This window comes from Oncorhynchus tshawytscha, linkage group LG15 (assembly GCF_018296145.1).
Source record: "Oncorhynchus tshawytscha isolate Ot180627B linkage group LG15, Otsh_v2.0, whole genome shotgun sequence".
NCBI classification, from domain to species: Eukaryota; Metazoa; Chordata; class Actinopteri; order Salmoniformes; family Salmonidae; genus Oncorhynchus; species Oncorhynchus tshawytscha.
Window position 1 is genome coordinate 14,815,885 of NC_056443.1, and position 52,027 is coordinate 14,867,911.

Here is a 52,027-nt window from a genome sequence, read left to right on the forward strand (position 1 = left end):
TTCATAGTATTACCATGACTACTGGCAAAACATTTCGTCTTTCAATCACCCATGTGGGTATAACCAATGAGGAGATGGCAGTGGGTACCTGCTTCTATAAACCAATGAGGAGATGGGAGAGGCAGGACTTGCAGCACGATCTGCGTCAGAAATAGAAAGGAGTTCTATTTTAGCCCTTGGCAAACAGACTCTCGTTGGCACGCAATAATTGAATAACATGGATTTCTAAATTTATTTTGCGACGTTCGCACACGCGACATGTCTGGTCTGGTCAGCATGTTAGACCACTGCGCCACTCAGGAGGCCCAAGTGTATTGCACGAATGAAGTGGATGGAGAACAAAGTGTTTCTGGGTATTTAGACCTCAGTCTGCCATGACATAACACCATTTATAAATTCCACAGACCCTACTGAGTATTCACAACTTTTACTGCAGCACCAATAATACTTTTTTGCTCTATAAACCAATATATTCCATATACAGTGATTTGCATTGTGGCCATTTATTTGACATTGGAACATGTTTAAATATCACATGTAAGGCAAATGTCACTTAAATATAAACAAATATGAATCATTGTTAATGTTTTGACAATAAATGTGTTCTACTATTACATGGGACTTTATTTAGGATGTTTCCGAAATTATGTGACCCGGAAGTACTTTTTTTTAGTGTCGCTGACAGAGAAGGAGATCTCTAGCGACTGGTTCGTGACAGTGAAAACAGAAAGAAAGGTAAAGCAGATTAAAAAGATAAACGCTACAATAACCAGTAGCCAAATCAAGATTTTCAGAAACGGTGCTGAGCGTCACTTGGATTTGTCGTTTGAACTGAATAAACCACTCGTTCTAGCCTACACACTACACCCAGATTCGGGATTAGTCGTCGCATAGCTTCGTCCCGCTACTAGCCATTTAAGTCACCATTTATATTAACACGTTTGATTTACAGATAGCCATCTGTAACATAAAAGAAAATTCTAAATTGTTAATGTAAATGGTCATTTAAATGGCTAGTTGCGCGACGAAGTCGCGCATAACGTTAGTCGTCGCATAACGTTAGACGCAGGTTGTACTTGAGTTTCGTGAGGAACACGTTCCCTAAAGTACAAGTTTATACTGACGAATTGCGTATGTTAATCTACACATCTATTTGACAGCAATTGTTGAGATGAATAGTGAAAACTTTTCCATAAGTGAGAAGATTGTGTCGCCATCATACATTCGCCAGGGGTCACAGGCACGTCGCAGTCATGAGCAACTGATTAGACTGCTTTTGGAACAGGTATTATCCGATTTACAGACCTTAGAATTATCTGAATAGGGACGTCAAACGTTCAGCCTGCTGCACAGACCCTATTGACGACCTAGTCTAGAGCGCCTGGTTAAATTCTGTTTAAGAGCATTTAAAAAATAAACGATTTAAATGGTTAATACTAAGACGTATGTGATTATTGAACAAATGTGTGAATTTGCTTAATTTACTATCATCCTAAATTAAGATATTAAGACAAAAAAATCTAACATGTCAATTTAGGATGATAGTATATGTTGTCCACTCACAAGCTATTGCAACAATTACACCTATTTGTCAAAAAATGTAGAGTGTTTAAAAATGCTCTCAAACACAATTTAACTGGCTCCTCTAGACTAGAGTTCCATAGTCTGTACAGCAGCTTGAATGTTCGATGGCACCACTAGTATTGGACAAATTGAGGTAGGTCCCTCCCCGTTTCTTTCTTTTTACTTACCAACTTTTGGTTCTTAAATGATTTCCGTTGCAAGACGAATTGGAACCAAAGCAGAAACAAATGAGGAGGGACCTATCTAAATGTATCCAATAGAAACTCATTTTTATTGCATATCGCAACAGTTTGGGCTAATGATTACATCCATGATGTGAATGGAGATGGAGTGCACAACAACCATAACTTAGATGGATACTACACATACATTTGTTTACAGTTCTATTTAGCCTACATAATTCAGGTGTTGTGGCTGAAGCATGTACCTTGTTGCGTATACTCACTGTACCTTATAGGGCAAATGTCCTGAGGAGGGATGGAGCGAGAGCACAATAGAACTTTTCCTGAATGAACTGGCTGTGATGGACAGCAACAACTTCTTGGGAAATTGTGGCGTTGGTGAGAGAGAGGGCAGAGTGGCCTCTAGTCTGGTGGCCCGACGACATTACAGGTTATCAGCTGTTACTTGGAGCATTTTCAAAATAGACAAATTTACTTTAGCTTTGCTAAATTCCAAGTAGCCTTCAGTTTTGTCACACATGTCATGATCATGAGATCTGTGTTTATTGCTTTACACAGGTTAATCCATGGGATAGGACGATCTGGGGACATTGCTGCAATTCAACCCAAGGCTACAGGTTCCAGTCTGCTGAACAAGCTGACTAATTCAGTTGTGCTGGACATTTTAAAACTTTCAGGTGTGTAACTAAGTTTCCATTCAGCCTACTGATAAATTGATGGGGGAAAAAATCGATAGTATGCCAACATATCACAATATTATTTTGGACAATATTATATTGAAACTTTCACTCCCAAGTATCTATTTGTTTATTTATTTTTTAATAGTATGATTATTATAAACTCTTAACATGTGTAAACATTTGTATGAACATAACAAGATTCAGCAACTGAGACATAAACTGAACAAGTTCCATAGACATGTGACTAACAGAAATGGAATGTGTCCCTGAACAAAGGTGGGGTCAAAAGTAACAGTAACAGTCCGTATCTGGTGTGGCCACCAGCTGCATTAAGTACTGCAGTGCATCTCCTCCTCATGGACTGTACCAGATTTGCCAGTTCTTGCTGTGAGATGTTACCCCACTCTTCCACCAAGGCACCTGCAAGTTCCCGGACATTTCTGGGGGAAATGGCCCTAGCCCTCACCCTCCGATCCAACAAGTCCCAGATGTGCTCAATGGGATTGAGATCCAGGCTCTTTGCTGGCCATGGCAGAACACTGACATTCCTGTCTTGCAGGAAATCATGCACAGAACGAGCAGTATGGCTGGTGGCATTGTCATGCTGGACGGTCATGTCAGGATGAGCCTGCGGTAAGGGTACCACTTGAGGGAGGAGGATGTCTTCCCTGTAACGCACAGGGCTGAGATTGCCTGCAATGACAACAAGCTCAGTCCGATGATGCTGTGACACACTGCCCCAGACCATGACAGACCCTCCACCTCCAAATCGATCCCGCTCCAGAGTACAGGCCTTGGTGTTACGCTCATTCCTTTGACGAGAAATGCAAATCCGACCATCACCCCTGGTGAGACAAAACCGTGACTCGTCAGTGAAGAGCACTTTTTGCCATTCCTATTTGGTCCAGCGATGGTGGGTTTGTGCCCGTAGGCGAAGTTGTTGCCAGTGATGTCCGGTGAGGACCTGCCTTACAACAGGCCTACAAGCCCTCAGTCCAGCCTCTCTCAGCCTATTGCGGACAGTGGGAGCACTGATGGAGGGATTGTGCATTCCTGGTGTAACTCGGGCAGTTGTTGTTGCCATCCTGTACCTGTCCTGCAGGTGTCATGTTCGGATGTACCAATCCTGTGCAGGTGTTGTTACACATGGTCTGCCACTGCGAGGACGATCAGATGTCCGTCCTGTCTCCCTGCTGCACTGCCTTAGGCGTCTCTCAGTACAGACATTGAAATGTATTGCCCTGGCCACATCTGTTGTCCTCATGCCTCCTTGCAGCATGCCTAAGGCATAGGAGACCTGTTGTATTAAAGTAATAATGCCCTCAAAGCCAGTGTTTGGAGGATATATTGGCACGGTTTGCCGGCCAACAAAAACAAACCATGCCAATATATCCTCAACACCGGCTTCTCGGGCATTATCACTTAATTGTGTGTGTTTGCAGGTGTGCGAAGTGTGACCAGTTGTTTCGTAGTTCCAATGGCAACAGGGATGAGCCTGACACTGTGCTTCCTAACACTTCGCCACAAGAGACCAAAGGGGCGCTACATCATCTGGCCCCGCATTGACCAGAAGTCCTGTTTCAAAGCCATGATCACTGCAGGTTAGGCATTAACATTAACATGAAAGTATGTTCTGCTCTTAAAACTATCCATCAACAGTTTATTGTACTCTACATTCATGCTCTGATTTGTTATTCTTGCAATAGATTTACCTATCAGTTCAGTTGGGTTTGAAAGAATTACTTCTCTTTTCTAAGAGCTGCTTAACATGCATATACTCGACGCGTAGGGTCTAACTTTTGCAGAGTGTGACATGCTCCTATTAATTACAATGAAACCTGGGCATGAGCAGCATGGGTCAATTAGAGACTCGCCTTGCTCAGCACAAAATTACTCTTGGTTTCTAATTTCAAGAATAAGTCTCACGGCTAGGGTTGCACATTTTGGTGGAAACTTTCCGTGGGAATATATGGGAATTAACGGGAATATATGGGTTATTAATGGAAATATATGCAAATTAATATTAATACTATTTCAATTTAGATGTTTTTTGCATTGGATATATTTCACATATCATATGGAGACAGAAACATAAACCTTTTATCTTATTATAAGTAGACATTATTGCAAAAGATTAAATCCTTCCAATAGAAATAAAAGTTGACTCTTTACATGGGATAATTTCACAGAACAACAAAAGAAAGGGAATATTGAGTGATCCCCAATGATCCATCTTATCTCCCAAAAACATTTTCAACATAAAGCTGCAAAATGATAGTCTAGAAACTAAAGCTTTGGTTGTCTTCCTCTCAGGCTTCCATGTCTTCTCCCTGGACCACCTCAATGTCCACTTCTTGAACACCAGACTCTGAGGCCTCATCTTCACTGTCATTTTCGAACCTTGTTGAAGATGGCTCATTGTCAGGCTCAAAAAGCCTCAAATTTGCCCTGGTTCCCACCAATTTTTCAACCCTTGTATTGGTCAGCCTGTTGTGTGCTTTGGTGTGTGTGTTTCCAAACATGGACTAGTTGCGCTCTGAGGTAACTGATGTTGGTGGGATTTGGAGGATGATGGAGGCAACATGGGAAAGTCCCTTCCACCAGGTGGCTGATGAGATGTTGGCATGACTGCCACATTGCATCTCCATCCCAAAGCCCTTGTTTGGAAGTGTACTTCGCCAGACTGCCAAGAACCATCCAGGCCAAGGTGGCGAGACACGGTAGTGATGACACCATAGACTTTGTTGATCTCTGCACCAGACAGGATGCTATTGCAGAAGTCTTCACGCTTTCTGATGTATTTCAGAACTGCAGTTTCCTCTGCTTGGAGCAACAGTGAAGTGGGCAGGGCAGTATGGATTTCTTCTCTTACATTCAGAAGTGGAGTCTGGACATCAGACAGGATGGCATTGTCTCCCTCAATCCGTGCAATGGCTACTGCTATAGGTTTCAAGAGTTTTAGGCTGCTTTACCACTCTCTCCCGAAATACATCATCCAGGAGGATCCTCTTAATGGGGCTGTACATATCGACCGACTGTGATAGGGTCATTTCTTGGAGAGACTCCTTCCCCTCCAGGAGACTGTCAAACATGATTACAACACCACCCCAGCGGGTGTTGCTGGGCAGCTTCAATGTGGTGCTCTTATTCTTCTCACTTTGCTTGGTGAGGTAGATTGCTGCTGTAACTTGATGACCCTACACATACCTAACCATTTCCTTGGCTCTCTTGAAGTGTATCCATTGTTTTCAGTGCCATGATGTCCTTGAGGAGCAGATTCACCAGTGCAAATACCTTATGTGGTTCAAGGTCATTGATGACTGCCTTCAGCTCATCTGCAATGTGGAGATGTTGTAGTTAATTATTCCTGGCCCACAAACATCTGACCACTCATCAGAGATGATTGCAATACAGTCTGCTTTCTCTATGATTTGCTTGACCTTCACTTGAACTCTCCAGCAAATGAGTAGATAAAGCATGTCTGGTTGGAGGGGTGTAAGCTGGGCAAAGAACATTCAGAAATCTCTTCCAATGCACATTGCCTGTGAGCATCAGAGGTGAACCAGTTGCATACACAGCCCGAGCAAGTCATTCATCAGCATTTCTCTGACCATGTTCTTCCATCGAGTCAAAAAAACGTAGGATTCCAGGAGGACCATGAGCTGTTGCTATCGATAAGGTGTCTGATTCATCATTTTCAACTCGAGTAGAAGTAGAGGGACTTTTGTCAGAGGTTGCTTGTTGTGAGCACTGAGGGAACTTTATGCACTTGGCCAGATGATTTTGCATCTTTGTTGCATTCTTCACATATGATTTGGCACAGTATTTGCAAATGTACACAGCTTTTCCTTCTACATTAGCTGCAGTGAAATGTCTCCACACATCAGATAGTGCCCGTGACATTTTCCTGTAAAGAATAGAACAAAAAAATTGTTTAAAAAAAACAACAAATACAATTCCATGTACAGATTAACAGTTTAAGCAGTTAGATTAAACATTTCCTTTGTTTGATAAATGTTTTAAAATGAAACATGTATGGAAACGGGTGAATTAACATTCCTCAGTTAGCAGGCTCAAGCAAGCTAAAAACCCACATGGTAGCAAAAACAAACTAGCATAAATTGTTAGAAATTATTTAAACACACATTACTGTAGGCTACTATTTACTAGTTAACAAAAAATAATGTATGTCATATACAATATATTCACCCCACCCAGTATTTTAATCAAAATTTACCAGAAAGTATGTAGTTCTTGGCTCAGACAGTATAGTAGAGTGAGCTCAATTCAGAAGTTAGTATGCAAGATCTTGAGAATCAGCTGTACATGTGATGGAAGAGTGCACATGTGATGGAAGAATGCACTGTGCATGCAGAGGGTTGCAATTTCATTGACTTGGTGATAGTTTAACCAAAATATGCCGCAAGCCTTATGTATATCCCACAAAAAAGGTTCACTATTATAAGCAAACTGTTTTGATGAATTTAAGCAAAATTCCCGGGCTTAACTCCCCATAGAAAATTTCCGGAAAGTTTCCGACCTTTTGCAACCCTACTCACAGCTCACGCCTGTGAATGCTTGATCAAGTATTTTGCTCTCTTGCTCAATTTATGCATCCACTGTGGCAGCTAAAAACCTACTGTTTTTGCGCTGCCCCAGTGTAGTTCACCATGAGGCAACCCCAACATTGACAACTCTCTTGCTCCTTGTAACCATGGACAGGGTTTGAACCAGTGGTGGTTGAGAACATTTTGGAGGGTGATGAGCTGAGAACAGATATGGAAGCTGTGGAACGTAAGGTGCAAGAGCTGGGAGCAGAGAACATCCTTTGCATCCACTCCACTACTTCTTGCTTTGCCCCACGTGTTCCCGACAGGTATGCCTTGTCCTCAAGCCATCCAATCATGGTTCAGTAGAGCTGTGAAAGGTAGATGTGCATGTCCAATTATCATGTGCTATGTTAAATGGTATGACTTTAAACAAATGTTATTTGTGTAATCTGCATGTTGTTTATTATATCTAATTCATGACATTATTGACAAACATACACTGGAGTAATGTAGAAGTATGTTAGGTCAAGAGTACGAGGGCATTATTGATGACTTTTCTCTATTCTTGCAGATTGGAGGAGCTAGCCACTATGTCTGCCAAATATGATATCCCCCATGTTGTCAACAATGCTTATGGAGTGCAGTCATCCAAGTGTATGCACCTTATTCAGCAGGTACCAACTCATAACCCCCCAAAAAAAAAAAGTAGTCAGACCCCTTGATTTTTTTCAAAATGTGTTACATTTTATTCTGCAGCCTTATTCTAAAATGTATTAAATATGTTTTTCCCCTCATCAGTCTACACAATATCCTGAATGGACATTTTTAGTTTTTTTTTTCATATTTTACATTTTTTAAAGATAGTTTTTTAAATTCTTCATAAATGTGAGAGAAAAAAAATCACATTTACATACACTGCCGTTTAAAAAAAAAATTTAACCTTTATTTAACTAGGCAGTTAAAGTCAGTTAAGAACAAATTCTTGTTTACAATGACGGCCTAGGAACAGTGGGTAAAGTGCCTTGTTCAGGGGCAGAATGACAGATTTTTACCTTGTCAGCTCAGGGTTTCGATCTAGCAACCTTTCGGTTACTGGCCCAATGCTCTAACCACTTGGCTACCTGCCACCCCACCCCAAAAGTTTGGGGTCACTTAGAAATGTCCTTGTTTTTGAAAGAAAAGTAAAACATTTTGTCCATTAAAATAACACCAAATTTTTCTGAAATACAGCGTAGACATTAATGTTGTAAATGACTATTGTAGCTGGAAACTTTTTTTTACGGAATAGGCATGCGGAGGCGTACGGAATAGGTGTACGGAGACCCATTATCAGCAATCGTCACTCCTGTGTTCCAATGGCACGTTGTGTTAGCTAATCCAAGTTGATCATTTTAAAAGGCTAATTGATTATTAGAAAACCATTTTGCAATTATGTTAGCACAGCTGGAAATTGTTGTTCTGATTTAAAGAAGCAATAAAACTTTCCTTTAGACTAGTTGATTATCTGGAGCATCAGAGACATTGTCATGAAGCCACTGCTGCATTGTCTTGACTGTGTGCTTAGGGACCTTCAATGCTGCAGAACTTTTTTGGTACCCTTCCCCAGATTGGTGCCTCCACACAATCCTGTCTCGGAGCTCTACAGACAATGCCTTTGACCTCATGGCTTGGTTTTTTCTCTGACATGAACTGTCAACTGTGGGACCTTATATAGACATGTGTGTGCCTTTCCAAATAATGTCCAATCAATTGAATTTACCACAGGTGGACTCCAAGTTGTAGAACATCTCAAGGATGATCAATGGAAACAGGATGCACCTGAGCTCAATTTCGAGTCTCATGACAAAGGGTCTGAATACTTATGTAAATTAGTTTTTTCAGTTTTTACTTTTAATACATTTGCATAAAATAAAAAACATTTTTTGCTTTGTCATGATGGGGTATTGTTTGTAGATTACTGAGGGAATCAAATTATGTAATACATTTTAGAATAAGGCTGTAATGTAACAAAATGTGGATAAAAGGATGGGGTTTGAATACTTTCCAAATGCACTGTATATTATTTTTATACATAGCAAAGTTTGTTTTTTTCTATAATCTCATTAGGGAGCTCGTGTTGGAAGAATCGATGCCTTTGTACAAAGCCTGGACAAAAACTTCATGGTTCCAGTAGGTGGTGCCATAATTGCAGGTTTCAATGAGTCTTTCATTCAGGAGATCAGCAGAATGTATCCAGGTTAGTGCTGTTTAAAATTCGTAAGGGCCATATGCGTTTGAACCAGGGCTGCAACCTTTTTGTGTAAAGTTGCCATTATCTGGATTAGTTACTAGTCTGTTATCATGTGAGGCTCATGTAGTGTAATTGTTCTACCAGCCATCTGTGGTTGTATTTCTGTGTGTGTATTATATACAGTGGGGCAAAAAAGTATTTAGTCAGCCACCAATTGTGCAAGTTCTCCCACTTAAAATGATGAGAGAGGCCTGTAATTTTCATCATAGGTACACTTAAACTATGACAGACAAAATTAGAATTAAAAATCCAGACAATCACATTGTAGGATTTTTAATGAATTTATTTGCAAATTATGGTGGAAAATAAGTATTTGGTCAATAACAAAAGTTTCTCAATACTTTTGTTGTATACCCTTTGTTGGCAATGACAGAGGTCAAACGTTTTCTGTAAGTCTTCACAAGGTTTTCACACACTGTTGCTGGTATTTTGGCCCATTCCTCCATGCAGATCTCCTCTAGAGCAGTGATGTGTTGGGGCTGTTGCTGGGCAACACGGACTTTCAACTCCCTCCAAAGATTTTCTATGGGGTTGAGATCTGGAGACTGGCTAGGCCGCTCCAGGACCTTGAAATGCTTCTTACGAAGCCACTCCTTCGTTTCCCGGGCGGTGTGTTTGGGATCATTGTCATGTTGAAAGACCCAGCCACGTTTCATCTTCAATGCCCTTGCTGATGGAAGGAGGTTTTCACTCAAAATCTCACGATACATGGCCCCATTCATTCTTTCCTTTACACGGATCTGTCGTCCTGGTCCCTTTGCAGAAAAACACCCCCAAAGCATTATGTTTCCACCTCCATGCTTCACAGTAGGTATGGTGTTCTTTGGATGCAACTCAGCATTCTTTGTCTTCCAAACACGACGAGTTGAGTTTTTACCAAAAAGTTATATTTTGGTTTCATCTGACCATATGACATTCTCCCAATCTTCTTCTGGATCATCCAAATGCTCTCTAGCAAACTTCAGACGGGCCTGGACATGTACTGGCTTAAGCAGGGGGACACGTCTGGCACTGCAGGATTTGAGTCCCTGGCGGCGTAGTGTGTTACTGATGGCAGGCTTTGTTACTTTGGTCCCAGCTCTCTGCAGGTCATTCACTAGGTCCCCCCGTGTGGTTCTGGGATTTTTGCTCACCGTTCTTGTGATCATTTTGACCCCACGGGGTGAGATCTTGCGTGGAGCCCCAGATTGAGGGAGATTATCAGTGGTCTTGTATGTCTTCCATTTCCTCATAATTGCTCCCACAGTTGATTTCTTCAAACCAAGCTGCTTACCTATTGCAGATTCAGTCTTCCCAGCCTGGTGCAGGTCTACAATTTTGTTTCTGGTGTCCTTTGACATTTCTTTGGTCTTGGCCATAGTGGAGTTTGGAGTGTGACTGTTTGAGGTTGTGGACCGGTGTCTTTTATACTGATAACAAGTTCAAACAGGTGCCATTAATACAGGTAACGAGTGGAGGACAGAGGAGCCTCTTAAAGAAGAAGTTACAGGTCTGTGAGAGACAGAAATCTTGCTTGTTTGTAGGTGACCAAATACTTATTTTACACCATAAATTGCAAATTAATTAAAAATCCTCTCATTTTGTCTGTCATAGTGTAAGTGTACCTATGATGAAAATTATAGGCCTCTCTCATCTTTTTAAGTGGGAGAACTTGCACAATTGGTGGCTGACTAAATACTTTTTTTGCCCCACTGTACGTCTGTCTGATGTTGGTGACAAATTCTGTTTCCCCTCTGGAATATTGAAAGTTAATTAATTTTGGGAGCTCACGGTCTTGATCCAACTCCAATCCTGGGGAGCTACTTGTTGTGCAGTATTGTTTTCCAGCCCAGACGTAACTCACCAGTTTAAAATAATCAACATGTCATAAAATCAGGTATGCTTGTGCTAGGCCATAATAAAGATCTGCATGTGGCTAGTATGTGTAGTAGTTGGATATGTTGCCTAAAAGATGAGTAGAATAAAGAATAGAAGAAGAAACAGACTTCCATTTCCAACTATATCAAGTGAGTGTTAATCCTCTTTTTCTTTGTGATCGACTGTTGACTTCAAGCACCCTTTTTCTGTTTATGCAAGAATATAGACTTGAGCACATTCCTTCCATTTAGCTATAATAAAGTTCTCCCTGAATTGGAGTTAGATTTTAAGCACTCAAAGCCATAATAATGAGCTTATATTTTCAATTATTGTATGAATTGTAACCATTAAGGAACTAAATCGTTGAGAGGAATTGATATTGATACCGAAATCGATAGAATCCTAGGAAGGGTTCAGATTCGAAAGTGTTTGTCTGTCCCCTTTAGTATGACACTGACTTCCCTCCGTTTCCAGGTCGGGCATCAGCCTCACCCTCCCTAGATGTGCTCATCACCCTGCTCACCCTGGGAGCCAGCGGCTACAGGAAACTCCTGGCAGAGCAGAAGGTTGGGGCCTAATTTAATATTCATTCAGTTTAGGAAATAAAGTGAAACTGATTAGCATGTATTTTAATTTAGTGAAACATCTTAGTACAACAAGGGTGTAAGTCAGCCGCTATCCGTTTTTTCTTCAGTTGTCAGCACTGTGTGTTCTCTACATGTAAACTCCAGAGATAAAAATACAATTTAAGTAAAGGGGAGGGCGACAGCAAGGAGAAATCCATTCAAGTGAAGGAAAGGAGTTTCCAAAATAGTCCCTGTTGGCTCCATTTACTAAAATAGAGCTAACAATACAGTATACTAAAATGCGTTATGTACTACACCATTCCCAGACACTCCTAGGCAATATATGTGGAAAATCAGACTTGGAAAAGGGATAAAAATAAATAAAATAAACTCAAACGTCCCTTTTTCAGGACCATATCTTTCAAAGATAATTCGTAAAAATCCAAATAACTTCCCAGATCTTCATTGTAAAGGGGTTAAACACTGTTTCCCATGCTTGTTCAATGAATCATAAACAATTAATGAACATGCACCTGTGGAATGGTCGTTAAGACACAATTAAGGTCACAGTTATGAAAACTTAAGACACTAAAGAGGCCTTTCTACGTACTCTGAAAAACACCTAAAGAAAGATGCACAGGGTCCCTGCTCATCTGCGTGAACGTGCCTTAGGTATGCTACAAGGAGGCATGAGGACTGCTTATGTGGCCAGGGAAATAAATTGCAATGTCTGTACTGTGAGACGCCTAATACAGCGCTACAGGGAGACAGGATGGACAGCTGATCATCCTCGCAATGGCAGACAACGTGGAACAACTGCAACTGCATCACAACTGCAGGACAGGTACAGGATGGCAACAACAACTGCTTGAGTTACACCAGGAACACACCAGGAACGAACGCACAATCCCTCCATCAGTGCTCAGACTGTCCGCAATAGGCTGAGAGAGGCAGGACTGAGGACTTGTAGGCCTGTTGTAAGGCAAGTCCTCACCAGACATCACCGGCAACAACGTTGCCTATGGGCACAAACCCACCGTCACTGGACCAGACAGGACTGGCAAAAGTGTTCTTCACTGACGCGTCACGGTTTTGTCTCACCAGGGGTGATAGTCGAATTTGCATTTATCCCCGAAGGAATGAGCATTACACCGAGGCCTGTACTCTGGAGCGGGATCGATTTGGAGGTGGAGGGTCCGTCATGGTCTGGGGGCGGTGTGTCACAGCATCATCGGACTGAGATTGTTGCCTGCAATGACAGTTACAGGGAAGACATACTCCTCCCTCATGTGGTACCCTTCCTGCAGGCTCATCCTGACATGACCCTCCAGCATGACAATGCCACCAGCTATATTGCTTGTTCTGTGTGTGATTTCTTGCAAGACAGAATGTCAGTGTTCTGCCATGGCCAGTGAAGAGCCCGGATCTCAATCCATTGAGCACGTCTGGGACCTGTTGGATCGGAGAGTGAAGGCTAGGGCCATTCCCCCCAGAAATGTCCGGGAACTTGCAGGAGCCTTGGTGGAAGAGTGGGGTAACATCTCACAGCATGAACTGGCAAATCTGGTGCAGTCCATGAGGAGGAGATGCACTGCAGTATTTAATGCAGCTGGTGGCCACACCAGATACTGACTGTTACTTTTGATTTTCATGCCCCCCCCCGCCCTTTGTTCACGGACACATTATTCCATTTCTGTTAGTGACATGTCTGTGGAACTTGTTCAGTTTGTTTCAGTTGTTGAATCTTATGTTCATAGAAATATTTACTCTTGTTAAGTTTGCTGAAAATAAACGCAGTTGACAGTGAGAGAACGTTTCTTTTTTTGCTAAGTTTAAGCTCTTGTATTTTGCACTGGCAATGGTGCGCTGGTCTCCCCAGACAGCATTTGGTTACTTCTAACATGGTTCTTCTGTGTCACCATGAAATGTTGATTCCTATGGTATGCCATACAATGACCAAAATGCTATCAGATTAATGTTTGCTCAAATCCTCCCAGGAAATACCTCTTGCCACCACATGACCCGACACTGCCAGAGTTGATTGATTTCAATTGATCCTGATCATACATTTTTTTATGTCTGAACCAGATTATGGCCGTGTTAGAACGAATCAAAGCCATATCATGGATCAATTGTGACTGACTGACTGATCTACAAATAATAATGAGAAGATGTTTTGTAGATCAGTCAGTCTTGACTCTCCTTCAAAGTCGGCTGCAATGTTGAACACGCCCGTTAATACCATCTGCAGCTTACTGATTTCATAGCATACTCTTGCGATTCAACAGCTTTGAATAATTTGTCATAAAAGGACTCTTTCTCATTATTAAGAGCTGGTATACCTTTAGCTTAGGAAGTGAGCACTGTAAAGTAGGGGACACACAGGACTAATGTGTGTCCCCTACAGACCATCGCCCACAGTCCCAGGGTTTGTGTTCCGCACCATTCCCAGTGGTTGGCTGACTTTGCTGATTCAACAATCTTGGTTAGCATTCGGAGTGAAAAAAAATCCAAAAAACATCTTGCCAACATTAGAAAAAGAGTAAGGTTAACTTTAAGTATTAGCCAATTAGTCTGCATAGTGTCACGGGATAGAACGCTACGTTGTAGCTGACCCCATCAGAAAACCTGGCACATGTTAGCCCTATGCTAACATCACCAGGTGGCAGTTCCTGTAAAAACGTCCTCATCAGCTTATCAAAGACGTTAAACGTTTTCTCCACAAGTCAATGGCATTTCTTAAAATTGGGTCAACTCAGCCACCAGAGGGATTTTGTAAACCTCAAGTCAAGGTGTACTTTTGTTGCAATTACCTTCAGCCTGCTAGTGAGCAACCGTGGCAAAGTTGGTTTGACTTTGGATCTCCTGGGCTAGTTGGGGACCATCAATAAGTTACAAAATGTAAATGAGACAATTTTCATGTTGCACACCTTTTAGTTTAAATGTTTCAGTATTTCTATATCAATTTATAAAATGTATATTTGGTTTCAGGTTAACTCATTGAGATTTGAAGCTATTGAATTTTAACATATTGTCCCATGTACATTGTGTAATTTACCGATTTGTCCCAAACTTGCACCATAGGGATATCCAAAGTATACCCGTATTTACCAGAAGTATTATGGTTGGGTCGTGTGTAGCTGCACTCTGAATTGATGTTTACTTGTGTGCTGTCAGCATGTGGGCAGAATTGAAACCAACCCAACCTTCATTTACATTGTGACACAGTCATGACCACAAGTCTCGCAAAACTCAGTTTTGGATAAGACTCACTTAATGACAAAATATATTATTTAAAATATATTATTATATAATTTATATTATTTATATATTTTCTCCCCAGTTTCGTGATATCCAATTGGTAGTTAGTCTTGTCCCATCGCTGCAACTCCCGTGCGAACTCGGGAGAGGCGAAGGTCGAGAGACATGCGCCTCCGAAACAGAACCCTGCCAAGCTGCACTGTTTCTTGACACACTGCTCGCTTAACCCGGAAGCCAACCGCACAAATGTGTCGGAGGAAACACTGTTCAACTGACGACCAAAGTCAGCCTGCAAGCGCACCACAAGGAGTCGCTAGAGCGTGATGAGCCAAGTAAAGCCCCCCCAGCCAAACCCTCCCCTAACCCGGACGACGCTGGGTCAATTGTGCACCGCCCTATGGGACTCCTGGTCACGGCCGGTTGTGATCGAACCCCAGGTTGTAGTGAAGCCACAACACTGCAATGCAGTGCTTTAGGCCGCTGCGCCACTCTGGAGGCCCTTTTATCACCATGTCTTTATTACCAGTCTTTTGGAGCATTATTGCCATGACTGAGAATAGGGTAGTGTATTTGCAACTAAATAGCTGTAATTGGAATACTTTTTATGATGGTCTTAAATGAATATGATTGGGCAGTACAGAGACTGTAGGCATTACCATAAAAGATCAGACACACCAGTAAGATTATCAAACTTTTGCCTGCCAACAATACTTAGCACCCCCTGAGTGTCAGCAGTCAATCTCTTTTTTGAGTTCATACAGCAAAGACCTTGAAGTCATTGTTAATATTCTCCAAACCAGAAGGAGTCAGTAGCGTCGTTTGGCAATGCATATCCGCGTGAGTTTCTTAGTCAGAGAGGAAGAGGCAAAGTGAGAGATTTCAGTCTCGCCAAAATCTGTACAAAATGCGTTTCTGTGGGCTAATTTTGGACCTAAGCTTGTTGTCTGCCTTCCTGCCTTTGGGACAACGACTCCCATTGTTAGGGCAGAGACATGAGCATCTTGTCATTATATACAGATTACTGGCTTAGTTAATGGTCTTATATTCCAACGTTAACTAGCTAACTATGCTAATGTTGCTATTTTGTAGAACACTTTTGTTTATACTAGCCAGATGGCCACAGCTAGATAACTACCTAGCAAGATGATGAAGAAACAATTTAATTCACTTGCCATAGTCCCATACTGCCAGCGCCAGTCCGTAGCCAAATGTTTAGCTAGCTAATGTTAGCATGTTCGATAGTGAGCACAACATAGTTGGCTAAGGACACTGCACTACCTCAGCAGTGGACACGAGAAGGGTCAATCTGCAGACCTTGTTTACTACATGCCATGCCCACAACATGCTGCGCCCAGTACGCGCGTGTGTCACTTACTACATGCCGAGCCCACTGCCATTGAGGCTGCTAGCGATACTACAAAAGTATGTGGACACTCCTACAAATTTGTGGAGTCGGCTATTTCAGACACACCCGTTTCTGACAGGTGTATAAAATAGAGCACACAGCCATGCCTTCTCCATAGACAAACATTGGCAGTAGAATGGCCCGTACCAAAGAGCTTTCTGCCCTGGTAGAACTGCCCCGGAACAACTGTAAGTGCTGTTATTGTGAAGTGGTAAGTGCAGCCACGAAGTGGTAGGCCACACAAGCTCATAGAATGGGATTGCTGAACCCCGTAGAGCGTAAAAAATGTCTGTCCATGGCTGCAACACTCACTACCAAGTTCAAAACTGCCTTTGGAAGCAACGTCAGCACAAGAACTGTTCGTCGGGAGCTTCATGAAATGGGTTTCTATGGCCGCGGAGACGCACACAAGCCTAAGATCACCATGCGCAATTCCACGCATCGTGCTATAGCTAGCTACTTCCCTCGCCGTAACATTAACAGAACTGTGGGAAAGCAGTGCTCAGCTGGCGGAGGCAAAGGGCACTACACCGGTGTAGCTAGCTAGCAGCCACCTTCTTCTGTGGGGTTTTTCGGCAGTTGGCATTCAACGTTGGTGCATTACCACCACCTACTGTGCTTGGAGTGTGAGCCAGAGACGGCGCTAGTAGCCTCAATGGCAGTGGGTGCGGCATGTAGTAACAGCAGTCTGCAGATTGACATTATTGGCTAACACAGGCAGCTGTTTCATAGGAACTAATCTATAGTGACTTAATTATGTCAATGCTAGCTGCAGTGGTTAGCTAACTTGGAGGAAGTACAGTGCCTTCAGAAGGTATTCATAACCCTTGACTGAATTCAAAATTGATTTAATACATTATTTTTTTCTCACCCATCTACACACATATACCCCATAATGACGAAGTGAAAACATGTTTTTTTATATTTCTGCAAATTTATTGAAAATTAAATACAGCCATGTCTTATTTACATAAGTATTCACACCCCTGAGTCAATACTTTGGAGAAGCACCTTTTAGCGGTAATACCCAAGACTACTCAAAGCAGTTATGTCTGTATCAGCTTTCCACATCTGAATTTGGGGATTTTCTCCCATTCTTCATTGCATATTTTCTCAAGCACTGTTAAGTTAGGTGAGGATCAGCAGTGAACAGCAATCTTCAAGACTTTCCACAGATTTTCAATGGATTTCAAGTCTGGGCTTTTGTCTGGGCCACTAATGACTTTCACATTCTTGTTCTGAAGCCATTCCAGCATTGCTTTGGCTGTATGCTTGGGGTCATTGTCCTGTTGGAACACACATCTTTGCCCCCAGTCTAAGGTCGTTTGTACTCTGAAGCAGGTTCTCATCAAGAATTTGCTGGTACTTGGCTCCATTCATTGTACTTCATTCATTGTACCCTCTATCCTTACCAGTCTCCCAGTCCCTGCCACTGAAAACCATTCCCATGGCAGTTTGCTGACACCACTATGCTTCATGGTAGGGATGGTGTTAGACGGTGATGAGCTGTGCGTTGGATGCACTGTGAGAGTTATTTAAGATACTCTTCAATGAGGTAGGGTTTCAGATGTTTTCGAAAGATGGGCAGGGACTCCGCGGTCCTGACTTTAGGGGAAAGCTTCTTCCACCATTGGGGTAACAGGACAGAGAAGAGCTTTGACTGGGCTGAGTGGGAGCTGCCCTCCAATAGGGGTGTGAGGGCCAAGAGACCAGAGGTAGCAGAATGGAGTGCTTGGGCTGGGATGTAGGGTTTGAGCATAGCCAGAAGGTAAGGGTGTGCAGTTCCCCTTGCTCCGTCGGCAAGCATCAGGGTCTTGAAGATGATGCAAGCTTTGACTGGAAGCCAGTGGAGTGTGCAGAGGAGTAGGTTGACATGGGAGAACTTAGGAAGATTGAACAACAAGCAGGATGCAGCATTCTAGATAAATTGCAGGGGTTTGATGGCACAAGCGGGGAGCCCAGCCAACAACGTTGCAGTAGTTTAGATGGGCAATGACAAGTGCCTGGATTGGGACCTATGCTGCTTCCTGTGTGAGGAAAGGTCATACTCTACGGATGTTGTAGAGCATGAACCTGAAGGAAAAAGTCACTGCTTTGATGTTTGCACAGAACGACAGGGTATTGTTCAGGGCAAGCCAAGTTTCTTTGCACTCTCAGAGGGGGACACCATGGAGTCGTCAACTGTGATTGTTAGGTCCTGGGCAAGCTGAGATGTCTGCCAGGCACACAGAGATGCGTGTCGCCACCTGAGTGTCAGAAGGGGGGAAGGAGAAAAGTAGTTAAGTGTTATCCGCATAGCAATAATAGGAGAGACCATGTGAGGAAATGAAGGGCCGAGTGACTTTGTGTGAAGAGAAAAGAGGAGAGCGCCTAGAACCGAGCCCTGGGGGACCCCAGTAGAGAGAGCAAGTGGTGCAGACACAAATCCTCTACATGCCACCTGGTAGGAACGACCTGCCAGGTAGAATGCAATCCAGGAGTGTGCAGAGCCTGAGACACCCAAACCTGAGAGGGTGGAGAGCAGGATCTGATGGTTCACGGTGTCGAAGGCAGTTGATAGAGCTAGGAGGATAAGAACAGAGGAGAGAGTGTCAGCTTTAGCAGTGCGGAGAGCCTCTGTGACACAGAGGAGAGGAGTCTCAGTTGAGTGATCTGCCTTGAAGTGGGACTAGTTAGGGTCAAGAAGATCGTTCTGAGAGAGATAACTAGAGAGTTGGTCAGAGACAGCACATTAAATTGTTTTGGAAAGAAAATAAAGAAGGTATACCGGTCTGTAGTTTTTGACGTCAGGGGTCGAGTTGGTTTCTTGAGGAGGTGCCAACTTGAAGTCAGAAGGGACACAGCCAGTGATCAAGGGATGAGTTGAGGAGGGGATGTAGTCAAGTGGGCAGCCAGACATCACTAGTCGCAGGATTTCATCTGGAGGGAGAGGGGAGAAAGAGGTCAAGGCCACAGGAGGCTGCTGAAGGGAGAACGGCTCATAATAATGGCCGGAACAGTGCAAATGGAATGGCATGAATCACCTGGAAACCATGTGTTTTATGTATTTAATACCATGCCACTTATTCCGCTTCAGTCATTACCACGAGCCCGGTCTCCCCAATTAAGGTGCCACCAGCCTCCTGTGGTCAAGGCATATGGCAAAATCAACTGTTCACAGGAGACTGAGTGAATCAGGCCTTCATGGTCGAATTGATGCAATGAAACCACTACTAAATGACACCAATAAGAAGAAGAGACTTGCTTGGGCCAAGAAACACGAGCAATGGACATTGGACCAGTGAAAATCTGTACTTTTGGTCTGATGAATCCAAATAAGAGGTTTTTGGTTCCAACCGCTGTGTCTTTGTGAGATGCAGAGTAGGCGAACGGATGATCTCCGCATGTGTGGTTTCCACCGTGAAGCATGGAGGAGGAGGTGTGATGGTGTGGGTGTGCTTTGCTGGTGACACTGTCTGTGATTTATTTAGAATTCAAGGCACACTTAACCAGCATGGCTACCACAGCATTCTGCAGCGATACACCATCCCATCTTAGTGGGACTATCATTTGTTTTTCAACTGGACAATGACCCAACACACCTCCAGGCTGTGTAAGGGCTATTTGACCTAGAAGGAGAGTGATGGAATGCTGCATCAGATGACCTGGCCTCCACAATCACTCGACCTGAACCCAATTGAGATGGTTTGGGATGAGTAGGACTGAAGAGTGAAGGAAAAATAGCCAATAAGTTCTCAGCATATGTGGGAACTCCTTCAAGACTGTTAGAAAAGTATTCCAGTTGACAATGGTTGAGAGAATGTAAAGAGTGTGCAAAACTGTCAAGGCAAAGGGTGGCTACTTTGAAGAATCTTTGTTTAACACTTTTTTGGTTACTTCATGAATCCATATGTGTTATTTCATAGTTTTGATTTCTTCACTATTATTCTACAATGTAGAAAATAGTAAAAATAAAGAGAAACCCTTGAATGAGTAGGTGTGTCCAAACTTTGGACTGGAACTGTATTTTAATAGATGTGGCCTAAAGACGAAATTAAATTAATAACCGTGTGATGGGTGTCAATATTATCAATTGTAAAATTGAGAATGAAGAGACTGATGACCAGCGCTGTGTGCATTGACAAAGAAAAGAATGGAGCTTTCCAAGTAAGCTCTTCTTCCATATCATCCTACAGAGGTCCATGCAGGAGAGACGTTTTGATTGCTATACCCTATAAAAAAGAGCAGATTCCAAGGTTTCTAATGAACCTGTTTTGCCAAACAACATCATCAATTCAAAGTGTATTTGTCACATGCTCCAAATACAACAGGTGTAGACCTCACAGTGAAATGCGTACTTACAAACCCCAACCAACAGTGCAATTTCTAAGGAAAAAATAGGTATTAGGTAAACAATAGAAAAATAAGTTAATAAATAAAGACAGTAAAATGACAGTGAAAATAACAGTATGCAGGGGCACCGGTTAGTCGGGCTAATTGAGGTAATATGTACATGTAGGTATAGTTAAAGTGACTATGAATAGATGATAAACAGAGTAGCAGCAGCGTAAAAGAGGGGGTTGGCGGGACACAGTGCAAATAGTCCGGGTAGCCATTTTATTACCTGTTCTGGTGTCTTATGGCTTGGGGGTAAAAGCTGTTGAGAAGCCTTTTGGTCCTAGACTTGGTGCTCCGGTACTGATTGCCATGTGGTAGCAGAGAGAAAAGTCTATGACTGGAGTGGCTGGGGTCTTGGACAATTTTTAGGGCCTTCCTCTGACCACCTGGTATAGAGGTCCTGGATGGCAGGCAGCTTAGCCCCAGTAATGTACTGGGCCGTACGCACTACCCTCTGTTGTGCCTTGCGGTCGGAGGCCGTGCAGTTGCCATGCCAGACAGTTATTCAACCAGTCAGGATGGTTTCTGTTGCAGCTGCAGAACCTTTTGAGGATCTGAGGACCAATGCCAAATCTTTTCAGTCTCCAGAGGGGGAATAGGTTTTGTTGTGCCCTCTTCACGACTGTCTTGGTGTGTTTGGACACCAAGGAACTTAAAGCTCTCAACCTGCTCCACTACAGCCCCGTTGATGAGAATGGGGGCGTGCTGAGTCCTCTTTTTCCTGTAGTCCACAATCATCTCCTTTTGTCTTGATTACGTTGAGGGATAGGTTGTTATTCTGGCACCACCCGGCCAGGTCTCTGACCTCCTCCCTATAGGCTGTCTCGTCATTGTCAGTGATCAGGCCTACCACTGTTGTGTGGTCTGCAAACTTAATGATGGTGTTGGAGTCGGCGCCTGGCCATCCAGGCATGACTCTGCATGAACGCCGAGCTGTAGTCAACAAATATCTTTCCTCATGTAGGTGATCCTTTTGTCCAGGTGGGAAAGGGCAGTGTAGAGTGCAATAGAGATTGCATCATCTGTGGATCTGTTTGAGCGGTATGCAAATTGGAGTAGGCCTAGGGTTTCTGGGATAATGGTGTTAATGTGAGCCATTTACCAGCCTTTCAAAGCACTCGAAGGCTACGGACTTGAGTGCTACGGGTCTGTAGTCATTTAGGCAGGTTACCTTAGTGTTCTTGGGCACAGGGACTATGGTGGTCTTCTTGAAGCATGTTGGTATTACAGACTCAATCAGGGACAGATTGAAAATGTCAGTGAAGACATCTGCCAGTTGGTCATCACATGCCTGGAGCACACGTCCTGGTAATCCGTCTGGCCCAGTGGCCTTGTGAATGTTGACCTCTCTGGGATATGTGGGACGGTAGCTTACCACCTTGCCAACAGCCAGTGAAATTGCAGGGCACCGATTTCAAAAAGGCTTTACGGTGAAAGCACACCAAACGATTATGTTAGGTCAGTACCTAGTCACAGAAAAACACAGCCATTTTTCCAGCCAAAGAGAGAAATAGAGAAAATGCATCACTAACCTTTGATGATCTTCATCAGATGACACTCATAGGACTTCATGTTACACAATACATGTATGTTTTGTACGATAAAGTTCATATTTAAATCCAAAAATCTCAGTTTACATTGGCACATTATGTTCAGTAGTTCCAAAACATCCGGTGATTTTGCAGAGAGCCACATCAATTTACAGAAATACTCATAATAAACATTGCTAAAAGATACAGGTGTTATGCATGGAATTTTAGAGCCACTTCTCCTTAATGCAACCACTGTATCAGATTTCAAAAAACTTTACGAAAAAAGCAAACCATGCAATAATCTGAGTATGGCGCTCAACACAAAAACAAGCCATGCAGATACCCACCATGTTGTGAAGTCAACAGAAGTCAGAAATAGCATTATAAATATTCACTTACCTTTGATGATCTTCATCAGAATACATCCCAGGAATCCCAGTTCCACAATAAATGTTTGTTTTGTTCGATAAAGTTCATCATTTATGTCCAAATAACACGATCCAAACTCACGAGGTGCGGGCAAGTCCAGGCGAAAGTTCATGCGCAAAGTAATGTTACAGTCCGTAGAAACATGTCAAACGAAGTATAGAATCCATCTTTAGGATGTTTTTATCATGAATCTTCAATAATGTTTCAACCGGAGAATTCCTTTGTCTGTAGAAATGCAATGGGACGCAGCTAACTCTCACGTGAGCACGCGTGATCAGCTCATGCCACTCTGGCAGACCCCTGACTCATTCAGCTCTCATTCCCCCCTCCTTCACAGTAGAAGCCTCAAACAAGGTTCTAAAGACTGTTGACATCTAGTGGAAGCCTTAGGAAGTGCAATTTGACCCCATAGACACTGTATATTTGATAGGCAAATGACTTGAAAAACAACAACCCTCAGATTTCTCACTTCCTGGTTGAATTTTTTTCTCTGGATTTTGCCTGCCAGTACCTAGTCACAGAAAAACACAGCCACAGAAAAACACAGAAGCGAGCATAGCAGTGATTTAGCTCGTCTGGTAGGCTTGTGTCACTGGGTAGCTTGCGGCTGTGCTTCCCTTTGTAGTCTGTAATAGTTTGCAGGCTCTGCCACATTCAACAATTGTCGGTGCCTGTGTAGTACGATTCAATCTTAGTCCTGTATTGGCGTTTTGCCTGTTTATGATTTGTCGGAGGGCATATCAGGATTTCTAATAAGCTTCCGGGTTAGTCCCGCACCTTGAAAGCGGCAGCTCTACCATTTAGCTCAGTGCGAATGTTGCCTGTAATCCATGGCTTCTGTTTGGTGTATGTACGTACAGTGACTGTGGGGACAATGTCCTCGATGCACTTATTGATGAAGCCAGTGACTGATGTGATGTACTCCACAATGCCATCGCAAATCAGTCCTATAATTTAGCATCTGCTTCGTCTGACCACTTTTTTATATACCAAGTCACTGGTGTTTGCTGCTTTTCATTTTTGGCTGTAAGCTGGAATCCGGAGGGTAGAATTATGGTCGGATTTGCCAAGTGGAGGGTGAGGGAGAGCTTTGTACGCATCTCTGTGTGTGGATTGAAGGTGTTGTAGATTTTTTCCCCTCTGGTTGCACATTTAAAACCTCTTATGGATAGGGGAGACGCTAGCGTCTTAACTTGCCAATTGCCAGGGGAAATGCCAGAATCAAATAAAATGCTATAAAATTTAAACTTTCATTAAATCACACATGTAAGATACTCAATTAACTCAATTAAAGCTACACTCCTTGTGAATCCAGCCAACATGTCAGATTTTTAAAATGCTTTTCGGGGGAAAGCACAAGAAGCTATTATCTGATAGCCTGGAACATCTGCACTAGGAGTAAACGAAGGAGCTAGCATAGCAGGCGCTACACAAAACGCTGAAATAAAATATAAAACATGCATTACCTATGGCGAGCTTCTTTTGTTGGCACTCCAATATGTCCCATAAACATCACAATTGGTCCTTTTTTTCGATTAGTTCCATCCATATTCACTGATCAAAAAAATAAAGGGAACACTAAAATAACACATCCTAGATCTGAATGAATGAAATATTCTTATTAAGTACTTTTTTCTTTACATAGTTGAATGTGCTGACAACAAAATCACACAAAAATTATCAATGGAAATCAAATGTATCAACCCATGGAGGACTGGATTTGGAGTCACACTCAAAATTAAAGTGGAAAACCACACTACAGGCTGATCCAACTTTGATGTAATTTCCTTAAAACAAGTCCAAATGAGGCTCAGTAGTGTGTGTTGCCTCCACGTGCCTGTATGACCTCCCTACAACGCCTGGGCATGCTCCTGATGAGGTGGCGGATGGTCTCCTGAGGGATCTCCTCCCAGACCTGGACTAAAGCATCTGCCAATTCCTAGACAGTCTGTGGATGGAGCGAGACATGATGTCCCAGATGTGCTCAATTGGATTCAGGTCTGGGGAACGGGCGGGCCAGTCCATAGCATCAATGCCTTCCACTTGCAGGAACTGCTGCCACACTCCATCCACATGAGGTCTAGCATTGTCTTGCATTAGGAGGAACCCAGGGCCAACCGCACCAGCATATGGTCTCACAAGGGGTCTGAGGATCTCATCTCGGTACCTAATGGCAGTCAGGCTACCTCTGGTGAGCACATGGAGGGCTGTGCGGCCCCCCCAAAGAAATGCCACCCCACACCATGACTGACCCACCGCCAAACCGGTCATGCTGGAGGATGTTGCAGGCAGCAGAACGTTCTCCACGGCGTCTCCAGACTCTGTCACATCTGTCACATGTGCTCAATGTGAACCTGCTTTCATCTGTGAAGAGCACAGGGCGCCAGTGGCGAATTTGCCAATCTTGGTGTTCTCTGGCAAATGCCAAACATCCTGCACGGGGTTGGGCTGTAAGCACAACCCCCACGTGTGGACGTCGGGCCCTCATACCACCCTCATGTAGTCTGTTTCTGACCGTTTGAGCAGACACATGCACATTTTTGGCCTGCTGGAGGTCATTTTGCAGGGCTCTGGCAGTGCTCCTCCTTGCACAAAGGCGGAGGTAGCGGTCCTGCTGCTGGGTTGTTGCCCTCCTACGGCCTCCTCCACGTCTCCTGATGTACTGGCCTGTCTCCTGGTAGCGCCTCCATGCTCTGGACATTACGCTGACAGACACAGCAAACCTTCTTGCCACAGCTCGCATTGATGTGCCATCCTGGATGAGCTGCACTACCTGAGCCACTTGTGTGGGTTGTAGACTCCGTCTCATGCTACCACTAGAGTGAAAGCACCGCCAGCATTCAAAAGTGACCAAAACATCCGCCAGGAAGTATAGGAACTGAGAAGTGGTCTGTGGTCACCACCTGTAGAACCACTCCTTTATTGGGGGTGTCTTGCTAATTGCCTATAATTTCCACCTGTTGTCTATTCCATTTGCACAAGAGCATGCACAATGTATTGTCAATCAGTGTTACTTCCTAAGTGGACAGTTTGATTTCACAGAAGTGTGATTGACTTGGAGTTGCATTGTGTTGATTAAGTGTTCCCTTTATTTTTTTGAGCAGTGTATATCAAAAATGTCAATTTATAAAGCATGTTTGATCCAGAAAAAAAACAGCTTACAAAAACCCAACGTCACAACAAAATATTTCAAAAGTTGCCTATAAACTTTGCTAAAATATTTCAAACTATTTTTGTAATACAACATTAGGTATTTTTAAACATTAATAATCGATCAAATTGTAGACGTGGCAATCTGTATTCAATACAGGAACAAAAAGAAACCAGCACTGCTTTTTACGTCTTGTGCAACTCATAAAAGTGTCCCCAGTTCAGAGTTGGCCTACTGCTTCATAGCACAAAGGAATAACCTCAACCATATTCCAAAGACTGGCGACATCGTGTGGAAGCGGTAGGAACTGAAAATAGGTTCCTATTAAATATATATAGTGAACAGAAACAGTTAGTCCTCAGGGTTTTGCCTGCTACATAAGTTCTGTTATACTCACAGACATGATTCAAACAGTTTTAGAAACTTCAGAGTGTTTTCTATCCAAATCTATGAATAATATGCATATCTTATATTCTTGGCATGAGTAGCAGGAAGTTGAAATTGGGCACGCTATTTATCCAAAAGTGAAAATTCTGCCCCCTAGCTTTGAGGTTAAAGTTAGTGAGGGAGATATGTCTCCAGCTTCAGTGATTTTTGCAATTCGTTCCAGTCATTGGCAGCAAAGAACTGTAAGGGAAGACGGGAGATAAGGCGGAGCTATACCTAGCAAAGACATTTCGATGACCTGGAGCCAGTGGATTTGGCGACGAATATGAAGCAAGGGCCAGCCAACGAGAGCATACAGGTCGCAGTGGTGGGTAGTATATGGGCCTTTGGTGAGAAACGGATGGCACTGTGATAGACTACATCCAATTTGCTGAGTAGTGTGTTGGATGCTATTTTGTAGATGACATCGCCAACGTCAAGGATCGGTAGGATAGTCAGTTTTACGAGAGTATGTTTGGTAGCATGAGTGAAGGAAGTCAGAACCGTCCAGAGTAGTGATGCTAGTCGGCCGGGCGGGTGCGGGCAGCGATCGGTTGAAGAGCACGCATTTAGTCTTACTTGCATTTAAGAGCAGTTGGAGGCCACGGAAGGAGTTTTGTATGGCATTGAAGCTTTGTTTGGAGGTTTGTTAACAGTGTCCAAAGAAGGGCCAGAAGTGTACAGAATGGTGTTGTCTGCGTAGAGGTAGATCAGAGAATCACCAGCAGCAAGAGCAACAACATTGATCTATGTAGTCAAAAGAGTCGGCCCGAGAATTGAACCCTGTGGCACCCCCAGAGACTGCCAGAGGTCCGGACAACAGGCCCTCTGATTTTACACACTGAACTCTATCAGAGAAGTTGTTAGTGAACCAGGCAAGGCAGTCATTCGAGAATCCAAGGCGGTTGAGTCTGCCAATATAAATACGGTGATTGACAGAGTCGAAAGCCCTGGCCAGGTCGATGAAGACGGCTGCACAGTACTGCACAGTGCTGTGTTTTATCGATGGCGGTTATGATATCGTTTATGACCTTGACGTGGCTGAGGTGCACCCGTTACCAGCTTGGAAACCAGATTGCATATCGGGGAAGGTACTGTGGGATTCGATATGGTTGGTGATCTGTTTGTTCACTTGGCTTTCCATGTTTAGGATACTGATATTTTCTTAATTGACCGTGCATCTTAATGACCGTGTGTCTTGGTGGTTTGGGTATTTTATTTGTCAAAAATACACTTACTGTGTTCCAACGCACATGCTTTTTGTTTCATAGTTGTCACGAAGGTATCCAACCTTTTTACATGCTGTATGTCCTACAGTAACAAAGTAAAGAAAATGTCATGTTCTTTCAAATATTTAGATTTAACATTCTGTTACCTAAGACCTACATAAACACAACCAAATGACATTGGCATGAATGGGGGGAGGGGCAGGGGGTCCAACTTCATGCCGCTTTGAGGATGAAATGTTCAACGTTTTTGTGTTCTATGATATTTGTCTCAAAGCACTGCTAGAGTGTAAAATACAGATTTAGGAAGAGTCAGGGACAGGTAGGTGGGTTCAAGATTTTGATTGAAATTAAGTTATTGACGGTTCTTGTGTTAAATGCTTAATAAAAATGACAATATATGACAAATGTATCTTTGTCATATAAACCATATTGCTTACAGTAAATTACAATGGATTAAGAGCTATTGCTCCTTTTTTATATTTATTTAACCTTTATTTAACTAGGTAATTCAGTTAAGAACAAATTCTTATTTTACAATGACGGCCTACCACAACCAAACCCTCCCCTAACCCGGACGATGCTGGGCCTATTGTGCGCCTACATCTACAGTATCCTATTTGACTGGTTGGGCTTGCATAACTGTTGTTATATTTACTTTTTCGATAAGTCGGGGTGGGTATTTACATTACCCACCCCGACTTATCCAGGTCTGCTAACTAAACTGTAAAGATCTGACATTTTTTGCTGTTTTGTTTTAGTTCATTTTGTAATACCTGCTAAGAGACTCCATTACAGGGAGGGGTCTTCTGGGTGGGGAACAACCAATGGAATAATTTTAATTTAACTTAAATTTAAGAATTTGTTCTTAACTGACTTGCCTAGTTAAATAAAGGTTTTTAAAAAATGGGTATGTTTCCCTGTGGGCCCTGCTTTTTGTTACACATCCATGGGCTTATCAACGCTAAAGATAACAATTATATAATTAATATAACGGTCCTTTATGAAAAACAATGCTAATGCTATTCTCTTTGAATTTGAAAGGCCAAAATGTTCCTAATAAACGCTCCAGCTGTCTTCATATCCTAGCAAGAAACCATTATTGATATAGTAATGCTCCAAGAAACACACCTGCTCCATAAGGACGCACATAGAAACTTGTAGAAACTGGCTGCTTTTTCATCAGCCCCAAACCAAACTAAAGGTGTAATCATAATTATACTTAAGAAACTCAATCACCATCTTGGGTTAAGGCAAAGACCAAGAAGGCAGAGTCACATTCCTTAAATGTATCCATAATGTAAAGAAAATGACCTTTTATTAGTGTGTACACTCCGAATTCATATAATTTTGATTGTCTGAACAGCATATTGTTAGAATTAACTGAATTTCATCTGGTTATTGGGAAAGATATGAATGTCATTTTGGACATGCGAGACAAATCTAATAAGACCAACTGCATTCCACACGCAACCAAGGCTCTCCAGCATATACTCTCTGATTACAACCTCATTGATGCATGGCGAACACATAATCCTAAGCAAAAGAGTAGACTTTCAACTCAAACAGGGATAAAACATTCTCACAAATGAATTTCATACTATTTGCTACATCTCTATTTTTTTTTTATCAAGAAAATAGAAATTCAACATCCTGGATGACCACCACATTTACTACTGTCAAGTTCAAATCTTGGATATCTGCTATTCTCTGCCTTGTTTAAATGTTGTTGTTTTTACCAGCTCTTAACCTTTTAGAGGCGTTCCAGAGGATTGCAAACAACCTTGTTATTTACACCCTATTTTGGACTCAAGTGTCAATGTATGGTTCATACATACATAATAAAACATCTGCAGTCCTCTCCCAGCGGTGAAAGGCACAGAATCCTTACATTTTTACCTGGCATCATTTAGTGCATGAGACACGCTCTCGTTCATTTCATGTAGCCTAGTGAGGCATGTGATCTGAAGCGAGTGGGATTACCTGACTACATGGGTTTAACATTAGTTATTTTCATAACAGCAAAAATACATTGAATAAATCTATCAAATACACGCATCATAAGTTAGATCTATTTGACCTTGTTGTTTTTTAATTTCACTCTTTCAATAGGCTAAATTGATCTGAAAACCAAGCACAAAATGTGTGCAAGAAATTACATTTTAGCCAGGCACATACATTAGAAGACAATTGTCAAACTGATCAGAAACACTATGCTCACAATCTGTATCTCCTAAATGGTGTCGCTGGTGTATTTAGTTAGAATTTGTGAATAGATTGCGCAATAGACTAGGGTTTTTACCGGGCGTGAATCTCAACACAACAAACATAACTTTGATGTGCTAGAGAAATGTATACTTCCAAATTTCACCCACTTTTCAGATAAAAATACATCACCCTACCTTTCTGTTGTTTCAACCATCCATATCATATAATTCCATGCCATTTGTCCTTATAGACGTACACACAGGTATTCCATGATATGTGTTAAAAATCCAGCACTGCAGTTAATTGCCAGCGATCATCATTCATCACGTATGCAAATGCAATATATAATCATTACACTACTTTCAAGGAATCGGGCAATTGATGCAAACATGTAAGTAGGCATGAACTTTTCCATTATATGAAATGCATTCTCACAATCGCTTGCTTGCCATACTAGCCTACAACAAGGGATTAGCCAGCCACAACCAAACTTTGAGAGACCATGTTGATTGGCAGGTGGAATGATGTTCCAATGATGTTGCAAGGTTAAAGACCAAATAGTTCAAAAGTATAAGATTGATGGTGTTCTTAATTTTGTCTCTGAGCTCTACAGACAATTCTTTCAACCTCATGGCTTGTTTTTTGCTCTGACATACATAGTCAACTGTGGGACCTTATACAGTGCATTCGGAAGGTATTCAGAACGCTTGACTTTTTCCACATTTTGTTATGTTACAGCCTTTTTCTAAAATAGATTAAATTGTTTTTTCTCTCATCAATCTATACACAATTACAACATAATGACACATTTTTGCAAATGTATTAAAAATAAACTGATATATTACATTTACATAAGTATTCAGACCCTTTACTCAGTAATTTGTTGAAGCACCTTTGGTAGCGTTTACAGCCTCGAGTCTTCTTGGGTATGACGCTACAAGCCTGGCACACCTGTATTTGGGAAGTTTCTCCCATTCTTTTCTGCAGATCCTCTCAATCTCTGTCAGATTGGATGGGGAGCGTCACTGCACAGCAATTTTCAGGTCTCCCCAGAGATGTTCGATCGGGTTAGCGTCCGGGCTTTGGCTGGGCCACTCAAGGACATTCACCCACTTGTCCCAAATCCACTCCTGCGTTGTCTAGGCTGTGTGCTTAGGGTCGCAGTTCTGTTGTGAGGTCCTGAGCTCTCTGGAGCAGGTTTTCATCAAGGATCTCTCCGTTCATCTTTCCCTCGATCCTGACTAGTCTCTCAGTCCCTGCTGCTGAAAAACATCCCCACAGCATGATTCTGCCACCACTATTCAGTCCAAAGAGTTCAATTTTGTTTCTCATTGTCAGAGTCCTTTTGACAAACTCTTAAGCCTTTTACTGTGGAGAGGCTTCCGTCTGGCCACTACCAGTGGTGGAAAAAGTACCCAATTGTCATACTTGAGGAAATGATACCTTAATAGAAAAGAAACTCACCCAGTAAAATACTACTTGAGTAAAAGTCTAAAAGTATTTGCTTTTAAATATACTTTAGTATCAAAAGTAAATGCAATTGGGAAAATATACTTTTAAAAGTAAAATTATAAATTATTTCAACTTGCTTATATTAACCGAACTGCACAATTTGTTTGTTTTTGTTAATTTACGGATAGCTAGGGCAACACTCCAACACGAAGACATAATTTGCAAACGAAGCATATGTGTTTAGTGAGTCCGCCAGATCAGAGGCAGTAGGGACAAAATAACGTAACAAAATGTGGAATAAGTCAAGGGGTCAGAATACTTTCCGAAGGCACTGTATACTTGGGATATTGTTTTTCAATGGGAAAAGTAAAAAGAAATATCTGGATTTTGTCTTTAATGTCAGACCAGGCAAGACTAAACGTGCATTATAAAGAAAGGAAAAGCTGCACACTAGTAGATCCGATGCATTAATCTATTCAACAATGTTTGACAGCTAAACTGTCTTAATCAGGGTACATAGATCCCCAAAATTATATTAGTGTATTTATTTTTAAGTGTCTTAGATTCTGTTTGTAATGAAAAGCACTATATAAAATAAATGTATTGTTATAATGCTAGTACAGTTTGGGAACGGGAGTTAAAAGGAGTGAAAACTAGCACTTGAGAACTGACTAAATCAGTCTGGTAACCATCTGAGGGACTGGTCAGCATCATCCCAGGGACCGGTGCCGGTCACAGACCAGAGGTTGAGAAACACTGGTCTACGTGGAGGAAAACTGATAGATAAGTAATAAACAGCCCTCTGTTTATAAGGCTGAGGGAGAGAGTGGCAGCGTAATGCTATTTATATCTATCTCTGTTTGCATGGCCTGAAGGAGATGTACACCTACCTGGCACAGGAGCTGAAAAGGCTTGCTGCGGCTCATGGGGAGAGACTGCTGCACACCCCACACAACCCCATATCACTGGGTAAGATACAGCGCACACAACCCCATATCACTGGGTAAGATGCACCCTCAAACATCCCCATATCACTGGGTAAGATACGGCGCACCATATCACTGGGTAAGATGCACCCTCACACAACCCTATAACTAGGGAAGATACAGCGCACACAACTCCATAGCAGTGGTTAAGATAGATGCCTCTTACACAACCCTTGTCACACTTAAGAATTGCAATACCTCAGATCCAGTAATTTAGGGATAATCCAGAGATAAGAAATTAGCCCAGAGATTCATCCAGAGATCTCTAGATTAGCCCTAAATTACTGGATCTGAAGTATTGCAATTCTTAAATCGGAGAAAAGTTGCTTTCACATTACACAATATTCGCCTGAAATTTCATGTTCGTGCGATATTCTTAGTTTGGGGCATCCTATGAGAATGTTGGAGCAAAATTTGTGTGTTGTGAAAGTTTCTACGAATGCTGTCTACGTCCGAAATCTAAACATGCTTGATTGACCCAAATGCAAATTTCATTCTACATTACAAATTAGTGTGTAGAGTGGAAGGTAATATCTTTCAAAACGTGTATTAGTAGTTATTTTCTCTCCATAGTCAGTCCTTGTAAACTTGCAACTAATCTAAAGCTTTAACCCCAGTAAAGTTCAAACAAGCTAGCGTATGCATGTCACAGCACTTTTTTGCTCGTCACATGCTGGGTGAATATTGCTTCTATGTCTGTAAAATTGTGACTTATGACAAAGTAAAAGATGTGAATTCCAATGTTGTGTTGACCTTTTGTCTGTGCATGTTTTCATGTAGCCATGTCTCTGGATGGCCTCCAGACACAGAGCGGCAAATCTGTGACTCAACTGGGCTCCATGCTGTTCACCAGGCAGGTGTCTGGGGCCAGGTAATTATTTAACTAGGCAAATTCTTATTTACAATGATGTCCTACCCCGGCCAAACCCTAACCGGGGTGACGCTGGGGCCAATTGTGTGCCGTCCTATGGGACTCCCAATCACGGCCGGTTGTGATACAGCCTGGAATCGAACTAGGGTCTGTAGTGACGCCTCTAGCACTGACATGCAGTGCCTTAGACCGCTGCGCCAAACAAAAATATTTTTTTCCCAGCTCAGTGGAGACCAGCGGGACAATTTAATATGTGAGTTGAGGTAGTGGGGGGAGTCTCTGAAGAACCTCATTGTATACAAAAAGTAGCCAGTGCTGGGCCCTTCTGGTAGTCAGAGACTACCAGCCAACAGAACTATACAAAATGCATTTATATGTAAGAAAATTGTCCCGAGTGATAAAACGCAGTGCTGAGTGATAGTCTAAAGTCTTTTAAACAGAGGCTGCCGCATGCATGTAGATTATATCAAGTACTGGGAGAAGCATCGCTTGAACAATCTTCCTTATACTTTCCAAAGTGAGGCAGGATTTATTTCTATAACAGAAACCAATCTTAATTTTCTGCTTTTTTTGTCAGTTTTTCAATGTGTGTTTTAAAAGAGAGTTTATCGTAAATTCAAATACCGAAGTACTTACAGTGGGGCAAAAAAGTATTTAGTCAGCCACCAATTGTGCAAGTTCTCCAACTTAAAAAGATGAGAGAGTCCTGTAATTTTCATCATAGGTACACTTAAACTATGACAGACAAAATGAGAAAAAAAATCCAGAAAATCACATTATAGGATTTTTAATGAATTTATTTGCAAATTATGGTGGAAAATAAGTATTTGGTCACCTACAAATAAGCAAGATTTCAAATAAACCAAGACAACACCAAGACAAAACATTAATTTTGTAAATTAATAAAGAAAATACAATCCTCAACCTGTCTCTTAATAATGTCTTGAAGTGACCAAAAAACACTTGGGAGTCTGATTTTAGGGTCTTTTTGAATACATTCCAGTTATGGGCATGTAAAACTAAAAGCCGTTTTACCTAGGTCAGTAGGGACAAAAGGTTTAAAAAACAAAACAATTTGCCATTCATGTGCGCGAGTGAGGTATTTCTTCTGTATGAGCGATGTGAGTTAGTATGGTAGTTTCTGCAGGAGAGCTTTTTAAAATATGTCCTGGTTTACAGTGGGGGCAGAAGAGTGAAGCACCGTGTCATCGGCATAAAAGTGTTGCTTACAGTTCTTCATTAAGGAACCAATAACGGTAATATAAAACGTGAACAGAACTGTCCCTAAAATGGACCCCTGAGGAACACCTTTTGTGTCCTCTAGGAATAGTGAAGTTTCAAATGTTATTAGTCATTTGGAATGTGCATGGTATACATGCAAGTTCCTTCTCGACAATGCAACAACAATAAGATATAATGAAATATAAGAATACAAACATAAAGTAAATGGCAGCAACTATACATTAAGATATATCCGTAAGGTAGTTATTGACCATGCACATGCATTTCGATCAAGTCCACTAGAGGACAATCTACGCAGTAAAATCCACAGTACAATTTTCTTTTTTAAAATTTGTATCTAAAGAGTATTCAATAACATTATCAACAAAGAAAGCAGCTGAGATGGTATTATGTCCCTGTCTAAATCCTGATTGATACAGTTGATGTCGGAAGTTTACATACACCTTAGCCAAATACATTTAATCCGAGTAAAAATTCCCTTCCACAACTTTGGAAGTATGCTTGAAAGACCCATTTGCGACCAAGCTTTAACTTCCTGACTGATGTCTTGAGATGTTGCTTCAATATATCCACATAATTTTCCTTCCTCATGATCCCATCTATTTTGTGAAGTGCACCAGACCCTCCTGCAGCAAAGCACCCCCACAACATGATGCTGCCACCCTCGTGCTTCACGGTTGGGATGGTGGTCTTCGGCTTGCAAGCCTCCCCCTTTTTCCTCCAAACATAACAATGGTCATTATGGCAAAATAGTTTTATTTTTGTTTCATCAGACCAGAGGACATTTCTCCAAAAAGTACAATCTTTTTCCCCATGTGCAGTTGCAAACCGTAGTCTGGCTTTTTTTTTTATGGTGGTTTTGGAGCAGTGGTTTCTTCCTTGCTGAGTGGCCTTTTAGGTTATGTCGATTTTGGACTCGTTTGACTGTGGATATAGATACTGTTGTACCTGTTTCCTCCAGCATCTTCACAAGGCCCTTTGCTGTTGTTCTGGGATTGATTTACACTTTTTACACCAAAGTACGTTCATCTCTAGGAGACAGAATGCGTCTCTTTCCTGAGTGGTATGACGTATGTGTGGTGTTTATACTTGCGTACTATTGTTTGTTCATATGAACGTGGTACCTTCAAGCGTTTGTAAATTGCTCCCAAGGATGAACTAGACTTGTGGAGGTCTACAATTATTTTTCTGAGGTCTTGGCTGATTTCTTTTGATTTTCCCATGATGTCAAGCAAAGAGGCAATGCGTTTGAAGGTAGGCCTTGAAATACATCAACAGGTACACCTCCAATTGACTCAAATTATGTCAATTAGATTATCAGAAGCTTCTAAAGCCATGACATAATTTTAAAGGCTGTTTAAAGGCACAGTCAACTTAGTGTATGTAAACTTCTGACCCTCTGGAATTGTGATAGAATGAAATAATCTGTCTGTCTAAACAATTGTTGGAAAAATTACTTGTGTCATGCACAAAGTAGATGTTTTAACCGACTTACGAAAACTATAGTTTGTTAACAAGAAATTTGTGGAGTGGTTGAAAAACTCGTTTAAATGACTCCAATGTAAGTGTATGTACTTCCGACTTCAACTGTATGTGTTCAGAATACAGTTCCTGGATAAGGAGGAATGAGGTTGAGTTTATGAAGAGTACATTCAATTGAGCACATTTTATGCATTTTCTTTTTTCTTCTGGTCCCACCTAATAGTTTGTGATGAAGCAAGGAAGACAAAAGAAAGGTTGACATATTTTTAAACATCCTCATAAATTATTAATTTGGTCTTTCAGCAGTGATATTTTTTTTCTTCCAAGCAAGTGTCAAAGCACCTTCTCCTATTACCACAGGGTTACCCCCTATTTTCCTGGAGGTGAACACATTCATTTTCAATGTTTCAAAGAAATGAATCTGTCATACAATAATTGTATAGCCTAGTACAGCTGAAATAACATCTTCCCCTTTTCAGATATTAATTTAGCTTTGCCTGTTCGTTCAAATAGGAAGCAATTTTGTAGTATGGGATTAATTTGCTATCCCTTTCTCTTTTGTGGGCGTTTCTTCCAAGCATATTTTTAAACTTGCTTGTTTCAAGACAATTTCTGCATGCAGAAGGTGTAGTAATGGTAATGTCTGTTTTCAGGGTGGTTGCCCTTGGTAACAAACAGATGGTGAGCGGTCACATGTTCTCTGGCTTCATGTCCCACTCAGAGGCGTACCCACACCCCTATCTCAATGCCGCCTCGGCTGTTGGCATCACACGGGATGACGTGACACTCTGCATCAAAAGACTGGACAAGTGCCTGAAGAGCCTCAGGAAGGAAAGCAGTGCAAGAAGTGGTTCACCAATACCTCTCACAGGCCAGGAGGACCATGCTGGAGAGTGAATAAAAATATGTAGGGAAAAAGTGCTCATGTACTTTTTCAGATAGTAACATTTTATGCCTAGTGAAAATCTTCAAACCCCTTGCTTTCACATTTGTCATATTTTGCTGCCTGAAATGTGAATCTTAAAAAGGATTACAATTACAGAAATCTTCTCAAATTATTTTTAAAAAACAAAGATGTATTAATTGTGGCGGGGTGGCAGGGTAGCCTAGTGGTTAGAGCGTTGGACTAGTAACCGTAAGGTTGCAAGTTCAAACCCCCGAGCTGACAAGGTACAAATATGTCGTTCTGCCCCTGAACAGGCAGTTAACCCACTGTTCCTAGGCCGTCATTGAAAATAAGAATTTGGTCTTAACTGACTTGCCTGGTTAAATAAAATAAAAATATTTAAAAAATATAATAATGAAAAATTGCATAGGTCTTCACACCTCTTGCTGTGGCATATCTAAGTAAGTTCAGGAGCAAATAAATGTGACACTTGTGGTGTATGATATATGAGCTTACACCTGAAATAAAGATTGTTGGTCCATGGAAGTATAGGTCTTATAAAATGTCACCATCATTAACACATGACAATACTGCATTCCAGCGGCACTGTGGAAAACAAGTTCTGTGTGACTAATGCTATTTGCTTGTACAGATTTACACTGATAAGTTATCCAATGTCTGTATGAATTGGTTGCATTCATTGAAGACTCCACTGATCATAATGACATTGAGGCAATGGTGTGGTCTATATAAAGTACCTTGTGAAAGTATTCACGCCCCTTGACTTTTCCACATGTTCTTGTTTACAGCATGAATTTCAAATGGATGTACATTTTTTTGTCACTAGTCTACACACAATACCCCATAATGTCAAAGTGGAATTATGTTTTTAGACATGTTTACAAATGTAATAAAAAATGAAAGGGTTGAGCCAATAAGTTTAACCCCTTTGTTAGGACAAGCCTAAATACTTACCCAGAAAGACTCAGCTGTAATTGCTGCCAAAAGTTATTCTAACATATCGAATCGGGTGTGAATACTTACACTAAATAACCAAAAGTATGTCGAACATCTCATTCCAAAATCATGGGCATTCATATGGAGTTGGTCCCCCTTTTCTGCTATAACAGCCTCCACTTTTCTGGGAAGACTTTCCACTATATGTTGGGACATTGCTGAAGGGACTTGCTTCCATTCAGCCACAAGAGCATTAGTGAGGTCGGGCACTGATGTTGAGTGATTAGGCCTGGCTCGCAGTCGGCATTCCAATTCATCCCATAGGTGTTTTATGGGGTTGAGGTCAAGGCTTTGTGCAGGCCAGTCAAGTTCTTCCAAACTGATCTCGACAAACCATTAATGTATGGACTTTGCTTTGTACACGGGGGCATTGTCATGCTGAAACAGGCCTTCCCCAAACTATTGCCACAAAGTTGGAAGCACAGAATCATCTAGAATGTCATTGTATGGTGTAGCATTAAGATTTCCCTTCACTGGAACTAAGAGACCTAGCCCAAACCATGAAAAACAGCCCCAGACAATTATTCCTCCTCCACCAAACTTTACATTTGGCACTTGCATTGGGGCAGCTAGCGTTCTCCTGGCCAAACCCAGATTCATCAGTCGGACTGCCAGACGGAGAAGCGTGATTCATCACTCCAGAGAAGGCGTTTCCACTGCTCCAGAGCTTTACACCACTCCAGCTGACGCTTGGCATTGTGTATGGTGATTTTAGGCTTGTGTACGGCTGCTCGGCTTTGAAAACCAGACAAACAGTTATTGTGCTGATGTTGCTTCCAGAGGCAGTTTGGAACTCGGTAGTGAGTGTTGCAACTGAGGACAGACGTTTTTTATGCACTACACACTTCAGCACTCGGCGGTCCCGTTCTGTGAACTTGTGTGGCCTACCACTTCACTTTTGTACATATAAACTCAGCAAAAAAAGAAACGTCCCTTTTTTAGGACCATGTCTTTCAAAGAAAATTCGTAAAAATCCAAATTACTTCACAGATCTTCATTGTAAAGGGTTTAAACACTGTTTCCCATGCTTGTTCAATGAATCATAAACAATGACTGGAACAGTCGTTAAGACAAACAGCTTACAGACGGTAGGCAATTAAGGTCACAGTTGTGAAAACTTAGGACACTCAAGAGGCCTATCTACTGACATCCTCCTTCCTCATGTGGTACCCTTTCTGCAGGCTAATCCTGACATGACCCTCCAGCATGACAATGCCACCAGCCATACTGCTTGTTCTGTGCGTGATTTCGTGCAAGACAGGAATGTCAGTGTTCTGCCATGGTCAACGAAGAGCCCAGATCTCAATCCCATTGAGCACGTCTGGGACCTGTTGGATTGGAGTGTGAGGGCTAGGGCCAATCCCCCCAGAAATGTCCGGGAACTTGCAGGTGCCTTGGTGGAAGAGTGGGGTAACATCTCACAGCAAGAACTTGCAAATCTGGTGTAGTCCATGAGGAGGAGATGCACTGCAGTGCTTAATGCAGCTGGTGGGCAATCTGTAGAGCCAATTGGAAGCTGGGGATGATTAGGCAGCCATGATAGTCAGATTGAGAATTTAGCCGGGACACCGGGGTTAACACCCTTACTCTTACGATAAGTGCCATGGGATCTTTAGTGATCACAGAGAGTCAAGACACCCGTTTAACAACCCATCCAAAAAGCGGCACCCTACACAGGGCAATCATTGCCATGGGACATTTTATTTTATTTTTACCAAAGGAAAGAGTGCTTTCTACTGGCCCTCCAACACAATTTATAGCAGCATCTGGTCTCCCATCCAGGGACTGACCAGGAAACACCTTGCTTAGCTTCAGAGGCAAGCTAGCAGTGGGATGCAGGATGGTATGCTGCTTTCTCTGAACAAGAATGAAAACAATAACATACATTTTTTTGTGAGGGGCAGCATTTCAGGTAGTACTATGGGATCTTTTCACACAGAAAAGTTCATGTTAAAGAGATACAACCAACCATAGAGTACTCATATTTATATCTGTGCCATTATAGCATCTGTGACAGCATGGGCAGCGCCGTTGAGGATATCTCCATTTTGAAATAGTCCATTTTGGGGGTAAATACAGGCAAATATATTGATAAGTCACCTTATCCTAGAGAGATTTACACAGTTATCAAAATGTCACGTCAGCATGACCTCTAGGTTTTATGGGTATTATGACCCATACTGTGGTACTCTATACCCATAAAACCTAGCGGTCAAACAGGGAAATGGTTCCAATAATTTTCCCACCATTGATTTTTCCCATAGGGGACAAGAGAAACACTTAAAATAAGGGCTGTGTTACACTGGCATGATGTTTTGATAACTGTGTAAACTGTGGTTTAAAGTACTTAAGTAAAAATACTTCAAAGTGCTACTTAAGTCGTTTTTGGGGGGGTATCTGTACTTAACTATTTATATTTTTGACTACTTTTACTTCAGAAAATATTGTACTTTTTACTCCATACATTTTCCTTGACACCCAAAAGTACTTGTTACATTTTGAATGCTTAGCAGCACAGGAAAATAGTCAAATTCACACACATATCAACCGAACATCCCTGGTCATCCCTACTGCCTCTGTTCTGGCGGACTCACTAAAAACAAATGATTTGTTTGTAAATTATGTCTGAGTGTTGGAGTGTACCCCTGGCTTTCCGTAAATAAAAAAACAGGAAAATGGTGCCATCTGGTTTGCTTAATATAAGGAATTTGAAATGATTTCTACTTTTACTTTTGATACTTAATTAAGTATATTTGAAACCAAATACTTTGTAGACTTTTGCTCAAGTAGAATTTTACTGGGTGACTTTTACATTTACTATTAAGGTATTTTTACCTTTTCTCAAATATGACAGTTGGGTACTTTTTCCACTACATGTAAATCTCTCTAAGACAAGATGACTTATCAATATATTTGCCTGTATTTACCCCCTAAAAATAAAATTATAATTAGCTGCTAATGTGGTTATCATAAATAACTACAAATTCCATGATGATCTGGGCAAGACTGCTGAAACGAAGCAACGGTAAGAATATGTGTATTAACTATCTAATGTTATCTAAATGTAGTGAATAAATTGGCAACATTTCTTTAAATTGACACAATACCTGTAAACAAAGGTGTCAGCTAGAGATGACGTGGAGGAGTTTGCAGGGATTTGTAATTTTGCACGGTCTACTTTGATGCTAAAAGAGGGAAACTCATTCATTTCCTAAAATGTATAGCTGGGGAGGTGACACCTACAAGAGGGTGGGGACCAAAAGGAGGGAAGAGTATAAGATGTTTTGTGAACTTTCTAAATGTATGCACACAGTTGACTGTATCTTTGGTATTAAACACTTGAAACTTCTCTTGAGCTTTTGGTCTTAATTCCTTATTACAGAGGTTGCAATAGCATTTTTCTTTTTAACACAGCCTTACGCCAAGGTAAGCCTACACGAAACAGACCTTATTTTAAGTGTTTCTAAAATCCCCAAGTAAAATAATGAATGGTGGAAAAACTATTGGAACCATTTCTGTTTGACTGCTAGGTTTTATGGGTATTATGACACCTCCAATGTGGGGCTCTATGGTCTATGCTAAAATGGCCTCTTATCATGCTCTATGGATACAACCTAATAATACCAGGTGGTGTTGGGGAATAATCAGAATTAGTTGGTAACATAGGTAAGATGTTTTATATTCATTATATGTTTGTGAGTTACTTCTCATCAGAATGTCTATTTTTGTATAATACTGTGGCCGGGTTGCAGTCATCTGTTCTCTGTCAGGACTAAGTTACTTGGGCCGCAGAGAGGGGAGAGGTCAAGCGTGTCATCATATGTAAACATATATTTTAAATCAATTATCTCTTGGCTCCACAATGTCTGTGTGCCAGTCACTGTGTCTCTGTGATGTTGTCAAGGAGGGGGTATTTGATATATGCCTGTTGATAGGTTTTGTTTTATGGTCCTGAGAGCGAGAAAAGAACATAGGAGACAAAGCTGAATGATAATTTATGGCCAATGCTGTCTGGCTATGTGTGTCTTTGCTATAAAGGATCTCAGTTGCAATGTGTAAGGACTCTCAGAGAATTCATTTATAGACACTGAATTGATCTGAGAGTCACCGGGTTGTGATGGAGCTCATATAATTAAAGATGGACTTTATGATAACTCTGACTTGTGTGTGGTTTGCTCTCATGACTTGGTAAATACAGGAAATAGTAAATCAATTACCTTGGCTAGTCTTTTAACCAGTCTGTAAAGAAGCATGTAAACACTTTTTTACTTTAGTAATGTGGAAGACATTGAAAGCTTTTGCATACGTAATTTCTGTGTTCAATATTTGCAATTACAATCCTTGCCAAACCTTTCAATGGGAACATTATGCCATAGACATGTCAGAAAACCATAGTGATATGCAAGTTGTTTACTCAGTGGTTTAACATGGAGGAATTTCCTTTATCTGCCACAATTGTGAGATTCCTTCTACTTTTGTCCAATCAATTCAATAACTTTTTGTTGCCACTGGAGTTCAAATAATCAAACAGATTGGATAATGTAAAAATCAACTGTTTTAATTTGAAATGTTTTCTGCTGGACATAAATACTTTGGAATGAGATACAGTGCACATCCAAACATAATCCCATTCAGATCACATGCCTCTGATGTAAACATGCACGTGCATGTACGTGCATATATGCGGTTTCTTCAGATTGCAAGTAAAAAAAATATTTACCAATCTCAGTCTGCCCCTTTAAAGCTTTTGTATTGATCAAGTTTACTGCAATATGTAAATCTTAGGAAGTCTATCTGCCACTATAGTTTCATTTAAAGAAGCACTTAAAGAAGCAATATCCCACATATAAATACAGTAATGTACACATGCTTAAGGTTAAACTAATATGTTTTGAGCAATATTTTCAAAAACTTAACGGAGTAGGCCATTCAAGGAGTTGGTCTAATGGTTCCTTCTGATGAGAAATAGACAAGCTTGTGTACTGTGTGAAGGCGTTAGGCGCACGCTTCTGTCCAGGTGTTCCTTATGCCTGCCAGATCTTACAACGCCTGGATAGGTATTTTGCGTATCAGCTAACCATATCATATATTATAGCAATATGTCCGTCAGTGACACACTCGATGACATGGCACGCAACCATTGGTTGATGCATGCAACGTCTGAGCTGGAGAACGCGATCATCAAATCATGTATTGCTTGAGTGGACTTTATGCAAACTGGAAACCACATATCCTGAGGCTGCATTTATTGTAGCTGGGGATTTTAACAAAGCAAATTTGAAGAAAATGCTACTGAAGTTCTAACAACCCAGACTGCAGTACTCGTGCTGCTAAAACACTCGACCACTGATACTCCAACTTCCGGGATGCCTACAAGGCCCTCCCTTCGGCAAATCTACCACGACTCCATATTAGCTCCTCCTTTCCTATAGGCAGAAACTCAAACAGGAAGTACCCATGCTAAGGACTATTCAACGCTGGTCTGACCAATCGGAATCCGCGCTTCAAGATTGTTTTGATTACGCGGACTGGGATATGTTCCGGGTAGCCTCTGACAATAACATAGACAAATACACTGATACTGTGACTGAGTTTATCAGGAAATGTGTAGGAAGAAGAATTATAGTAGACGGTTTGTGTTCGAAAGTGATTGATGACCTATTTTATGTGTCACGTGGTTATGCCCATTTATGAACATCTGGTCCGGATGTTCTCACGTTATCAAGTGAGTGCTTATGTAACCTGATAGTGCAGCTGTTTTGGGTAAAGCCTGTGTTTGCACTAAAGCTGTCCTGGTGAATGTTGTGTAGTGACCTTGTTGAACTGTGGAATGTGTTTGAACATTTGAAAGAGTTGTGAATTCGTTTTTTTGTAGTGAGCTTATGTCTCTGCTGTTTAGTGATCTTGTATATGAAACAGTAATTTCCGGGGGGGTAGGTATGCCTCAGTGTAAGTAAAGAGCTGTGAACACTACGAGCGACAAGAAACCTCAAGAGAACGTACCACGTTCATCTGTACAGACAATAGTACGCAAGTATAAACAGCATGGGGCCACGCAGCTGTCATACCACTCAGGAATGAGACTCATTCTGTCTCCTAGAGGTGAATGTGTTTTGGTGCACAAAGTGCAATTCAATCCCAGAACAACAGCAAAGGACCTTGTGAAGATGCTAAGGAAACGGGTACAAAAGTATCTATATCCACAGTAAAACGAAACCTATATCGACATAACCTGAAAGGCCACTCAGCAAGAAAGAAGTCAGGAGTCTTATGGCTTGGGGTTAGAAGCTGTTTAGAAGCCTCTTTGGACCTAGACTTGGTGATCGGGTACCGCTTGCTATGCGGTAGCAGAGAGAACAGTCTATGACTAGGGTGGCTGGAGTCTTTGACAATTTTTAGGGCCTTCCTCTGACACCGCCTGGTATAGAGGTCCTGGATGGCAAGAATCTTGGCCCCAGTGATGTACTGGGTTGTTCGCACAACCCTCTGTTGTGCCTTGCGGTCGAAGGCCGAGCAGTTGCCATACCAAGCAGTGATGCAACCAGTCAGGATGCAGTCAGGATGCTCGGAGTGCAGCTATAGAACCTTTTGAGGATCTGCGGACCCATGCCAAGTCTTTTCAGTCTCCTGAGGGGGAATAGATTTTGTCGTGCCCGCTTCACCACTGTCTTGGTGTGTTTGGACCATTCTAATTTGTTGGTGATGTGGACACCAAGGAACTTGAAGCTTTCAAACTGCTCCACTGCAGCCCCGTCGATGAGAATGGGGGCGTGCTCTGTCCTCTTTTCCTGTAGTCCACAATCATCTCCTTTGTTTTGATCACGTTGAGGGAGAGGTTGTTGTCCTGGCACCACACGGCCAGATCTCTGACCTCCTCCCTATAGGCTGTCTAGTCGTTGTCGGTGATCAGGCCTACCACTGTTGTGTTATCAGAAAACTTAATGATGGCGTTGGAGTCGTGCCTGGCCATGCAGTTATGAATTAACAGGGAGTACAGGAGGGGGCTGAGCATGACCATAAAAGTAGTTTAGCTCATCTGGTAGGCTTGTGTAACTGGGTAGCTCTCGGCTGTGCTTCCCTTTGTAGTCTGTAATGGTTTGTAACTCCTGTGACGTCTGACGAGCGTCAGAGCCGGTGTAGTACGATTTGATCTTAGTCCTGTATTGACGCTTTGCCTGTTTGATGGTTCGTCGGAGGGCATAGCGGGATTTCTTATAAGCGTCCAGGTTTAGCTCAGTGTGGATGTTGCCTGTAATCCATGGCTTCTGGTTTGGGTATGTACGTACGGTCACTGTGGGGACGACGTCATCTATGCACTTATTGATGAAGCCAATGACTGATGTGGTGTACTCCTCAATGCCATCAGAGGAATCCCGGAACATATTCCAGTCTGTGGTATCAAAACAATAGTGTATCTTAGCATCTGCTTCATCTGACCACTTTTTTATTGATCTAGACAATGGTGCTTCCTGCTTTAAATTTAGCTTGTAAGCAGGATAAAATTATAGTCAGATTTGACAGATGGAGGGCGAGGGAGAGCTTTGTATGCGTGTCTGTGTGTGGAGTAAAGGTAGCACAGAGTTTTTTCCCCTCTGGTAGCACATTTAACAGGCTGATAGAAATTTTGTCAAATGGATTTAAGTTTCCCTACATTAGTCTCCGGCTACCAGGAGCGCTGCCTCTGGAGGAGCGTTTTCTTGTTGCTTATGGCGGAATACAGCTCATTCAATGCTATCTTAGTGCCAGCCTCGGACCGTGGTGGTATGGTAACAGCTATGAAAAATACAATAAACTCTCTAGGTAGATAGTGTGGTCTACAGCTTATCATGAGATACTCTACCTCAGGCGAGAAGTAGCTCGAGACTTCCTTAGATATCATGCACCAGATGTTATTTACAAAAACACATAGTCCGCTGCCCCTAGTCTAACCAGCCAGCGGTGAGTTGATAGTGTCGTTGTTCAGCCACAACTCCACTCACTGTCACAGTCATACTCTGGACCTAGTTTTGTCCCATGGAATAAATGTTGTGGATCTTAATGTTTTTCCTCATAATCCTGGACTATCGGACCACCATTTTATTACGTTTGCAATTGCAACAAATAATCTGCTCAGACCCCAACCAAGGAATATCAAAAGTCATGCTATAAATTCACAGACAACACAAAGATTCCTTGATGTCCTTCCAGATTCCCTCTGTCTACCCAAGGATGCCAGAGGACAAAAATCAGTTAACCACCTAAATGAGGAACTCAATTTAACCTTGCGCAATACCCTAGATGCAGTTGCACCCCTAAAAACTAAAAACATTTCTCATAAGAAACTAGCTCCCTGGTACACAGAAAATACCCAAGCTCTGAAGCAAGCTTCCAGAAAATTGGAACGGAAATGGCACCACACCAAACTGGAAGGTTTCCGACTAGCTTGGAAAGACAGTACCGTGCAGTATCGAAGAGCCCTTATCCTATTTTTCCAACTTAATTGAGGAAAATAAGAACAATCTGAAATTCCTTTTTCAAACTGTCGCAAAGCTAACTAAAAAGCAGCATTCCCCAAGAGAGGATGGCTTTCACTTCAGCAGTGATAAATTCATGAACTTCTTTGAGGAAAAGAGAAAGCAAATTACGTACTCCTCTTTAAATCTGCGTATTCCTTCAAAGCTCAGTTGTCCTGAGTCTGCACAACTCTGCCAGGACCTAGGATCAAGAGAGACGCTCAAGTGTTTTAGTACTATATCCCTTGACACAATGATGAAAATAATCATGGCCTCTAAACCTTCAAGCTGCATACTGGACCCTATTCCAACTAAACTACTGAAAGAGCTGCTTCCTGTGCTTGGCCCTCCTATGTTGAACATAATAAACGGCTCTCTATCCACCAGATGTGTACCAAACTCACTAAAAGTGGCAGTAATAAAGCCTCTCTTGAAAAAACCAAACCTTGACCCAGAAAATATAAAAAACTATCGGCCTATATCGAATCTTCCATTCCTCTCAAAATATTTAGAAAAGGCTGTTGCGCAGCAACTCACTGCCTTCCTGAAGACAAACAATGTATATGAAATGCTTCAGTCTGGTTTTAGACCCCATCATAGCACTGAAACTGCACTTGTGAAGGTGGTAAATGACCTTTTAATGGCATCAGACCGAGGCTCTGCATCTGTCCTCGTGCTCCTAGACATTAGTGCTGCTTTTGATACCATCGATCACCACATTCTTTTGGAGAGATTTCTCTCCAAAAATGATGCAGAAAAATGTATCCATGCTTTTGCCACTTTTAGGTAAAGCACTAAATAAGTTTATCTAAATACGGCTGCTAGAATCCTGACTAGAACAAAAAAAATTGATCATATTAATCCAGTGCTAGACGACTCCCTACACTGGCTTCCTGTCATGGTAAGGGCTGATTTCAAGGTTTTACTGCTAACCTGCAAAGCATTACATGGGCTTGCTCCTATCTCTCTGATTTGGTCCTGCCGTACATACCTACACGTACGCTACGGTCACAAGACGCAGAGCTCCTAATTGTCCCTAGAATTTCTAAGCAAACAGCTGGAGGCAGGGCTTTCTCCTATAGTGCACGGCAAACTCGGTCTCAACCTTTAAGTCTTTACTGAAGACTCATCTCTTCAGGGTCAGGGTCATATGAATGAGTGTATAGGTGAACGGAAAGGCTCTGGAGCAACGAACCGCCCTTGCTTTCTCTGCCTGGCCGGTTACCCTCTTTCCACTGGGATTCTCTGCCTCTAACCCTATTACAGGGGCTGAGTCACTGGCTTACTAGGGCTCTTTCATACCGTCCCTAGGAGGGGTGCATCACTTGAGTGGGTTGAGTCACTGATGTGATCTTCCTGTCTGGGTTGGCGCCCCCCTTGGGTTGTGCCGTGGTGGAGATCTTCGTGGGCTATACTCGGCCTTGTCTCAGGATGGTAAGTTGGTGGTTGAAGATATCCCTCTAGTCGTGTGGGGGCGGTGCTTTGGCAAAGTGGGTGGGGTTATATCCTTCCTGTTTGGCCCTGTTTGGGGGTGTCCTCGGATGGGGCCACAGTGTCTCCTGACCCCTCCTGTCTCAGCCTCCAGTATTTATGCTGCAGTAGTTTATGAGTCGGGGGGCTAGGGTCAGTTTGTTATATGTAGAGTACTTCTCCTGTCCTATCCGGTGTCCTTTGTGAATTTAAGTATGCTCTCTCTAATTCTCTCTTTCTTTCTCTCTCTCGGAGGACCTGAGCCCTAGGACCATGCCTCAGGACTACCTGGCCTGATGACTCCTTGCTGTCCCCAGTCCACCTGGCCGTGCTGCTACTCCAGTTTCAACTGTTCTGCCTGTAATTATTATTATTTGAGCATGCTGTGTCACACCCTGACCATAGTTTGCTTTGTATTTTTCTATGTTTTGTTTGGTCAGGGTGTGATCTGAGTGGGCATTCTATATTGTGTGTCTAGTTTGTCTGTTTCTGTGTTTGGCCTGATATGGTTCTCAATCAGAGGCAGGTGTTAGTCATTGTCTCTGATTGGGAACCATGTTTAGGTAGCCTGTTTGGTGTTGGGGTTTGTGGGTGATTGTTCCTGTCTTTGTGTTTGTTACACCAGATAGGGCTGTTTTCTTTTTTTTCACGGTTTCTTGTTTTTTTTGTATATTATTCTATTTTCATCTTTATTAAAGATGTATCACAATAACCACGCTTCGTTGTGGTCCGCCTCTCCCCCACCAGAAGAATCTCGTTACATGCTGGTCATTTATGAACATTTGAACATCTTGGCCATGTTCTGTTATAATCTCCACCCGGCACAGCCAGAAGAGGACTGGCCACCCCTCATATTACGTTTTTGAATGTCCCGTTGATAGTTTAATACACAGCACACAGCATTGCTGACCATATTTAGCTTTTATGGGAGATTTGCATTCAGAAATGCAAGCTGCCTCACTTTCGAGGGTTGATGCGGTTTCTTCTTTCAGTAATTATTTGTCCCGTTTCTGAGAAGACCGTCTCAGAGGGAATGGATGTTGCCACTATGCAGTCTCCCTGTCATGACTTTATTAAGCCGTGTTCTACCACCAGTTCAAAAGATCTGCAAATCTTTGGAGGGGCTCCTCCAAATAGGATCGGACCTCCATTATGGCATCTGTTGAGGGATTCCTTTGTGCTGCATCCCCAGTTGCTCTCTCGTCAAACAGCATCCAAACAGCAGACGTTTGTGGCACTACTGCTGCTGCTTCTGCTCCATCTGATCCCTATTCTTCCTGTTGCCCTGGTGCCTGAGCCAGCTGACTACTGGGGCTGTCCCTCCCTGCTGCTGAGGTTATTCTTTGAAGAGCCTCATCAATCGCTCTGACATCACTGAAGGCTAACTTCTTAAACATGGGGTCAAGTGCAGCGGTTTCTGACAGCACGTGATTATATTCCATTCTGAGGAACTTTCTGTCCATTGATGCACATAGGGTGTCCATCAACACTGTCACATGTCCTGTGGTTACATTTGCTTCTCTCTGGCGGCTGGCTGTGATTTGCTGCAGACCCTTAAACAGGAGTATCATTTTTGAGGCTGTCACATAGCTGAAAAGAGAGAACAGTAACTTATTAGTTCAGGTTCATGTTTTATCTACTGATGCTACATTCTCATCTACTGCTCATATACATATATAATACTGGATTAAATAATTATGTAGTAATAACTGCTTACTGTACCTCTCTCCACTGATCTCCAAAGTGACCTGCTCAAAGGGTTCCAGGACTCTGCACACCTCCTCCACCACCTCCCATTCCTTTTGGGTCAGAGCATCAACAGGTGCATTGACAGTGGCCAGGGTAGAGATGATGGCATCCTTTGACTCAAGAAACCGCTTCAACATATAAAAGGTTGAATTCCACCTTGTAGTGCAGTCTTTTTTAGGCCTCAGCTCAGGCATCCCCATCTGGCATTGTGTAGACTTTCGTTTTTCAGCACCTACTGTGCTCCTGTGGAAGTATTCCACAGCTGCTTTCACTTTGTCCACAGTGGGCTTCATCACCTTCAGAGCATCTCTTACAATCAGGTTGATTGTGTGGGCAAGACATGGATGATGGGTCCATTTTAACATTTTTATGGCTTTGGTTATGTTAGCTGCATTGTCGCTAACACAACAGACCACTTTTCCATCTACTTGCCATTCTCTGGCCACTCTCAACAGTTCCTCTGCCAAGTTCTCTGAGGTGTGTCTGTCGCTGAACTCAAAGCAGTCCAGAGGACAGCTAGACATCGACAAATCTTCAATTAAGTGACATGTAACCGACATGTAAGAATTGGTTACCCTTGATGTCCAGCAGTCAGTGGTAAGGTAAACTGCTGCAGCTTTTTGGACTCTTTCTCAGACTGAAGTATGTGTGCTCTTGTACAGTTGTGGAATAAGTGATTTTGAAAGGGTTTTCCTGCTTGGAATTGTGTACATTGGATTTAGACTATTGCTATAATTTCTAAAACCTCTATCCTCCACGATCGAAAAAGGCTGGAAATTGGTGGCAATCATTTTAGCCAATGCAATATCAATTTGGCCTTGTTTTTGGCCTTGTTTTGCATAGACTTTGGCATAAACTGGTCCATAGAAGACAGCTTTGCTGTGAGTCGTGGAGTAGGCCAACTTGACTGAGTGGATACATCTCCACGTGTGGAGGTGCTGGCTCCACCACTAGCCACAGAAGGCCCGCTAGTTGCTTGTGTCAGCACAGTTCTTATGATAGCTTCACGGTCGTTATTTGTTTATTGTTTTTGTACAGTTTATTTTGTGTTTTTCGTCAACAATTAAATGATGCATTCACACCACGCTGCGCTTTGGTCCGCTTCTTACGATGATCGTGACAGATATCCAACAATTGTAACTTTTAATCACCTGCAATCTGCAGTTAGAATGACTGTCAATGTATCTTTCTGTAGTAAAAGATACATTAATCAATCAATGTGCATGCAGAAACATAGATATTAAAACAAACTATTCTAAAAAAACTTACAACAAAGCCTGCTGGGAAATATGGTAATGAGGCCTCTCTCATGTCTTTTTCAATCAGAGTTAACAGAAATAAATTCAATGCAGTTGAGTAACAACATCACCATGTGGTGTTGATTCCACTGTGATTCAAATAACCCTTAATTTATTCACTGCAGGTGGCATCAATTTCAATCCCACTGGTGTTAACCCCTCTAGAATCAACATTCAGATATAAAACTTACAACACTTTTTACCTCAACACAGAGATTTTTAACACCTGCATATTTCCTGTCGATGGACAGAGCCATGCTCTGATTGTTTCTATTGCAGAGGCTGTGGTACAGCTACGCCTAATCAGACTTCCCTGTGCTAATGGGCCTCCAGGCAAAGTAAAATGATACAAATTACTTTTTTGATGCATGCCCCTCAAATGATACAAATGTAACAACAGCCTGAGCACACAGAACTTGAAACAACAATACAGATGAAACCATGTGTGCAATACAATGTATTATCTGAGGGGCACTGGTGCTCCCAAATCAAAATTCCATGTGCATTCCACAGGTCACTTTTATAAGTGTGTTCCAAAAAATTATCAAGATTAGGTAATATTTCGCGGCACACCTGAGAGTTCCAGTAGAGTGAAGTATAATGTACTGTACTCTGCTATACTATACTGTACTTAACTGTAGTCTACTGTACTCCACTCTATTGAACTAAACACTGCTGTGCTGCACTGCACTCTAATCACTGTACTGTGCTGTACTGTCAAATCAAATCAAATGGATTTTTATAGCCCTTCGTACATCAGCTGATATCTCAAAGTGCTGTACAGAAACCCAGCCTAAAACCCCAAACAGCAAGCAATGCAGGTGTAGAAGCATGGTGGCTAGGAAAAACTCCCTAGAAAGGCCAAAACCTAGGAAGAAACCTAGAGAGGAACCAGGCTATGTGGGGTGGCCAGTCCTCTTCTGGCTGTGCCGGGTGGAGATTATAACAGAACATGACCAAGATGTTCAAATGTTCATAAATGACCAGCATGGTCGAATAATAATAGGGCAGAACAGTTGAAACTGGAGCAGTAGCACGGTCAGGTGGACTGGGGACAGCAAGGAGTCATCATGTCAGGTAGTCCTGGGGCATGGTCCTAGGGCTCAGGTCCTCCGAGAGAGAGAAAGAAAGAGAGAATTAGAGAGAGCACACTTAAATTCACACAGGACACCGAATAGGACAGGAGAAGTACTCCAGATAACAAACTGACCCCAGCCCCCCGACACATAAACTACTGCAGCATAAATACTGGAGGCTGAGACAGGAGGGGTCAGGAGACACTGTGGCCCCATCCGAGGACACCCCCAGACAGGACCAAACAGGAAGGATATAACCCCACCCACTTTGCCAAAGCACAG

At 42.1% G+C, this 52,027-nt stretch overlaps 1 protein-coding gene across 1 annotated transcript; it reads left to right on the forward strand.

Annotated features, from left to right (window-relative positions):
* Nucleotides 1-652: 652 nt before the first annotated feature.
* Nucleotides 653-37,413, forward strand: sepsecs (Sep (O-phosphoserine) tRNA:Sec (selenocysteine) tRNA synthase). Its single transcript, XM_024373256.1, has 12 exons — nt 653-735; nt 1,161-1,285; nt 2,042-2,196; nt 2,325-2,443; nt 3,889-4,047; nt 7,169-7,322; nt 7,568-7,670; nt 9,103-9,232; nt 11,618-11,709; nt 32,052-32,145; nt 32,943-33,033; nt 36,411-37,413. Exons 2-12 carry the CDS (start codon nt 1,172-1,174, stop codon nt 36,652-36,654), a joined length of 1,455 nt encoding a protein of 484 aa, XP_024229024.1. The 5' UTR covers nt 653-735; nt 1,161-1,171; the 3' UTR covers nt 36,655-37,413.
* Nucleotides 37,414-52,027: the final 14,614 nt, after the last annotated feature.

What these genes read in the sequence shown, in the direction of transcription:
- sepsecs (XM_024373256.1), top strand. Translation starts at nt 1,172, where the DNA reads ATGAATAGTGAAAACTTTTCCATAAGTGAGAAGATTGTGTCGCCATCA. An exon ending in GGACATTTTAAAACTTTCAG is followed by an intron (nt 2,444 to 3,888) that starts GTGTGTAACTAA and finishes GTGTGTTTGCAG; the next exon opens with GTGTGCGAAGTGTGACCAGT. An exon ending in AGGCAGGTGTCTGGGGCCAG is followed by an intron (nt 33,034 to 36,410) that starts GTAATTATTTAA and finishes GTCTGTTTTCAG; the next exon opens with GGTGGTTGCCCTTGGTAACA.